A 72,089-nucleotide genomic window follows, 5' to 3' on the forward strand; every position below is an offset into this window, starting at 1 on the left:
TTCAATTTTCTTTCCCCATCTGAATGAACTACTTATCTACCCCTAGAGCTGAGTGTGCTCCCTTCTGGGTAAACCTCAGTACGAAGTTCAGTGCCTCTTGGCTGAGTGACTGGCTACTGTGTAAAGTGTGGGCTTAGGGGCTAAAATAGAGGGTGCCAGCTTGAGCCCTTATTTAATGAACTCAGCAGTTCGAGACCCGAGTGCCGAGTGATGGAGTGAGCTCCCATCTTCAGTCCCAGCTCCTGCCAACCTAGCAGTTCAAAAGCAAGAAATTGCAAGTAGATAAATAGGTACCGCTTCGGCAGGAAAGGTAACAGCGTTCCGTGCACCTCGGTGTTCAGTCATGCCGGCCACATGACCACGGAAGCGTCTTCGGACAGCGCTGGCTCTTCGGCTTAGAAATGGAGATGAGCACCACACCCTAGAGTCGGACACGACTGGTTGGGGACACCTTTGCCTTTTACCTTTAAGCATACGCAAAGGTCTGAGAGGCCCCTGACTCAGGCTGGATTAGAGAAATCGGGGTGATGGGAGCCTATTGACCTCTCTGCCTATCTTGCAGGGAGTCTGGGGTAACTCCCATTTGCCTTTCACATGCAGCAATGTTAGAAGGCTTTTTTGTTTTGTTTTTTTAAGAAGCTGTCACCCTTGCTGTTGCCTGCTGCAAAGGTAATCACTACTGCCCCATCCAAACCTGCAAACTGGTTCAGGATCCCCTCACCCCACTCCACCTCACCTCAGTTTTGGGATGTGTGTAAAATTGAGCCATGTTTGGGGCCAGACCCTGAAATTTCGCAAATATTTGCCATCCCTTATTCGTTACAATGCCTGAACACAATCCCTGGACATACATTGTGAGGGACACACATCATTCAGGTATGGAGTCCCCCACCTCCTGTCCACCGTACACTTTTTGAATGTCAGAAAATGGCTACAGTCAGTGACACGTCTGCCTGCAGTGACAGCATTTGTGCAACTGCCACTGCGTCATGTCTCGCAGCGTTGAGCCAGCATGGCAATCGGAGGATTGGATCCAGAGACCCTGTGAGCAGAGTTCCGCTCACGGAGCCATCCACTCATGGCACGGGGGGAGCCATTTTTCTCAGTTCCCACTTCCCGCTGCTGTTTCCTACACCCTCCAATGATCTGCTCTGGAGGGCTGGAGGACCCTACAGAACAGCGTGCAAGGTGGCGATGGCAGTGGGGGGGATTTGGTGACAACTGCCTCCCTGTTCCGTGAGTGGCGGCTTCCACTGGATTGACTGCCTTTCCATTCGTGTTGCTCCCTCCTACGGATTCATGTAAGTCAGCCTTGTAAGGCACACCCGGTCCAAGGCTGTGCTGAATACCACGCACCAATATCACAAAAATGAAATCCCTGGCGCCTCAGAAAGCGGTGCCTATTTCAGGAGTGCAGAGAGAATGACAACAAAGTGCGCTGGGTGAGGTGGCTGTGGAGTGCCGGAGAGTGGCGTGAGGGTTTTATTGAAAGCTCCCTCAGCCGCCTCATACATTAATTATTACAGTAAATGCCAGTCCCCTACCCACCCAGCCCATCTCTGAAAATGCCAGTGAAATTCTCCTGTCTCTCCCAAGGTTTGGAGGGTGACTTCTTTGTAGCCCTCCTTCTGTGAAGGGCTGAACCCCCCCCCCAAAAAAATTATTGGAACAGAACTAGCATGGGCTTCGTTGTAGATGTGTTCAAAAATTATGGTACCTCAAGTTAAGTACCTCCATGCATGTGCAGAGTTACTTTACACCTTCCCTTGGGGGGTGGGGCTAAAGTTTTTGTTTAAAAAAGAAATATAAGGGCATATTCCTCCTGATAATGTGCACTACAGACTTGGTGATGGGTCTGCTTCCTTTTCTGCCTAGAGACTGTCCAGACCTGCCCTGGAATCCAGTGTCCTCAGCTTGTCTTTCTAGACTGCCCTGGCCCCACAGGCATTGCTCTGGCTAGGAGGGGCCTAGGATGAGATACTGAGCCAGAACTGCCCCCAGGCCTGAGGGGCCAAGGGCAAGGTGCCCTGCTCCAGAGATCATCACACTACCCTGGACATTCTCACCCAATAGCTGCTCCGGCTGCTTCACTTTCTCTCCACCTGCGGTGCCCTGGCTGGTCCATGTCCCTCTCTCCCACTGTCACGGCTGCTAGGGAATAAAGCCAGCCCCCCACCCCACCCCACCCTGCCAGGAGCTTCCCACACATGATGCTCCACCTGCCTCAGTGCTGGCAGGGGAGGCCTGGGCTCACTTTGCCATTGGCTGGAGAGGAAGTTGTAGGGGGGACTTTCCTTGCACATCACAGCCCAGCCAGCTGCATCTCCCTTCCCACAGGGGCCTCTGGCAATTCCCTTCTCTACCCCCATGGAGTGGGGCGTTTTCAGCCTCCCAAGCTCAGCAGGAACAAGGAGGGCAAAGCAACACAAGAGCAGGGCACAGGGTCACGGCCCTGCATGCCAGCCCGAGGTGCCAGCCCTCCCGACCCCCGGTCTTGCCACCTGCCTCGGGAGCATGGGGAGGCCCCAGCTAGCACAAGCCTCGAGACTCCAGTGGTGGCCCAGGCAGGGGCCATAGCACAGTGTGACAGAGCACATGCGTGGCATGCAGAAGGTCCCAGGTTCGAACCCCAGCTTCACCAGGTAAGGTGAGGGAAGATTCCTGCCTGAAACCCTGGAGAGCCGCTGCTGCCAGTCAGTGTCGACAGTACCAGGCTAAATGGACCGAGGGCCTGACTGTGTATGAGGCAGTTTCCTATGTTCCTATGCTGGCCTTGGAAGTAGTGGAGACTGCTGGCTTCTGTGTCACTGGAGCAGTGAGTCCACTCTGGGTTTCAGTCAGAACCACCCAGAACTCTAAAGGACCTATCCGAGGTGCTGAGCCCATTTGGGAGGGATAGGGTTGAGCACCTCGGATAGCTCTGTTAGAGTTCTGGGTGGTTCTGACCAAAAGCCAGAGCGGATTCGTGGCCCCGCTGTCACAGGAGACCCCAGCCTCCACGGCTTGGAAGGAAGCGGCTCTTGGCTGCCCCATTCAGAAGGCCGAAGGGAAGGGTCTGGCTGCAGGACACTATGGAGGCCAGAACGTCTCTTTTGCTCCCAGCCAATTGCTCACGCAGAGTGCCTTGGGCCAAGGCTCTAGCTGCCCATCATGCCACCTTCATTTCCGGAGGATGCCTCTGGGCCCCACGGGAGCCCAGTGGCATCCTGAGGAAATGTCGGTGAGTGGATGGTGCTGTTTCATGACAGTGCTCGGCTTCACAGCATGCTGCAGCTTGCTGCCACTGCCATCGCCTGCTGCTCGTTCTCTGCTGTCATTTGGGGGCCTAGAGCTGACCCTAGTGGCACCACTGCCCTGGGCGGCAGGCGGGCAGGCAGCTGCAGGGAGAGACTCAGGTGCAGCTCTGGGTTGTCTGGCTTCCCTGTACAGGTTGTTGTTGTTCAGTCGTTCAGTCGTGTCCGACTCTTCGTGACCCCATGGACCATAGCACGCCAGGCCTTCCTGTCCTGCGCTCTCTCCCGGAGAGTGCTCAAGTTCATATTCATTGCATCCGTGATGCTATCTAGCCATCTCATCCTCTGCCGTCCTCTTCTCCTTTTGCCTTCAGTCTTTCCCAGCATCAGGGTCTTTTCCAGGGAGTTTTCTCTTCGCATTAGGTGGCCAAAATATTGGAGCTTCAGCTTCATTATCTGTCCTTCCAATGAGCACTCAGGGTTGATTTCCTTTAGGATGGACTGATTTGACCTCCTTGCAGTCCAGGGGACTCGTAAGAGTCTTCTCCAGCACCACAGTTCGAAAGCATCAATTCTTCGGCGCTCAGCCTTCCTTATAGTCCAGCTCTCACAGCCATACATTACTACTGGGAAAACCATAGCTTTGATTAGACGGACCTTTGTCGGCAAGGTGATGTCTCTGCTTCTTACTATGCTGTCTAGGTTGGCCATAGCTTTCCTCCCCAGGAGCAAGCGTCTTTTAATTTCATGGCTACAGTCACCGTCTGCGGTGATCTTGGAGCCCAAGAAAGTAAAATCTGTCACTGCTTCCATTTCTTCCCCTTCTATATGCCAGGAAGTGATGGGGCCAGATGCCATGATCTTCGTTTTTTTAATGTTGAGTTTCAAACCAGCTTTTGCACTCTCCTCTTTCACCCTCAACAAGAGGCTCTTGAGATCCTCTTCACTTTCTGCCATTAGGGTGGTATCGTCTGCGTATCGGAGGTTGTTGATAATTCTCCCAGCAATCTTAATTCCGACCTCTGATTCATCCAACCCGGCATTTCTCATGATGTACTCTGCATATAAGTTAAATAAGCAGGGTGACAATATGCAGCCTTGTCATACTCCTTTCCCAATTTTGAACCAATCGGTTGTTCCATGTCTGGTTCTTACTGTTGCTTCTTGACCCTCGTACAGGTTTCTCAGGAGACAGGTAAGGTGGTCTGGTACTCCCATCACTTTAAGAATTTGCCACAGTTTGTTGTGATCCACACAATCAAAGGCTTTAGCGTAGTCAATGAAGCAGAAATAGACATTTTTCTGGAATTCTCTTGCTTTCTCCATGATGCAGCAAATGTTGGCGATTTGATCTCTAGTTCCTCTGCCTCTTCGAAACCCAGCTTGTACTTCCGGTAGTTCTCGGTTCGCATACTGCTGAAGCCTAGCTTGTAGGATTTTGAGCATCACCTTGCTGGCATGTGAAATGAGCGCAATTGTGCGGTAGTTTGAACACTCTTTGGCGTTGCCCTTCTTTGGAATTGGAATGTAAACTGACCTTTTCCAGTCTTGTGGCCACTGTTGAGTGTTCCAGATTTGTTGGCATATTGAATGCAGCACTTTAACAGCATCATCTTTTAGGATTTTAAATAGTTCGGCTGGAATACTGTCATCTCCGCTAGCTTTGTTGTTGCTAATGCTTCCTAAGGCCCACTTGACTTCACTCTCTAGGATGTCCGGCTCAAGTTCAGTGACCGCACTATCATGGCTATCAGGGACATTCAGATCTTTCCTGTATAGTTCTTCTGCGTATTCTTGCCACCTCTTCTTAATCTTAATGCTTCTGTTAGGTCCCTGCCTTCTTTGTCCTTTATCATGCCCGTCTTTGCACAAAACGTTCCCTTGAGATCTCCAATTTTCTTGAAGAGATCTCTAGTCTTTCCCATTCTGTTGTTTTCCTCGATTTCTTTGCATTGTTCATTTAAGAAGGCCTTCTTGTCTCTCCTTGCTATTCTCTGGAACTCTGCGTTCAGTTGGGTATATCTTCCCCTTTCTCCCTTGCTTTTCGCTTCCCTTCTTTCGTGAGCTACTTGTAAAGCCTCATCAGACAGCCACTTTGCTTTCTTGCATTTCTTTTTCTTGGGGATGGATTTCGTTGCTGCCTCCTGAACAATGTTACGGACCTCCGTCCATAGTTCCTCAGGCACTCTGTCTATCAGGTCTAATCCCTGAAATCTATTCCTCACCTCCACTGTATATTCATCAGGGATATGATTTAGGTCATACCTGAATGGTTTAGTGGTTTTCCCAACGTTCTTCAATTTAAGACAAAATTTTGCAAGAAGCAGCTCATGATCTGAGCCACAGTCAGCTCCAGGTCTTGTTTTTACTGACTGTATGGAGCTTCTCCATCTTTGGCTGCAAAGGACATAATCAATCTGATTTCGATATTGACCATCTGGTGACGTCCATGTGTAGAGTCGCCTCTTGTGCTGTTGGAAAAGAGTGTTTGCTATGATCAGCATGTTCTCTTGGCAAAACTCTATTAGCTTTTGTCCTGCTTCATTTTGTACACCAAGGCCATGCCTGCCTGTTATCCTGGTGATTTCTTGATTTCCTACTTTAGCATTCCAATCCCCTATGATGAAGAGGACATCTTTTTTTTTTTGGTGTTAGTTCTAGAAGGTGTTGTAGGTCTTCATAGAACCGATCAACCTCAGCTTCTTCGGCCTCAGTGGTTGGGGCATAGACTTGAATTACTGTGATGTTGAATGGTTTGCCTTGGATTCGTACTGAGATCATTCTATCATTTTTAAGATTGTACCCCAGTACTGCTTTTCCCACCCTTTTGTTGACTATGAGTGCTACTCCATTTCTTCTAAGGGATTCTTGCCCACAATAGTAGATATGATGGTCACCTGAATTAAATTCGCCCATGCCTGTCCATTTGAGTTCGCTGATTCCCAAGATGTCGATGTTCAATCTTGCCATCTCATGTTTGACCACCTCCAGCTTACCTTGATTCATTGATCTGACATTCCAGGTTCCTAAACAATATTGTTCTTTACAGCATCGGATTTTCTTTTCACCACCAGACACATCCACAGCTGAGTGTCCTTTCGGGTTTGGCCCAGCCGCTTCACTCTTTCTGGCGCTACTTGGAAATACCCTCTGCTCTTCCCCAGTAGCATATTGGACACCTTCCGACCTGAGGGGCTCATCTTCCGGCGTCAACTCTTTTAGCCTTGTGATACGTTCCATGGGGTTTTCTTGGCAAGAATACTGGAGTGGGTTGCCATTTCCTTCTCCAGTGGACCACATTTTGTCAGAACTCTCTGCCATGACCTGTCCGTCTTGGGTGGCCCTGCACGGCATAGCTTATGGCTTCACTGAGTTACGCAAGCCCCTTCGCCACAACAAGGCAGTGATCCATGAAGGGGTCCCTGTACAGGAGTGGCCAAGAAATCAACACACACACACACACGTTGTCTTGCTGAATGCACTTGCAAAACGGCCCCGGACACCTCCATAGCCCTCTCATCATGGGGAAATCTGCACATGCTAACACAGTGCCTATGCACCCACAGTACGCATAATTCATAACACAGGCATGCACACACGCAGTGACAGATGCAGCAAAATGCCCCTTCGCATGCAGCCGTCTTGGCATGCAACCAGGCATGAACAGTTCATGCATTCATACGAATGGCAGCAGCGGCTCATGTGGAATTGTTTCAGGTAACAGGTGGAGATATTAAAATTCAAGAGACTGAAACTGGGCCTTCAGTCAAGTTGTAACTCTACTGGTGACAGTGTAGTTCTGCATTCTGACATGCGCTGGATCTCACAGCTTTTCCAAGGACACTTTCCACACATCTAGCTGTGCAGGAGAACAGGGAGCTGCCATCTGGTCATGTCCTAAATGTATAAATTAATGAGCTGAGTAATTACAACAACAACAACAACAACATTTTCCTGCATTTGGGGGATTCACTTACACAGATATATATTTAAGACTACTGTCCTACTCTTGTCATCTTCTGGAGGCTGATTTCTACTTTTGGCCACAAGAGGGCACTAAAGCAGCACCATTCTAAACCAAGTATTAATTTTGAATCATTTTTTAAAGCTCTAAAATGGGAGCTGAAAGAAAAATTCAAAGAAAGAGGGCCCCAAGAATAAGTTTTAAATCCTGACATGTGCAGTCCTCAAAGACTAAAACTTGGAGACATGGGATTTGGGTTTATGCTCAGTTATTATATCAAACCAATAAAAGCTCCAATAAATTTTTCTGACTTACTATGATTCAAATGACACATTATGGGGATTTCCATTATTCTTTCATCTGCTTTTTTAAAGAAACAAATGAACACCAAAACAACCATAGGGCAGACTGCATCTGAGTGGGAGAAAGGTGTGTGCAGAAAAAGGCTGCTTAATCCATTCCCTTCTTCTGCTTTTTCAGCTCAGCATCGTTCTTCCCAAACTGCTTTTTCACCCGTGGGTGGAAAGTTACAGGGACCTATATCTTCCCTGCATCTTTACCCTGCAAGTTAAAACACAAACCAGCTGGGTGATGGTGGTGGTTTGAAGTGAAAACAACAGGATAGAAAAGGGTTAAGCAGTCCTAGGTGTAATTTGAATCCTGTATAATAGCTAAAAGAGATTAATCCAATTAAGGTGGCAATCCTATACACAAGGAGAATAAATCCCTTTCGCCACAGTGGGGTTTACTTCTGAGGAAACATGTATAGGATTGCACTGTAAGTCTGCTATCTCCTCCTATGTTCCATCTTAAGACTGTGGCTAAATGCAGACTTTGTTGGTTAAGCACCAAGTTAGAGTTTTCCCCTCTCCCTCCCTGCCCTGCCCTTTGCTCAACATATTGCTTGAGGAAGAGTTCTGGAGAACCTGGAAGCTTGCTCAGTCTTTTGTAACATTGCCAGACTGTTGAGCCTGCCCCAGACGCCTGGTTTTTTTTTTCTTCTTCTGGCAGATGAAAGAAGCACAGAACTCTGAAGAAGATGTAGCTTGTGCCTGGGAGAACCGCTTCACACGTGACATTCTAAAGCCACACATTGAAAATGCTTTATGTGTATACATAGCACTGCAATGTATACATGAGACAAATGCACATTTGCCACCATGCGTACTACTCAGGTGTCCAGGGATGTGGAAATTAGTTGCCCGGGTATGCATAGTGATAAACAAAAAATGGCCATTATGTGGTTCTGAGGAAGTGGCTTTTCAAACCCACTGTGATCACAAAAACAGGCTCAGCTGCTGAAGTAACCTTAGCTGGGACAAAGGGGATTTAGAAATACGATACACAGGGCATCACCATGAGAAAGCAACGCAAGCAGTTCAGAGCCAATTTCTACTGCCAAGTTGGATGGAACTGATGAGCTGGTGGACAGAAAAATGTTTGAGGACAATGGAAGCAAACCCAAAACATTTGTGGCGGGAGGAGAGAGAGCTTAATAAGCATATCTCAAACCGGTGTTCCCCAACCTGGTGCCCTCCAAATGTTTTGGACTACTACTCCCAGCATTTCTGACCCTTAGCCATGCAACTGGAGTTGAAGTCCAAAACATCTGGAAGGCATCAGGATGGGGAAGTCTGTCCTATACATTTCAGAAGTATGGATGGACTGAACAATGGCCGTGCAACATTTCCCCAAGTAACCAAACTATCTGTCTATCTGTCTATCTGTCTATCTGTCTATCTATCTATCTATCTATCTATCTATCTATGTATCCATCCATCCATCCTGAACCCGCAGTAGAACATAAGAGACTCAAGCATCATAGGCTGTGTCTGTAATTCACTTCTTCCCATGTACTTCCCACTCCCTGTAGTCCCCGACATCAATGTCCCACTCCAACAAAACATCTGCATCCCCCATATATTTACACCAGCCTCCCCAAAAGAAAAAGGAAGTGGGGAAGGAAGGAAGGAAGGAAGGAAGGAAGGAAGGAAGGAAGGGACAAACCTCATTGCTACTGCCTGGTGCAGGGGAGGGGGGAAGCTTGAGGGTGGCAGCAGAGAAACCTGGGGGGGTGGGCTGGGGGTGACCTGATGGAATGGGAGGAGGAAGATACCATTAGTAAGCATATAGAAGGACTAGCAGTGCTGAAAAAGAATCAACAAAAAGGGAAGTCCTGTCTCACTAACCTTTTAGAGTTCTTTGAGATGGTCAATAAACATGTAGACAGGGGTGATCCAGTAGACATTGTTGGGCTTCCAAAGGCTTTTGACAAAGTCCCTCACCGAAGAGTCATTAAGCAAAGTCTAGGAATCTAGGAATAAGAGTCTAGGAATAAGAGGAGAGATCCTCTTATGGATCAGTAACTGGTTAAAGACCAGAAAGCAGAGAGTAGGAATAAATGGTAAATTCTCTGAATGGATGGAAGTAAATAGTGGGGTCCCACAGGGATCTGTATTAGGAGGACCAATGCTTTTTAACCTGTTCATAAATGATTTAGAATTAGGAGTGAAGAGTAAAGTGGCCAAGTTTGTGGATGACACCAAATTATTTAGGATGGTTACAACAAAAAGGGATTGTGAAGAGCTCCAAAAGGATCTCTCCAAACTGGGAGAATGGGCATCAAAATGGCAAATACGGTTCAATGTAAGCAAGTGTAAAATGATGCATGATGGGGCAAAAAATCCCAACTTCAAGTATAGCCTGATGGGATCTGAGGTAGTGGTGACCAACCAGGAAAGAGATCTTGGGGTTGTGGTGGACAGCTCAGTGAAGATGTCAACACAGTGTGTGGCTGTTGTAAAAAAGGCAAACTCCATGTTAGGCATAATTAGGAAGGGAATTGAGAATAAAACTGCCAATATCATACTGCCCCTATAAAAATCTATGGTGCAACCACACTTGGAATACTGGTCATCACACCTAAAAAAAGATATTGTAGAACTGGAAGAAGTGCAGAAAGGGGCAACTAAAATGATGAAGGGGTTGGAGCATCTCCCCTATGAGGGAAGGTAACAACAGCTGGGATTGTTTAGCTTGGAAAAAAGGAAGGTAAGGGGAGACATGATAGAGGGGTAGAAAATTATGCATGGTGTGGGGAAAGTGGATAGGGAGACACTTTTCTCCCTTTCTCATAATACTAGAACCCAACAGGGCCATCCCATGAAGCTGCTTGGTGGGAGATTCCGGACAGATAAAAGGAAGGACTTCTTCACACAGCGCATAATTAAAGTATGGAATTCGCTACCACAGGATGTAGTGATGGCCACCAATTTGGATGGCTTTAAAAGGGGGTTGGACAAGTTCCTGGAGGAGAAGGCTATCAATGGTTACTAGTCTTGATGGCTATGTGCTACCTCCAGTACCAGAGGCAGTGAGCCTATGCACACCGGTTGCTGGGGAACATGAGCGGGAGGGTGCTGTTGTGCTCATGCCCTGCTTGTGGGTTCCTGGTCAACAGCTGGTTGGCCACTGTGTCAACAGAATGCTGGACTAGATGAACCCTTGCTCTGAGCCAGCATGGCTCTTATGTTCATAAGTAGGGAGCCTAGGGCTGGGCTGGGGGCAACCCAAAGAGGTGGGCGGAAGAAGTGGAGACACCATGGCTGGTGTGCAGAGGGTTGGGGGTGATGTGACATGGCGAGGAGGACACTGGGTTCACACAACATGATAAACCACACTCAAGGTTGAGAATGGGTTGAGTGTGGGTTGTTGTTGAACCGTGAGTTGTTGTGTTGTCCAAACCCAGCCGCGCTAACAAACCATGGTTTGTTAACCATGAACAACCATGAAGAGACCCCATGGTTTGTTGTTGGGTTGTGAACTGTGGATTGTTTGTGGTTAACAAACTATGGTTTGTTATCACGGCTGAGTTCGGACAACACGACAACCCACATTTCAATGACAACCCACATTTCAACAACAACCCACAGTCAAACCTTGTGTGTAGGTTACTGTGTTGTGTGAACCCAATCAGGGAGTCAAGGGTTGGGCTGGGGAGTACTGCAAAAAGCAACAGGAGGGGTTGGGAACCAGCAGTGGGGGGGAAGTGTGGAAGGGATCTGTGTGTGGAAGGGATCTCTGTGTGTTGTGTATGTGTGTGAGACAGAATTCTGGTGAAAGAGAAATGTGTGACTGGGGTGAGTGGGCCTTGTGTGCTGGGAGAGGGAGAGAGATCCTGAACAAAAGACAGAACTATGGATTCAAATGTGTGGGCTTGTGTTTCGAGGCTCAGACCCCACCTCTGCCTTGCATTAAAGTTCTTGAGTAAGTTACTCATCTTTTAGCCTCATTGTCTGCCTTCCTGTGAAATTTGTGTTTTGCATCTGGCTGTGCTCACCATGACAGCCATTTTGTGAATGGGCTCCCCCCCATCACAGCCATTTTGTGATGGCACCCATGACACTTCAACATTTCAAGGGTTAGAAACCCCTGGGGGTACTGGATTGCAGCCATCATGTGCCTTAAAAAAAAAAAAAGTTAGGGTTTTTTCTTTGCTTGTTTGTTTGTTCCTTTCTTAATCCCACAGCACAAGAGATAAGGCCATGTGTTCTGTTGGGCCAACTCCAATTAGGCAAATGTCTCCATCATGGATAGGTTGTTCAGCATCTGCATCTGCAACATAAAATCTATTTTTTTTTCCAGTTAAAAAACATGCCTTTGAAAGAAGTGTGTGTGTGTGTGTGTGAGGGGGGATCTGTATAGTTAGGGTAAGTCCCCTAAGAGACATCATAATTACTCTTTATGTGCCCCTCTTTTGATGTTATTCACATGAGCAGAGCATGAAAACTGCCAGAAGTTAGAGCAGGGGTGCAGAACTTCTTTCAGCATGAGGACCAAATTCCATTTCAGAGAAGCTCTCGGGGGCCACATCCCAGTGGCGGGTAGGGCTGAAGTCTAAAGGATCAGGGCCAACCTCCCCAAAATATCAGCATATTTTAGTTTCAAGCTCTCACTGCCAGTAACTCAGGGGAGGCATTTCAACCGTTTAGAATGGGGGAAAATTCACACAAAAGCCAGGAAACCCCCAAACCATCTGTGGGAGGAGGAAAGGGGGAGTGGCCAGGGGAAGGGGGAGTGGCTTCTGGGGAACTCCAGAGGGCCAGATGTGGCCTCAAGGCCTGAGATTCCACAACCCTGGGTGAGTGACATGGCCTTGTGTTAAGCTTGTGTTAAGTCTTCTGTTAAATGAGCAGTATTCCCAGCCTCAAGTGAACTCCATTCATTCATTCCTGCATCAGTTTGTGTTAACAAAGGGAAAGGATCAAAGCATTGTTGTTGGGCAACTGATTTCTTCTCCCCTCTCACTAGCTTCCTGCCTACAGCAAAATGGGTTGCTGGAGGTATCTTACTATGGCTCTATTCACACCTGACTTTTTTAGCAGGATCGTTCTTCTTTAGTCACTGGTTTTCCCAGGAGCTTTAGATGATGCCACTCCTCTCCTGCTGCTATTGCACAACTTCCCCTCCCTCTTTCCATGTTATCCGAGAATGGGGAAAACCCAGCATTTTCTGTGCTTGCGATTGAAATTGTCATTTCCCTCCTGTGTATTTCCCCTTTAGTGCTTTGTCCCGCTTTGTGTGGGCGCGTGCTAGGGGGTGTTGCTAAGAGGTGTTGAATAACATTGTCATGACAACAAATCGGTGGCGAGGGGGGGCAGGTCACTGACCGGGCTTCCAGTGACCATTTCTGCCTCTCTCCCATTCTACTATGGGCTCCAATATCCCCTGGAACACAGCAATGCTTACTTCTGAGTAAACTCATTGGCTGTAAGGCTTTCCTTTCCTGGGAGTAAGTGCCACTGAAATCTGTGTGGCTTGCTTCTGAGAAGGCATGCATAGGAGTGCATTGTAAGTCTACTTAGAGTAGCAGTCTTAAGGTCTCCCATCCCCTTCAATGCATTTACTTTGAACCTCCCCCTCCCGTTGACTCCACTGACTGCTTCTTCTCCCTTTTGCTCACCAGATTGATGGGCTTTTTCCCTCCCAGGGTGGATGGGGGAGTCTCCCTTCTCGGCCACACAGGAGAAAGGCTTGACAGTCAGGATTTCAATGGGTATTAAAAGTGCCTTTTCTCCTCCCCTGAATAAATTCATCATGCAGAGCTTGGAATGGACATTTTTAATAGTTTCCTTTTTGTGTTGTTTAAGATAAGGCAGTAATATTGAGGTGGTTTTCCATAGTACTCCCTCCCACCTAGCCAGACACTATCTCTTCTCCAAGCCCGCTTTGCAGGGTAATTGGGAAGCCAGAATAAGGGGGAAGAGCAACAACAGTGGGCAGGGGGAAGCAAGCTGGATCTAATGAAGAAGGTGTCCCCGTGAAGCAGTTGCCTGGGGGCAGGGGGCTGCTAGGGATGGTTTGGTGCATTGACTGCATACAAGTCCGTTTCTGGATTTCTTACTGCTGTAGTTGGGAACCTGGAAATAGGGATGGACGGAACACTTACCTTCCGTTCCATTCTGTTTCCACGGTGGGGGGGAGGTGCTCCGTCCTTCCCCCTGGAATCCTCGACGGGGGGGAGGCGATCCGGTCCTCCCCCCGGAATCCTCAATGGCCGGCTCCGCTCCACAGCACTTACTTGCTCCCGTCCGCACTGCTTTGTGAATGGCGGCCGTCCTGTGGCCGCCATTCGCTTCCTCCTCTTCATAGCCGTGATACGCTACATAAATACTTACGTAGCCTATCACAGCAGGGGAAAAAAAACCCCAGCGTATGCAAATGGTGGCGGCTACCGCCATTTGCGTACGCTGGGGTTTTTCCCCCCTGCCGTGATGGGCTACGTAAATACTTACGTAGCCTATTACGGCCTCTGCAGGGACGCAAATGGCGTCCCTGCGTTAGCCGTGATATGCTACATAAGTATTTATGTAGCCTATCACGGCTATGAAGAGGAGGAAGGAAATGGCGGCTGCTGGACGGCCGCCATTCGCAAAGCAGCGTGGACGGGAGCAGGTAAGTGCTCCATTTTGTGTGCCTTTTGTGGGTTGGGGGCGGTGGGGACTTCGTCCCGTGCACCTTTCGTGGGTTGGGGGGGGCGGGGGCTTTGTTCCACGACGGATTTCGGGTGGCCGAATGCACTGGCATTCGGCCTCACCGAGATCCATCGTGGAATTCTCTGACATCCCTACCTGGAAATCAGTATACCCTTCAAACGCAGTAGCGCAAGCAATATACTGCATTTAATTCCATCACACACTGACATATTTAGCAGAGAAGGACTAGCAGTGCCAGCAACCTCGGGGTAAGCCACTGAGAAGACTTTCTCCCCCTCGGAGGAAGGAGAGGACCAGCTCCCATAGCCCCCTATCCAGGCCACTAGAAGGGCTTCCGACTTCCATCCTGCTGTGGAGGAGTGGAGGGATGGGGCAGAGCCCTCAATCACATTACAGGAACCAATGATTGGGGGAGGGCAGGGGGTATGGAGCCAGCAGCCCCCTTCTGTCCTGATTGTTCCGTGCAGCTCAGCCCAGACATGAAAAGATATAATGCGGAGGGATGCGCTATGAGAGATGCCTGTATGCAGGAACCATGTACATTCTGGAAAGGATCTAGAATCAAAAGGAACAGTTTGTAGTGGAATAAAATGCCAAGTGTGAAGAAAGCCTGTGTGTAGGCATCTTACTATGTAGGTAACAATGGTGGTGGGACAGGAAAAACAGCTGGCTCCACGCTGCCCACTGGAGACCAGGCATCGAGACTAGATGTTCCCTATGGTCAACGGGTGGCCAGTTACGCTCTGTCCTCCCCCTCCCCCGGCTAAGCTTCAGGAAGCCCAAAGAAAACGTGGCAGAAACATAATCTTTGAATAGAGTTGTGGTCTACTTTGTGACTTAATTCTCCTCTTCTACAATAGGGACAATATTTCCCCAGTTCACAGGAAAGTAGGAAAACAAAATTAGTATTTAATGATGCCACAATGGTTCCTATTATTAAAAAAGCACTAGAGGCATATTGCTTTATTACACTAACTGCTAATTGTCCATAAATCAAAATTCCCAAAGAATAAAATGGATCATATTTGTACAGTTATTGCTGTGTGCACATAAAAGACCCTTGAATATTACCTACTCTTAAGACCTCAAATCCAATATTTTTTTCTGCTGCTGTGTCACTTTTAAAGAAATATTATTTCAGAGGTTTTATCACAAAGACCACCTTGAACAGAATTCATGAAGCCTTATTTTCTACTCTTAGTTTTCCATTCTAAATGCTTCAGTGACCCAACTTTCAAACTAAATTCATTCAAATTATCAGTAACATCCAGGACTGTACAGTAATGCATATTAGAGGTAGACCATTGACACCACATACATCCCTCTCAAGTACTTAAAATGTCTGGCCAATTTTAATATGGTATAAAGGAATTAGAATAAATTATATATCATGGGTTTTTTTAAAGCTTTCTAGGTAATTACTTGGGATTCCAGCTATATTTCTGTAATGACATGAAATGTTTAAAAAAAATGAAGATGAGTGAAGCTAATATAGGAGTACAGTAGTACTTACAGTGGTACCTACAAACTGTGGTTCAGCAATCATAATGGCCTAGCTGATGGCACATGGACTAGAAGCCAAACTTTTGTCAATTCCAACCTCAATTTTATGACTGAGGTAGTTTTCTGGAAATAAGTGTAAGAAATCTCCCTGAGTCAAACTGTCGCACTTTATTACTTGAAAGCATTATAAAGTAAGTCATATTTCATAAGTTCCCTCTAGACTAAGCCACAAATTTACCACTGTTTCCTAATGGCCTTGGAAACACATAATTCTTATGTCTTATGCCTGTCCAAGTGGAAGCTTCTTTGCTGAGCCATTATTAGAAATATCAAACTTATTTCCTGTCAGAGCAGGTGGACACAACTCTGGCCTCCTTTCACAAGAGCTTCATGTCTCTGTGTTACATTAGTCCCTCCCTTATAGCATGTGGAGACCCATAAAATTTACAGACTATTTTGTTCTATGAAATTCTTTGTCTATACCTATTACCCCCCTCCCCTGTTCCTCTCCTCACCCCCCTCTCTCTCACACACACTATCCTTTGCCGAGTACGTGTGCCCTACCATTAGGCAGAGTGAGGCAGCCACCTCAGGGAGTTGATGTTGAGGGTCAAGTGAAGTCAACAAATTGTTACTTTTTAATGTATTATTATTATTGCATTTTTACTCCCATGGAGAGACACTTCTGGGATTTTCTGCCTCAGTTGCCAAATTAATGTGGGCAGCCTTGGCTACTACATATCTTGACTGGGGTGGGTGGCAATATTTGTAGTTCTGCCTCAAGCAGCAAAATATCTTGGGCCAGCCCTGTGACACATAGAGCATCTCTACACCAGCCTAAAATCATGCATTTAAAACGGGGCTTTCTGCTTCCGTCTTAAATGCAGGATCATGACAGACGCCCTTTACACGCGCTTCCTCCCCCCACCCTCTCTCCCTTCCTTTCCCCCTTATCTGAGTCTTCCGTATGTTTCATTGGTCTAGCTCCTCTTATTACAGCTTTTTCTTGTTCACGGAGGGAGCTCAAGTGGAACTCAAGCGTGGTAATTTGATAGCTCATTATCTCCAATCTTTTAAAAAATGGGATAAAGGTAATTTAGTGCGGGAGACACCCTAGAGGTTGACGATGTCATCTAAAGGACTCACAAACTTCTGTGAGTGAGCAATCTCAATAGCAGGATAAAAGCTCCATCTGAAGAAGCCCATACACACTGTTCATGCTGAGAGGGGCATGTTAGGTTTCAGTGGAGAAGGGCAAAATGATTTTATGAAAAGGCAAGATTTACAACAAGGATCAAAGTCTTGGTCATGGATATATTAACCATTAAGTTGGGAACAAGAAGTACACTTTAAGTCATTGTGTCTGTGGTGGTCTCATCCCCCAGCCTTTTTAAAGCTACATAAGAACCTTATACGTGATCCTGTCGGTGACTAAATGGAAACCCTGTTCAGACCCTCATTCATACACAGACTACATACGCTGAAAATATGGCTCCAGCCTAACAATAGGCAGGGCAAGGCCTGATGACAAGGCAGCTAATTTTAGGGATGTCAGAGAATTCCGCCACCCGAAATCCGTGGTGGAACGAAGCCCCCTGCCCCCCCAACCCACGAAAGGCGCATGGAACGGAGCCCCCAACCCACTTACCTGCTGCCGTCCGCGCTGACTTGCGAATGGTGGCCGCCCTGCGCCCGCCATTTGCTTCCTGACCATAGAATAGAGATAGAGATCATAGATCATAGATTCCTGATCATAGAGAGCAAAGGGAAAAGGTCTGTGTGGATGGAAGATTGGTTGGCCCAGGAAGCAACTCTTTCCACTTCCCCCTCCCCACCCCCAACCTCTAGCGTTGCTATTTCTCTCCCCCTCCCACCTCTTGACTATCCAGGCCCCCACGGCAACCATTATGTGACTAGCCACATCCTCAATGGGAGCCATTTTGTGGTGGTGCCCACAGCAGTTTATCAAATTCCCAAATGTGCCTACTGGTTGAAAAAGGGGGGGACCCCTGCTCTACCCACTCACTGGCCCATAGAAAAAGTCTTCCAAAAGCAAGGACTAGATCCATTGCAGAAAGATGTTTGCAAAACAAATACCTCCAGTTTATGTATTAGGTCTCTTTCAAAACTCTCCTATTTGTACTGTTTACTCTTGCAGGGGCGGGAGGAGGGAAGGACAGGCAGTGGTAGTAATGATGGAAAACAATAATCAAGTCAAAACCTATGGGGAGAGTTTTGCTCGCATCTTCCCTCCTCCCTCTGGGTAGAAACTCCTTGGGCTGAGACCCATGAATCAGATGTCATTTAGGGGCTGCAGCCCTTACATTGCTGCCTGTAGTCGCTGTGCTGCCTCCATGTGGTGAGCTGTTCACATGACAAGTACAATGGCTTACCAAGCAAACTGAGGTGTTCCGAGATGGCTTCATATTTTTTAAAAAGCTACAGAATAACAATGTGTTGTGTACCATACACTGCTGGGGGTGTGCAAAAACCGAACCACAAGGTGCCTCCTCTCTGGGACAGTGCAACAGCAGGAACTATAGTGTAAGGTATGAAATGTCACAACTACTATTTCTAGCATAACAAATAAGCAAAAAATAAACCTTGAAAGCAACAGACTTAAAAATGCTTAATTTGAGCGGCGGGGGGGAGGTGATGACAGTTTGCTGGCAAAGATATGATGGCAAACTGCTATGGAGGCTCACTAAGGGCAAATTTTAGCTTGTGTTTCAAGCTGGGGGGGGGCACCATGGCAAGAGTGTGGCCTGGGGCGATTGGATTGGCCTCCAGACCACCTTAAATTGCCCTCCCCTGGTTTGAACCCATTTTAAAGTAATCTAAGTTGGCACCATCATCCTCTGGCACCAAAGTACACAGATTAGCCATGCACTGGGTAAAGAAGTACTTCCTTTTGTTTGTCCTAAATCTCCCATCATTCAGCTTCACTGGATCACCCCAGTGATTATGAGAGAGGAAGAAAAACATATCTCTATCTAATCCCTCCACATTATGTGTAAGTTTATAATAAAATGTATTATAATAATTGTATAATAAAGCACTTACTCAACTCCCTCCCCCACCCCTAAACTAAACTCCCCCTGCCCAAACTTTGCAACTTTCTTTGTAGGTGAATTGCTCCAGCCTCCTGATCATTTTTGTTGCCATATTCTGCACCTTTTCTAGCTCCACAATCTCCATTTTGAGATGCGCTGACCAGAATTATACACAGTATGCCAAGTGTAATCACATCATAGTCTCCACTGATGTGGACTGGTGAATAGGTAAATATGTGCATGGTCAAGTATGTTTGTTTTTAATAAAGGGGAAGCTGATTGTAGAAGAGGAGCAGCAAGACAGTGGACAGGAGCGGTGACATTGCAAATTATTTGTTCTAGGTGCAAACATACTGAGGTTTCTGCATGAGGCTGTTAATTACTGTATCTACTTTTGGTTTCATTGCAGAATTGAGATCCGAGCTCTACACAAAAAGCTTTGCCTTTACTGCTTTTCTGCTACATAACCTCTAGGTGGTGCTGTGCTATAGCAGAATAGCACAAATGCACAAGTAAGAAAATACCTTTTCTTTCACTATCAGAAATAATACCCCATTTTTCCCACTCTAAAAAAATCCAGGAAAGTGCTCTTAAATAACAGAAGCAAAACTGGAAGATCATAATGCCATCTAAAGAATCCGTAAACAACTGTGAGTAAGGAATCACCAGTGCATAATAAATGCCTTATGTAGAAAAGCTCAGAGTTATATTGAACGATGTGGGCTTCTCATCAGTCATAGCTTATTAAAGACCCCATTCCTAAAAGTCTGCCTGCTTATAGCAGTCTTTGCCAAGCTAGGAAAAGACTGAGTACCCTAAATTGCTATTGTCTAAAGGATGCCCAGAACCCATCCCATGAGGAAAGCTATATATGTATTTAAAATTAAAGCCATTCATGAAAGAAGTGTAAACAATGACGAGTGACGACAGGATTTTGAACCGAGACAAAATACAGAAGCGGGGGGGGGGGGGCAGTCTGTATAAACTGATAAACAATAGCAAATTATAAGATTAAGGAAGGAATAATGTGGGACGACATAAGAGAAGGTTTGAGAGAACAAGGAGGCTAATAAAGATTGATGAACAACAATGCCAGATGATGTGCAATGGGAGTTGGTAAGGAACCTTTCACATGAATCCTGGCTTATCAAAGCCAAGATCAAGTTGTCCTATGTGACTATCAGGATGATAAAAAGGGACGTTTTACAATAGCATAAGCACACACAGTGATGGAGGGCAGTTCAAAAGGCTTAGAACCATCTATAGTGGCTCATAGAGATAAAAGACAAATGAAAAGACCCCTCTTTAAAATTATGCTAGTTGTCAAAGAATACAAACACACTATAGTTTTTTGAATGAACACTGAAGTCCTCAGATCCTTCAAAATATTGGGGAATAAAGTAATTTAAAGCTTCCCCAGTATGAGAAAGTCCTTCAGCCGTTACTCACCTTTACTGTGGGGTCCCCACTTCTTACCACCACTATGGGCCTTTTCAGAGATAGTCTTTATCAGATAACTCTCATACTGCAAGAAAACAAAAATAACATTATGAGTGATGATCAAACTGCAATTTCTCACAAGAGAGAATGTGCTCTCCCCACCTTCCAAAAGAAGATGGCCATTTTGCCAGTATTCTCCATCATGTGTGTGTGTATGTGTGTGTGGTGGCTATCATCCCCCACTTAATACCTCAGAATGATGCTAGGTCAGGGCATTGTGGAAGATGCAAAATGGTAGCCAGGCTGCCAATACAATTGTCACTGCAGCCAATAACAACACAACAATAACAATTATTACTATTTATTGTTATTAACATTTATATACCACCTTATTTGTGAAAAATCATCAAGGCAGTACACAACAATTTAAAACAATAAAGCCTTAAAATAATAAAGGAAACATAACCAAAAGAAAAATAACTTGGGGAGCGGGGAGAAGCTATGCTACCGCCACTATTGCTAATGGTGAGCCCCTCCCCTGAGAAACTGTTGAAGAATTTATCCTCCCCTCAGAGAATATTTGGTGAAATCCCCCTCCCCCAATTTCACCAGACACGGAGAACTTTGGGAGACCATTTTTGCCCAGCTGCCTTTCCAGCTGTGCAGTGCAAGTCTATACATGTCTACTCAATAAAAGGTCCCTTGAATTTAATTGAATTTATTCCCACATTAGTGACTATTGGATTGCAACCTTAGACATTAAAAAATGGTGTGTCAGGGCTCAATAAACTCATAATATCATCATCATCATCATTAATTGACAAGATATAACTTTTGTGATCTATTTTCTAAGGCTGTGATCCTAAACATACTTACTAGCTTAATTGAACTCGATGGAACTTACTTCTGAGTAAAGATGCTCTAGGTGATGGGCTCATGTGGTAGAATTTTGGGCTGCACCACATGAAACTCACATTTTTGGATGCCCCCATGTCACAGGAAATCTTCCTGCAAAGAGACATCTATCACAGCATGCAGAACACTTTCTCTATCCCCTTCGTGCTCGGTTTCAGGGAGATTTTGTTTTTGCTTTTACACAGGTGGGAGAAGCTCTGAAAATATGATATTTCATGTGCAGTTTGGAGTTCTTCCTACCACCAGCTTCCCACCTCATTTGACTGCATGTTTAGATCTAGGCCTTTATTTCATGAGCACGGGGAACACTTATAACCCACCTAACATGACGTTATAAGTGGGTTATAACAAACTGAGTTCTTGAGCCAGCCTCATGCGTGCGCACCAGACCAGATGATCTGCGGGGGGGGGGGGGCCTGCTTGCCTGCTCCCTCTCCTGGTCAGCTGATCTGCCTCAACGCTGATTTGCTGACTGGCGCTATACATGTGGAACACGTAGAGCAGCATTTGGGACACCAAAAACCCCCGGGGAGCCTTCTAAACCTCTTTGCGCCCTGGTGCCTCTTATGCCTGTAGTTGAGAGCCAGGAGTTACATTGTCACTAGGCCAGGCAGCCCCACCCTGTGAGGGAGCGTAACACCTGGCTGCTTCCATTGCCAGGGCAGTGGTATTTCTCCTGAGGCCTTCCACAGTCCAGAGACTAAACAGCAGATGGAACATCTGAAGACTGGGGGAAGGCTTGTAAATACTTTTACTACGCCCCCTCCTGTCAAGCTACAAAAAGGGGGAAAGGGGGGAAAGTCTTTCAAGGGACTTTTGAAAGACTTTTGACCCTTGAGTCTTTCAAGGGACTCGAACATTTGGCTAGGGATATGCATACAAGCCCTAGATCCAAACCTGGTACCCTCCAGTTGTTTTGGAAACTTAGGGTGGCCAGGTGGCCTAAATTACAGAGGACAGTCCTCTAATTTGGAGAGCTGCCAGAGGACAGCCCTCTATTTGAAGGTTTCCTCATTTGAAGAGGTGTCCACCCCAAGTGTGGTTTAAAGTCAAAGAGCCGTAAGGAGGGAGAGCGGGGGGGGGGGGGCTTTGAAGTGGCCCGTCAACAGTGAGCCGCTGGACAGCAGATTGAGCAGGCACACAGCTCACCTGGTCAGTCTTCTCTACTATGGTGAGATACACTGTATTCCTATTTAAATTATAGCTACTATTTCTAAATTTGCATATGTGTATATGCAAATGTTATGCAAATTGGTATCCTCTTTTGTCCTCTTTTTGGGCCATGCAGTTCCTCTTCTTTGGTAATGCATAAGTGGCCACCCTAGTTGGACTACAACTCCCATCATTCCCAGTCAGCATGACCATTTACCATATTGTGAGGGGGATGGACGGCTGGCCTAGATCGACAATATCTGAAAATGATAATGCTCCCCCCACCCAACCTAGTATTGCATGTTTAGCTGCATGCAGTGGTGACTTGAATCAGTTTGCTGCTCTGCAATGCCAGGTCTGTTACCCAGAAAACCTCCCTCATCCATGACATGATCCTGGATGAGGGTGCAGACCTGGCATGTATTACGGAGACCTGGCTGGCCGAGGCTGCTGCTCCAACCCTTGCAGCCATGTGTCCAGCCGGATTTTCGTATGCACAGCAGCTGAGGGCTGGGGATCGGGGAGGGGGAGTGGCTGTTATCTACCGAGAGTCCTTGGTCTTCACCAGACCCCCTCTCCGGGAGACCAAGGTTGCTGAGTGCATGTACTGGAGGTTGGGCCCGAAGGGCAGTCTGGGGATTCTGCTCGTGTACCATCCACCCCGCTGCACGACTGACTCCCTGGCCGAGGTGCTTGAGGTGGTCTCTGATGTGCGTGTACAGTCCCCTAACTTACTGGTGTTGGGGGACTTCAACGTACATTCGGAGGCCAATGGATCCAAATGGATTCCTGAACGCGCTTGGGGATTCTCTGGGGCATGCCAATGGCCACTCGGTCGAGACCCTGGTGGGTGGCTGGAATGCCGCAATCACTGGGGCATTAGATCGGGTGGCTCCGAAACGCCCTCTCCCCCTGAACAGGGCTCGGACTGCGCCATGGTTCAATCCGCGGTTACGAGCTCTGAAACAGGAGGTGAGACAGCTAGAGCGCCGGTGGCGGAAGTCTCGCTCCAAAGACGATCAGACACGGGCTAGAGCTGTATCTTCAGCCTATCACGTGGCGGTGAAAGCAGCAAAAAAGGAATATTATGCTGCTTCCATCGCGTCTGCAGAGTGCTGTCCCAGGAGGCTGTTCCAAGTGGTCCAGAGCCTGGTCGGTCCTGTGGCTCCGGAACCACTGGAGCATTCTAAGGCCTCCTGTGAGGCTTTGGCAAGGCACTTTGCAGATAAAATTGATCAGATTAGGTGTGTTACTCTGCACACTGTGGATACAGTTAGTGAGCAAGAGGCGGCCTGTGGCAAACCGGTTTTGTGGGATCGGTTCCAGCTTCTTCCTCCTGATGAAGTGGACAAGGTGCTTTCATCTGTAAGGCCGACCACTTGCTTACTTGATCCTTGCCCATCTTGGCTCATTATGAGCTGCAAAGAGAGACTGGGTGAGGGGATCAAGGCGGTGGTGAACGCCTCCCTTGAGGAGGGAGTGATGCCATCAGCCCTCAAGGAGGCAGTGATAAGACCGCTCTTAAAGAAGCCCTCCTTGGATCCTCAAGTTCTGAACAACTTTTGCCCAGTCTCAAATCTGCCATTTTTGGGCAAGGTGATTGAGCGGGTGGTGGCGGTGCAGTTGAAGGCACACTTGGAAGAAACTGTCGGGCTTCAGTTGGTCGGGCTTCAGGCCTGGGCATGGGACAGAAACGGCCTTGGTCGCCTTGGTGGATGATATGAGGAGGGCTCTGGATAGGGGTGAATGCTCCTTCCTTGTTCTCCTCGACCTCTCAGCGGCTTTCGATACCGTTGACCACGGTATCCTCCTGGACCGCCTGGAGGGGTTGGGCATTGGAGGCACTGTATTGCGGTGGTTCTGGTCCTCCCTCTCCGGCAGGTACCAGAGGGTAGCACTGGGAGAGGAGGTTTCGGACCCGTGGCCACTTACTTGTGGGGTGCCACAGGGTTCCATCCTCTCCCCGATGCTATTTAACATCTATGTGAAGCCGCTGGGGGCTATCATCAGGAGGTTTGGGGTGCAGTGTCATCAATATGCGGATGACACGCAGCTCTACCTCTCATTCAAATCTTCACCACGGTTGGCCGTAGAATCACTGTCCAAATGTCTGGAGACGGTGAGTGGCTGGATGGGGAGGAATAAGCTGAAGCTGAACCCTGACAAGAGCGAGGTACTTTTGGTGGGAGACAAGAGGAGGCTGGAGGATGTTGACCTGGTGTTGAATGGGGTACGGCTACCCTTGAAAGACCAGGTCCTCAGCCTGGGGGTCATTTTGGACTCCCAGCTGTCCATGGAGGCTCAGGTGTCAGCTGTGAGCTGGACAGCGCTGTATCAACTCCATCTGATACGGCGGCTGCGCCCCTTCCTTCCCGACCATCTGCTCCCATCGGTAGTACATGCCCTGGTCTCCTCTCGTTTAGACTACTGTAATGTGCTCTACGTGGGGTTACCCTTGAAGATGGTTCGGAAGCTGCAGCTGGTACAGAACGCAGTGGCTCGCCTGATTAAAGGCAGCCGCCGGCGAGATCACATCACTCCGGTGCTGAAGGAGTTGCACTGGTTACCAGTTGTTTTCCAGGCCAAATTCAAGGTGTTGGTTTTGACCTTTAAAACCCTATATGGTTCCGGCCCAGCCTATCTTAAGGAGCACCTCCAGCAACACCAGACAGGCCGCTTAACAAGATCAGCCTCGGATGGCCTTCTCTCTGTCCCATCAGCCAGGACAGCTAGACTGGTGGGGACGAGGGAGAGGGCCTTTTCTGTGGTGGCCCCCACTCTGTGGAACTCCCTCCCTAGGGAACTCCGTCATGCCCCCTCTTTAATGAGCTTCCGTCATGCATTAAAAACGTGGTTGTTCAGGCAGGCATTTGGGGTGGGTTAGGGTATTTAAAAAAAAAAATTATGGTAGAATTTTATTGTTTTAAATTGTTTTATGGTGTGTTGTGCATCGCCCAGGGTGGCTGGGTGACCAGCCAGATGGGCGATTAATAAATTTAATAAATAAATAAATAAATAAATAAATACACTGGCGATTGGAACAACAGCACTAGGCAGGAGGACTGGGCTCCTAGGTAGTTAATCCATTTTAAAAGAATGTGATATTGGATGTCCAGTCCAAAGTACACCAGTACTGAAAACACTGAGATGGGTATAAATCCCACTGATATGACTGGAACTTTTGCAGGCTGAACTTCCCTCCTCCTGTTTGCTGAAGACAAAAGACACACCCAGACTTTAAGAAAAAGGGGTGGAACAGCAGCACAATAACCCCTTTCTCACTCATGTCTCTGTGCATTCAAAGCATGGGGAAGAGAAGAATCATGGCTTCTGCCCCCTAACCTGTGTACTGCTGCCAGCCCTACCCAGACATACATGCGTTGGGCTGAACTGGAGAACAGGCCCTACATGTGTATAACCATCTGTACATATGGCCTATAGTGCACTTGGGAATCCTGGCACAGAACAGGCTCCCAGTCACAAAGGGCCAATTCTCGCCTCCAGCCAAATGCACAAAGGTTGCGGGTTGGGCTGAGCCCACCACAGCCACAAGGAGACACAATCCTGCTGCCCCCGCACATTCTCTGGTTGCGTGGAGGGCAGCATGAGAAGTGGGCTACTATCTCTTCGTCACAATTACTGCCTCCCACACAGCGTAGGGATAGATTTACTGGGTATCTTGCTATAGCTTTCACTGATTTCTAACAATCTGAGGCACGGTTTGGAGGAATAGAAGGTGCCTCTAGGGACTGAATCTAGGGGAAAATAATCACTTCCTGAGTAGACTGCACAATTTAAACCAATTAGTCAAGGATCATTTATCCAAGGCAGAGGTGGGCTGGGGTCAGATACTGAAAACACATAGATTTTCCGTTACCTCAGAGAGCTACCACCAGTTTTCTCTGAACCAAAAACTGGCAAAGTATCTTTTAATGATTCTTACAATTAGTCACATAGCAAATGGAGAATGGGTTTGTTGTTGTTTTTTATGACTCTGTCTAGCCTTTTTAATTCAGGTACAAACTGCTAGCATGCAGAACATTTAATGGAATAGAATACACAGGCCAAGCTTTCTCTGAACCTAGAAAGGGTAACTTCCATTAATGGAATAGCCAGATCTCTGAAGCCTACTTCCTTCTGTTTACACCTCACCTTATCTTTGTCATGCCTTTGCTGGAAGACTCCTTCTTGGAGGAAGAGCTGGAGGACAAGGAACCACCCACCACCAGCAATGCCCATATCAGTATCTGCCAGTAGACCGGGAGGAGCCTTGGGCCCTCAGGGGTGACTACCATGAGGGCATCACCTGTCGAGGACAGAGAAATCCCCAAGCCCTTGGGAGAGACACTTGGGCTGTTTATTTATTTATTACATTTCTATGTTGACCAATAGGTGAAGCTCTCTGGGCAGTTCACAACTATTAAGACCTTGCCTTTTGGCCAATCCCTGTTTGTGCTGACCACCTTGGAGCTCTTGGACTCTTGCACTTGAATCTGCCAGGCTCAGACTCTGGAAATGTGGCATTCTTTGGGCTTCATCACACGGAGCTTTTATCCTGCAATTGAGACTGCTCCTTCATAGGGATGGCGGAGAAATCTGCCATGGACTACAATGAGGCCGGATTCTTTAGAATCCGCCCCCCCAGAGTCCGTGGCGGAATGGACTACCCCCCCGCCACCCGCCAAAATCCCCCTGGGACGTAAATATTTCCGTAGCCAATCACAAAAAGAGCAGGGACACAAATGGCGTCCTCTACGCCATTTGCGTCCCTGCTCTTTGCCGTGATAGGCTACATAAATATTTACATAGGCAATCACGACCAAGGGCAGGGACACAAATGGCGTCCCCTACACCGGACGCCATTTGCCGGAGGTCCGGCTGCGGGCGGGCCTGGCTGGTGGCTCCACGGACTCGCCACGGAGTGGAGCCAGGCGGGCAGGATTCCAGGGGGAGGGACAGATCGCGGATGCCCGGACCGGAACGGGGTATTCATGGAAGTTTGCAGGCTCTTTACATGATGCCGTGACAAGGGATCCGTTCCTCCCCCCTGGAATCCTTGCAGATCGCCTCTGTAAGGATTCCGCAGAGCCGAGGGCTGCTTACCTGAATCAACTGAAGCCCTTCGCCTCCGTGCCGATCGCCATTTTTTTTAAAAAAATGGTGATTGTCAGGATGTCCCCATAGACTTATATGCAAAATAGAGCTGTGAATCTTGCATATAAGTCTATGTGTCCAGACTTAGAGGCAAAGGTTGCAGAGGCGAAGGGCTCCTGGTGCAACAAGCAGCCGTGCCGTCCTGTGTGGAATCCTCCAGGAGAGGAGGTAAGTGGGGTTGATCCGCCTCGGATTCCTGAGGCTGGATTCCAAAGAATCCGGCCTCATTTGAGTCTGCAGCAGATTTCTCTAACATCCCTAGCTGTGATCCTGTCGTGACTCTCCGCACTAAATGCCCTTTGTTCCGTTTTTAAATACATTGCAGGTAATGAGCTATCAAATTACCCCATTGTGTTCCGCTTGAGTTTCCTCCATGAAAAGAGTTAAAGCGGCAAGAAGAGGAGTGATATCAATGAAAGATAATGGAAGACTCAGATACGGCGAGAAGGGGGGGAAGCACATGTAAAGGGAGTCTGTTGTGATCCTTCATTTAAAATGGAAGCAGAAAGCCCCATTTTAAATGCAGGATTTTAGGCTGGTGTAGAAATGCCCTATGACTCCCAAGACTCAATAGGGAAATATCAGTCAGGGCAGCCATATTGGTGGTGGGAGGTAAAATAATTTCAGTAGGGGAGGGGAACAAGATTTTCTAGGTCTAAGGGCTCTTGGGTGTCTTCACAATGAAACTAAAAAAAAAGAAGAAGTAATATATTTTAAGAGCATTTGTTGTAGTAAAGTTTCATACCTCATATGTAATCAACACAGGCTCTTTCTTTCTTTCTTTCTTTCTTTCTTTCTTTCACAAACGTATTTGTGCCTGTGACATGCATACCTATGACAAAGTTCTATTCAGCCTCTCATATGAAGAACCAGTGAGCTGGCCAGAAACATAGGCTGTCCAGAGGAATAATCACATGTGGTCTGGAATAGGAGAAGGATGGTAGGGAGAGAAATGGAACCTCTCTGCTCTCCCTAAATGGCACTCCCTGACATAACTAAAGACAGCCAGTGTGGTGTAGTGGTTAGAGTGTTGGATTGGGATGCAGGAGATTTGGGTTCCAGTCCCCACTTGGCCATGATGGTCACTGGGTGACTTTGGGCTTGTCACTGACTTTCAGCCTAACCTACCTCATAGGGTTGTTGTGAGAATAAAATGGAGGAGGAGGAGGATCATGTATGCTGCCGTGGGTTCCTTGCAAGAGGAAAAGGGTGGGATATAAATGTAATAATAGCAATAATAAATATGCCCTCCTATCACCCATCCTATGAACCTAACCAACAACCATGATGCTTTAAGGATTCCATGATTGTAGATTGTACTTCAGCAATCTCATCATTTTTTTAAAGTATTATTGACAAACACAATGGATTTATAGTTTGAATAGGCTATTAACTTCATTTCGCTGGACAGAATTAAGGTGAACAAAGCTCAAGAGGGAAGCCTTAAGGTACAAAATAAATCGACATGTTAGTATCCTGGATCTGGAGGAGTAAAATGCAAACGATATGGTACTAAGCCCTTAGCTAACACAGTCCATCTGTCATTTTCTTTTCCAAAGAGTTGGAATACAGTAATAGCTCTTTTTAGGAGGTGTCTATTCTTCTTTGAGAGCCAATCTCCAATCCATCTTCACTTCCTGTTCATGTCGAGGAAGTTATGAGAAACGACTCTCTTCACAGATGAGCACGTACTCCTGTCAGTTCCTTATTACAACCATTCCAGCATTACCTTCACTCACTTGAGTTATGGGAATAGCCTGTAGTCTTTTACTACCCCTTGGGTAAAGTCAGGGTTCTAACCATAAGCTCTCTGCTGCTTAGATTCTCAATATTAATGAAAGATAATACATTTTTAAAATGTGCATGGGATATGGTGCGGGAAATTTCCCCCCCTTAAAAATATATATCTTTTTCATTTAAAAAAACTCCTCAACCCTTTGATGTTATGTTGTTAAGGGGTACCAGTGAATGTAAAGGCATACCTACCCTGAGAAGAAAACCCTAGAATCCATGGAGTACGAACACAGAAAGCTGCCTTATTGTCAACACTGACTGCAGCAGGGTTTCAGGCAGGAGTTTTTCCAGCCCTACTCCATGAGTGATTTACTCTGAGCTGGCTGCAGTTGGAGGTTGTTAGGGATACATGACGTTGTGGCCATCCAGCAGCCACCTCGGAGCTTATCAGGGAAAAACCGGATTTTCTGAGACTGCTTAAAGTCTGATTCTTTTGCTCAAGTTGGGTTCTCTGTAGTATAGTTGATGTGTGCCTCAAACCCTGCATTCACTTTGGGTATGCTAGCCCTGCCCAGGGGTGTGCTTTTCACCATGGTCAAGGGGTGTTTCCTGTCCCTGTGTTTCCCAGCACAAACCAATTAGTGTTTACTAGTCAGAAATAACTCCCATTGTGCTCAGTGTAGGGATGTATGAAAGTCACTTACCGTTTCGTGGATCTGCTTTGTGGTGGGGGGGGAGGTGCTCCGTCCCTCCCCCCAGAATCCTCGACGGGGGGGAGGCGCTCCGTCCCTCCCCCCGGAATCCTGCCCGGCCGGCTCCACTCCGCAGGGAGCCGCCGCCGTTTGCATCCCTGTACTTAACCGTGATAGGCTACGTAAATATTTACGTAGCCTACCATGGGAAAGTAAAAAAAAATGCATACGCAAATGGCGGCGGCCACGGCGGCCTCCATTTGCGTTCGCTATTTTTTGCCGTTCTAGCCTATGTAAATATTTACGTAGGCTAGAACGGCTAAAAATAGCGAACGCAAATGGTGGCCGCCGTAGCCGCTGCCATTTGCGTACGCTGCGCCCAGCCACGGCCGGCCAGGAGACCAGCCGCCCCCGCCCCCTGCCGCACTGCTGCCGAAGCCGCCGCTGAAGCCGCCGCAGGTAAGTGCCGTCCCAGGGGGTTCCGCGGGGCGAGCGGGGGGGCAGGAAGCCGTTCCGCCACGGATTCCGGGGGGGCATTCGACCTCACTGGAATCCGTGGTGGAATTCTCTGCCATCCCTAGCTCAATGAGGCTTGTTCCTTGAATGCCCACATCAGAATTTACAGAGATCCCCCCAAATTGAAACGGCACAGTTTAAAGCACAAATTCCCCAAATGCTCAAAAGTGCGACCTTGAGGCTCTGATTCTCCGTGGCTTGGTTTATTGTCTTAGGAAGTAGCTAGTTCATACCTTCCTTATAGAGATCCTGCACAGCATCCAGTTAGAAAAGGGGCTGGTTTCCCATCCCTGTGTCTCCCCTGCCCCCGCTCTTTCCCAGCACAAGCATGTGTGTGTCTCCTTGGAAGGTCAATGAGGTCATTGTGGTCAATGAGGCTTTCTCCTGAAATGAAGGTGCATCTGGACCTTCAGGGGAAAGGAGAAAGGGGGGAGAAGGGGGGAAGCCTCTCATTTTGGTTGAGCAGCCCCTGCCAGTCACATGACGTTCACTCCAACCCCCACCTCCATGGGAAGTATGATCTGTGAGGTGATTTTTATGGGGCACAGCACTCGCTCATGGAGTCCTGCATGGACCGAAGCACACCTAAGCTAGGGATGGTGGAGAATTCCGCCACGGATTCTAGTGAGGCCGGGTTCTAAAGAATTCTTACGTAGCCTATCACGGTCCAAGGACGGCAATGGCGGTGGCAGCAGCCCTGCCGCGACCAGCCAGGAGACCAGCTAAACAATCCGCCCCCCCAGAATCCGTGGCGGAATGGCCTCCTGCCCCCCCACCCCCCAGCAGAATCCCCCCAGGACGGCACTTACCTGGGGCGAATGCAGCGGCTCCGGCGGCTCTGGCGGCTGGTCTCCTGGCCGGTCGCGGCAGGGCTGCTGCCGCTGCCATTCCCATCCTTGGACCGTGATAGGCTATGTAAGAATTTACATAGCCTATCACGGCTAACCTCAACCCCCCCCCCCCAAAATGCAGCATACACAAATGGCAGTGGCTATGTCGGCTGCCATTTGCGTTCCCTATTTTTCGCTGATTTACCTTACGTAAATATTTACATAAGATAAAACAGCAAAAAAAAGGGGGACGCAAATAGCGTAGTGGACGCTATTTGTGTTCCTTTATTTTTCGCTGTTCTAGCCTACGTAAATATTTTTACATCACTGTAATAATAAATAATGATAAACATCACTGTGTTACCCACTTAGAACTCTGAGCACTGGGCTACATGAAAGGTCTCAGCACTATATGGAGGTGAGTCTCATGCTGGCATGGAAGAAGAATGAAGAGTGAAGGATTTATTTATTTATTACATTTTTATACCATCCAGTAGCCAAATGTATTAGTGAGCATCCAGGAAAGGCCCATCACCAGTAATCGTTGTGGTGGGTGAGGGGCTAATGGTATTTACAGAAGGAGGGGAAGGAAGAAATTGTGTTAATGGGAAACACAGCAAACACACACAACAACCACTAAATCCTATAATTTAAAAAAAAAATTAAACATACTAACAGCACGGTTCCTATGCATGTTTACCCACTATCCCAGTGTATTCAGTGGGACTTACAGGTAAACGTGTATAGGACTGCAGCCTTAACTGTTTAACACTTTCAATAAAATAAAATAGAAATGTAATATTATTTAAAAACAAGTGCCAAGTACTTGTCAATCATCTCTCCCAGGTCTGTTCCACTCATTGGCCAGAATACCGGAAGCCAACTTCTTACTGAGCCACGCAATAGAATGCTATCTCTATGGTTATTCTTTTTTCTTCTTACATAGAAGTTCTGAATAATTACTTTAAAAAAAATCAGAGTTCAGAGACGTAGAATATATTGTCAATATGAGGGTCGCAGCCTTGTCCACATAACCACAGCCTTCATACAGTGTGCTTGCATAGCCCCTCTAATTTGGGGTGGGGGAGTGTTTTACATTTCTATTTGGGCTTATTTCACTGTAGCCATGAGTCACCTCTACTGCAGTTTGATTTCAGGCCCTGTCTTCTTAGGGCTCTTCCAGACCAGTGATAGTTTCCATGATAACTCTGCACATGGGTAGTACTGTTAGGGATGTACAAAAGTCACTTACCTTTCTGCGGATTATGTTCACGGGGGGGGAGGCGTTCCGTCCCTCCCCCTGGAATCCTCGATGGGGGGGGAGGCAAACTGTTCCTCCCCCCCGGAATCCTTGACGGCCGGCTGTGCTCCACGGCAGCTCCGCGGAGCAGTCGGCCAGGCCCAGCCCAGGCCAGAGCTGTCTGCAGCCGGATTTCCAGCCGCGGAGGGCTCTGGGTAAAAAACACACACACACAACACCGCGTACGCAATAGGCGGCGGCTACGGCCGCCACCATTTGCGTTCCTTATTTTTGGCCATCTTAGTCTACGTAAATATTTACGTAGACTATTACGGTGAAAATAAAGGGGAATGCAAATAGCGTAGAGGGCGCTATTTGCGTCCCTTTTTGATTCGCCGTTTTAGCCTACGTAAATCTTTACGTAGGCTAAAACGGCGAATCAAAAAGGGATTCTACGTCTCTGAACTCTGATTTTTTACGTCTCATTCGCGTACGCGCTGTTTTTTTTTTTAACCCAGCCATGATAGGCTACGTAAATCTTTACGTAGCCTATCACGTCCCTGTAAAAAAAAACACACACCTCCGGACTGCAAATGGCAGCAGCGGTGGGAACATCCGCCCCAGGTAAGTCTCGTCCCGGGGGGGATCTGCGGGGGGGGGGAAGGGGGGGTGTCAGGCCGTTCCACCACAGATTTCGGTGGGCCGAATGTAGGGATGTCGGAGAGTTTCTCCACGAATCTCCGGGAGGCCGAATGCCAAGACATTTGGCCCCCCAAAATTGGTGGAGAAATGGTCTGCCCCCCCGCCCCCCCTGGGATGGGACTTACCTTGGTCGAATGTCCCTGGCGGCAGCGGCTCCCGGTGGCAGTTTGGCGGTGGCAGCGGAATGTCCCTGGCGGCGGCAGCTCCCGGCAGCGGTTCGGCGGCGGTTCGGCGGCGGTTCGGCGGCGGTTCAGCGGCGGTTCGGCGGCGGCGGCCAGTCTTCTGACTGGCCGCCGCCACCACCATTTCCAAGTAAAAAATTTTTAAACACGAACGAACATGATAGGCTACGTAAAGATTTACGTAGCCTATCACGGCTAGATTTTCAAAAAACACCGTGATAGGCTACGTAAATGTTTATGTAGCCTATCACGGCTGACTTTGGGGGGAAAAAAAAAGTGCGTACGCAAATGGCGGCGCCCATGTGCGCCGCCATTTGCGTACGCTCCCCCCCCCCAAAGTCAGCTGTGATAGGCTACGTAAATTTTTCACGGAAATGTAGACTATCACAGCCTACTGCAGGGATGCAAACAGCGGCAGCTACGGCCACCGCCATTTGAGTCCCGACAGGAGAAGAGGTTTCGCGGCTGGAGGGACGGGGCGCCTCCCCCCTGGCCAGAATTTTGGCGGGGAGGGATGGGGCGCCTCCCCCGCACCCAGAATTTCGGGGGGACGGAGCGCCTCCCCCCCACCGCGAAGTAAGCTGCGGGACCAGGTAAGGGACTTTTGTCCATCCCTAGCCGAATGCACTGGCATTCGGCCTCACCGAGATCCGTGGCGGAATTCTCTGACATCCCTAAGTACTGTAGAAATGATCTGCAATGACATCCCCACCCCCTTTTGATGGAAGAGGTAGGGATGGCGGAGAATTTCTCCCCGAAACTTCGGGGGGCCGAGCGCCAACGTGTTCGCCCCCCCGAACAAATTTCGGGGAGAAATCCTCTGCCCCCCCGCCCCCCCCCGGGACGGGACTTACCTTCCCTGAATGTCCCTCCCGGCGGCGGGTCCGGCTGGCGGTTCGTCCGGTGTTCGAGCGGGGCGGGAGCGGCAGCCGGTCTTTCGACCGGCTGCCGCCCCCACCATTGCAATGAAAGAAAAAAAAAAAGTCCCCTGATAGGCTACGTGACGATTCACGTAGCCTATCACGGCAAGATTTGCAAAGTCAGCCGTGATAGGCTACGTGAATCGTCACGTAGCCTATCACGGGTGACTTTAAAAAAAAAAAAAAGCGCGTACGCGAATGGCGGCCCCCATAGGGAGCCGCCATTCGCGTTCCTTATTTAGTTGCTGTAGTCTACGTCAATGTTTACATAGACTACGGCGAAAATAAGGGCAACGCTATTTGCGTTGCCCTTATTTTCGCCGTAGTCTACGTAAACATTGACGTAGACTACAGCAACTAAATAAGGAACGCGAATGGCGGCTCCCTATGGGGGCCGCCATTCGCGTATGCTTTTTTTTTTTTTTTTAAGTCACCCGTGATAGGCTACGTGACGATTCACGTAGCCTATCACGGCTGACTTTCCAGATCTAGCCGTGATAGGCTACGTGAATCGTCACGTAGCCTATCAGGGGACGTTTTTTTTGTTTTTTTTTTTACTTTCGTGTTCGCGGCCGGGCGAGGCGGGAAGCCTCCTCCCCGGCCTGAATTTCGGCCGGGCGAGGCGGGAAGCCTCCCCCCCCGGCCTGAATTTCGGCCGGGCGAGGCGGGAAGCCCCCCCCCGGCCTGAACTTCGCGGGGGGAGCAGCGAAGCGCTCCCCCCCACCGCGAAAAAGCTGCGAGAAAAGGTAAGTGACTTTCGTTCACCCCTAGGAAGAGGGCAAGGTGATTTTTGTCATTGTGGATGAAACCATTGCCTTCCACCAGAAAGTTTATACTTTTCTTTCTTCAAAAAAAGACATATGCATGAGTACTCTAGCACATGAGTTGAGTACACACCTTTGGGTAGTGGGAGGAAGCAAGAAAATGAGGGAAGGGGGGTGGGTTCCTAGCTGCTCAAAATGGCACAGCCAGGTAGGAAAGGGATTAATGATGTGCCCCAGGAGTGCCAACAGCTACCATCCAATAAGGGCTGCTGACAGCTGCACAAGCACAATACCCACAGCAAAACATGGGGAAGAGTCACACTTGCTAGCATGGAAAATAGCTATTTTATCAGAAACCAGCAAGACTAGTAGGGATGAAGTTGTGTGTATTGTGAATACCCAGCATGCTTTCTCCATGCAACCAACCCCACAACTCAACCCTACTGATAAACAGCAGGAGAGGAAAAAAATGAGTGCCTCCAAACTAACAGAAAACCAGAAAAGACTGCATGGTAGAATAATAGAATCATAGAGTTGGAAGGGGCCTATAAGACCATTGAGTCTAACCCCCTGCTCAGTATAGGAATACAAGTCAAAGCACTCCTGACAGATGGCTGTCCAGCCTCGTCTTGAATGCCTCCAGTGTGGGAGAGCCCACCACCTCCCTAGGTAATTGGTTCCATTGTCATACTGCTCTCACAGTCAGGAAGTTTTTCCTGTTGTTCAACTGGAATCTGGCTTCCTGTAATTTGAGCCCATTATTCCGTGTCCTGCATTTTGGGATGACTGAGGAGAGATCCTGGCCTTCCTGTCTGTGACAACCTTTCAAATACTTGAAGAGCGCTATCATATCTCCCATATCAGTCTTCTCTTCTCAAGGCTAAACATGCCCAGTTCTTTCAGTCTCTCCTCATAGGGCTTTGTTTCCAGTCCCCTGATCATTTTCATTGCCCTCCACTGAACCCTCTCCAGTTTGTCTGCATCCTTCTTAAAGTACGGTGCCCAGAACTGGACACAGTACTCCAGATGAAGCCTAACCAGTGCTGAGTAGAGGGGAACTAGTACTTCCCGGGATTTGGAAGCTATATTTCTATTAATGCAGCCGAAAATAGCATTTGTCTTTTTTGCAGCCACATCACATTGTTGGCTCATATTCAGCTTGTGATCTAGAGCAATTCCAAGATCCTTCTCACTTGTAGTATTGTTGAGCCAAGTCTCCCCCATCTTGTAACTGTGCATTTGGTTTTTTTTCCCTAGATGCAGAACCTGGCATTTATCCCTATTAAATGTCATTCTGTTGTCTTCTGCCCAGCGCTCCAGCCTATCAAGATCACTCTGAATTCTGTTTCTGTCTTCCAAGGTATTAGCTATCCCACCCAATTTTGTGTCATCTGCAAATCTGATAAGCATTCCCTGCACCTCCTCATCCAAGTCATAATGTAATACCCACATCTCCTAATGTTAAGTGGATGGATATTTTATATACTTTTGTTATTCAGCTGTAACTGGATTCTGATTAGTCAATATAATTACTTGGAAAATGTGTATCTGTAATTTTAAACTAAACTTTACTGGATTATAGACAAACTGTGGAAGTAGAAAAACTCAGCCTGAGCGTAATCCAGACTAGTGAGGGGTGCTTATATCATGGAAAATCATTGGGCCTGGTTTCCACATCACAATAAACCATGAGTGTAGACAAACTGGAAATTATCCACCATGGATCTACTAGCCAGTAAAAAAGATAGTTAATGATATGATAAAAAAGGCAAAGATGTCCCCAACCAGTCGTGTCCGGCTCTAGGGTGCGGTGCTCATCCCCGTTTCTAAGCCAAAGAGCCAGCGCTGTCCGAAGACGCTTCCGTGGTCATGTGGCCGGCATGACTGAACACCGAGGTGCACGGAACGCTGTTACCTTTCCCGCCGAGGCAGTACCTATTTATCAACTTGCAATTTCTTGCTTTCGAACTGCTAGGTTGGCAGAAGAATGATATGATAGCAATTCACAATTTAATCATAATGCAAATGCATAATTATATTCAATACTCAAATGTCAACAACATACAAGTCGAGTCATGTTGCAATAATATCCTTCATATTATAATAAAGAAGAGTAGTATATGGCATAATCAGATCATTCCAAAACATCCAGACACAGCATTTTAAATGTCCTGTTGCTCACTCCACATGACACTGCTCCAATGGAGTTCCAGTCTCCCGCTCATAGCCACTTTAATGAGAACCTTGTTACAAGCATGAATACAGAATCAGCACAAGGAACTTCCTTGGTCCATAAATCTAATGCAGAGAAGTATCTGGCTTCTGAGTTGTTTTCATTGCCTCCTTGTTCTCTAGCCTGTTTCTCTTGAGGTTGTGCTGAATCCAACTTGAGATGTAATCAATCCCATATCATTGACTGTAGTGATAGCTACACACACGATTAGATGATGTGTAGAATTCCCTAAGCGGAATTATATAGACTTTTAACTCAGGGTGGGCAATTATATACACTTCTCTAACTCAGGAGGTCCAGGGGCCATTTTTGCCCCCCCCACCCGTGGGCTGCACACACCCCAAAATGGAGGGTGGTGGTGGTAAAAAGAAGCAGCAGCAGCAAAATGGTGTCTGGAGCTGCTACAGAGGACCAAAAGTGTCAAAAGTAGCTTGCTGGGGCCTAATGAAAGTGCAGTTTTGCCACTGCAAGCAGACTGCCCAAAGACTATGGTAACTATCAGGCATGGCCAGCCCAAGACATTTTGCTGCTTGCGGAAAAGGACAAGAGTGTGTGTGTGTGTGTCCCCATTACACATATAGAAGCTGACTAGACTGGCAGCTGAATCTGATTTCAACATTGGTGATGGGGTAGCATCATACCACAGGGCAGCAGGATAACCTACACAGCTCTGTCCTCCAGTCCCTCACCAATGCTCCACACCCACCAGCATGAGCTGTCTGAGGCAGATGCCTCACACTTCCTAATGGCAGGGCTGGCCCTGCTATCAGGCCTTTCAGCCATACAGGAGACAAGCACAGGAGGAAGGGCAAAGAGGGTGGTGAAGGAAAAAGAGCCGGGAGGGGCTCCTGGTCAGTGCAGTGATTTCCTCCCTGCTACAGATATCTTAAGGACATTGACGCCCTGTCTGGACTGGGATCCCTAAAATGGATCAACAGTCATGTTCCCTTCACATTAAAGCACCACTGAGATTACTTGAATTGTAATGTGCATGAAGTGTAGAAGCCATGCATGCTGGATAGACTATCCATGTCTTGTAAAAGATAACAGGATATTTATACCAGTGTTTGGATTTGTCTTTCGTCTTCTTTTTAAAGGCATCTGCCTACTCAGAGATTTCTAGGTTGAAAAGAGCAATTGCTGAAGATATTTCTGTCAGACTGAGCATTCTTGCTGACATCTCATTTCCTTTCTCTTCTTTAGCAGGGAAGGTATAATCAGCATTTACTACTAACCCTTCCTTCCTGTGGCAACAGATGGAAGTAACAAAACAGCACAAATAAAGGGGTTATTAACATTGATGGCATGCCTTCCAATACTCCGGTCATTAAGCGAGCAAGCTGCAAGCTGGAAGTTATTAGAACCGCTAAGGGCATCTAGTGTTAAAACATAGCAATAAATAAATAAATAAATAAATAAGGTAATGGGTGGGAACTGAAATATGTCAGATATCATTATTGCTGCACAATACAGGAGAACATGTCCAAAAATGTAAGTAATCATCATAGATTCCTGGAGCAAATAACATCAGGTTGACATTAGTGTTGTTCTTTTGATGGTTAGAGCCATCGTTTTATCCACATTTAGGGTTCTACTGTAATGAGTCTCTGTGATATGAAAGGTAATCATTACAGTAACTCTACACTTCACATAAAAAAGAAAGCCTTCTTTAAGACTCAAATTAAGAAGAATGTGGTAGTCTTGGCCTCGTCTCCACTTCTTTGCTCCTCATAAAGCGCATGTGCAATGGTTTCGTCACAAAACAGCAAGAACGGTCGTGAATTGAGGCTCAGATGTGCTGACCACGCGGCCGTATGCAGCTGCCATCATGTAGTGTTGACTCCAGGGTCAGTTTGACTTATACCAATTAGTCTTTCACTTTCAGACATGTTAAATAAGTGTGTTAAGATTTAAAGGTCTAACCACATGTGGCAATTTTTTAAAGTCCCGTTTGATTAATAAGTTTAGGTTTATCTTATCTATTAATGGAGGGTAAAGAGCTGTTATAAACCAGTCAAATAGGAATTGCTCTTGAAGAATTATCACTGAAGAGCTGCTGTCAAAGGGAAGCTAATTAATCTCAGACCGGAAGGAAAAAAAACACTGGTATGAAGAAATCATTTTGTTACTTAACGGAGATATTAAATCCACTATAATTTACAACCTTTAAAGTAAAGGTGAAGAAGAAGGGTGCAACCCATCTTCCGACAGTGTTCTTAGCCTACTGAATGTCAGAGCTTTGGGAATTCTGTTCAGGAAAACCGACTGGGCAGAATCCCTAGTCAGGACATCCAATTAACTTCAGTCATAACTGACTGAATGCTAGAAGGCACTGCTTTCTCACTGAATTAATCAGATTTCCAAATGAGCCAGCTTTAGTTAATAGTGAGGCATACAGGGAATAGATTAAAGCCTAAGGCCAGAATCCAATCAGAGTTAGGCACAGTTCAGCCCTTTGACTTCAGCACTTCCAACTCCAAGTTGGATTGTGGCCTAAGGCTGTGGCAGGTTGTGCTTTGTTTCAGTAGGAACAGAAGACACTAAAGATAGTGTACTGGATCACATTCCTTAAAACCAGCGGGTTCACCAGCACAAATACAGGGGGTTCTTTATCTAAAGCTTTCTTTTTAAAAGTTGTTCATGGTCAAAGCTGAGAAAAATATATTTATTTTATTTATTTATTGACAATATTTATATACTGCTCCACATCAAAGATTTCAGAGCGGTGAACAGCAAGATAAAAGACTAAAATCCCATAATTAAAACAATTAAAACATTTTAAAATATATTTGTGGTATCTTTCAGTGCAATCCTATGCATGTCTACTCACAAGTAAGCCATACTGAGTTCAATGTGTGCATGGAGTTGCAGCCTTAAGTCTAATGAATTTCTTGTGGCATAAGGATTCATGGGTCACTTTTCTCCTCCTCCTCCTCTTCGAGACCAAAAGGTCAAGTGATGAAAGCTATAGATATGCCATAATCATATCCGGAGCATAAATTATATTATGCCACAAGAAATTGGTTAGCACAACATGCTTTGTTGTTCTTTCTACAGGGGACTAATACAGCTGGTCCACCAGAATGTGTCACAGTCAAATGTGATGCAGAGAACAATCCGATGGACCTTAGATCTTCTTGTTTTCCGGGCCAAATTCAAGGTGTTGGTTTTGACCTTTAAAACCCTATATGGTTCCGGCCCAGCCTATCTTAAGGAGCGCCTCCAGCAGCACCAGACAGGCCGCTTAACAAGATCAGCCTCGGATGGCCTTCTCTCTGTCCCATCAGCCAGGACAGCTAGACTGGTGGGGACGAGGGAGAGGGCCTTTTCTGTGGTGGCCCCCACTCTGTGGAACTCCCTCCCTAGGGAACTCCGTCATGCCCCCTCTTTAATGAGCTTCCGTCGTGCATTAAAAACGTGGTTGTTCAGGCAGGCATTTGGGGTGGGTTAGGGTATTTAAAAAAAAAAATTATGGTAGAATTTTATTGTTTTAAACTGTTTTATTGTATGTTGTACATCGCCCAGAGTGGCTGGTTGACCAGCCAGATGGGCGATTAATAAATTTAATAATAATAATAATAATTGTTGGGGTTGGTGGGCATAGGATAGTTTGGATTCCTGGTGCTGAGGTCAGAGTCAGGACTCCGACCTCAGACCCAGGAGTCTGAGCTCCTCACCCCTCGCTACCAGCACACAGAGAGAACTGCGCCGGCTGCCTCTCTGAGGTTGCAAAAGTGACCTCGGAGAGCAGGTAAAGGGGGCGTTTCTGTGGGCGGGGAGGGGAGGGGAGTGGGGAGGCTGGCTTACAAAAATCCTCCAGCCTCCCCAACCTCCTTCCTTCCCGCTCTACAGAGTCCTTGTCAGAGGGTCGAAAAAACCCATCTAGCAAAAATGCAGAGTGAGAGGAGCATTTGGATTCCCACTCTGCATAGGATACCTGCCAGCCTCCGAGTTGGGAGGTTGACTGACATTCCAATTCACATTTATTCATTCATTCATTCATTCATTCATTCATTTATTTAATACAATTGCTAGTCTCCCCTTCCCTACAAAAGTGGCTTCCAGGGTGGTGTATAAAGATAAAATAAACATCAACAATCTAATAAAACATGATGCTTAATTAATTATTTGATTTGTACTCTGCCTTTCTTCCAAGAAAATGGCATTCAAGGTGACTTACAATCACAGGAACTGTAAAAAAAAAAAAAAGTTTTTAAATAAAAACTTGATTAAAACAGTAATGAAACATTAAAAACACCATTAAAACTCAACAATAACAGAATGAAAAAAGCACCTGGCCTGACAGACCAGCTTACACACCAAAGGCCTGGCTGAATAAAAACATATGACTGATGGTGGAAGGACAGCAAACAGGGAATAAACCGAGCTAGGGATGTCAGAGAATTCTGCCACAGATTCCAGTGAGGCCGGATTCTTTAGAATCTGGCCCCCCAGAATCCGTGGTGGAACGGCCTCCCGCCCCCTCGCGGAATCCCCCTGGGACAGAACTTACCTGGGGCGGATACAGCGGCGGCGGGGGCTCCAGCGGTGGCTCCGGTGGCAGCAGCAGCGGCAGCAGCTCTGGCTGGTCTCCCGGCCGGCTGCAGCCGGGCTGCTGCGGCCGCCATTTGTGTTCTTGCAGCCGTGATAGGCTACGTAAGCAGGGACGCAAATGGCGGCTGCTACGCCATTTGTGCCCTTGCTCTTTGCTGTAATAGGCTACTGTCACGGTAAAGGCAGCCACGCAAATGGCGTAGCGGCTGCCATTTGCGTGGCTGCCTTTACTGTGATAGGCTACGTAAATACTTACGTAGCCTATCACGGCTGCTTGCAAGGATGCAAATGGCGGCCGCTACGACACCCGCCATTTGCGGCCACAGCAGCCCGGCGGCTCCACGGAGCCACCATGGAGCGGAGCTGGCCAGGGAGGATTCAGGGGGGAGGGACGGAGCGCCTCCCCCCCACCGAGGATGCCCCAGTGCAGAGCCAGATAAGGGATTCATACATCCCTAAACCTAGCCTCCCTCGGCAGGGAGTTCCAAAGCCTGGGAGCAGCCACCAAGAAGGTCCTCTCTCGTGTTGCCACCAAACACGCCTCTGAAGGCGGTCCTTTTAAAATCCAGGCAGGCTCGTATGGAGAAGGCAGTATTTCAGGTAGATGGTCCTAAGCCATATAGAACTTGATGGGTCATAACCAGCATGCTGAATTCTGCCAAGAAACAGACCGGTAGCCAGTGAAGCTGTTGTAACAAGGGAGTCACATGTTCCCTGTAACCAGCCCTAGTGTATGACAATGGAACCAATTACCTGGGGAGGTGGTGGGCTCTCCCACACTGCAGGCATTCAAGATGAGGCTGGACAGCCACCTGTCAGGGATGCTTTGCCTTGGACTTCTGCATTGAGCAGGGGGTTGGACTCGATGATCTTATACGCCCCTTCCCGCCCTACTATTCTGTGATTTAGGGATGTACGAAAGTCACTTACCTTTTTGAAGGTGACATTCGCGGTGGGGGGTAGGCGCTCCGTCCCTCCCCCCGAAATTCTCTCTGGCTGGCTCCGCTCCGCGGAGATTCTGTGGAGCCGCCGGCCGGGACCGCCCGCAGCCAGACATCCGGCCACTGGGCAGCCTGCAGGGATGCAAATGGCAGAGGCTGTAGCCGTCACCATTTGCGTCCCTGTATTTTGCCATGATAGGCTACGTAAATATTTATGTAGCCTATCACAGAAAAACAATAACAAAACAGCGGACGCAAATGGCAGCGGCTACGGCGGCCACCATTTGCGTTCCCTTTTTTTCGCCGTTTTAGCCTACGTAAATATTTACGTAGGCTATTATGGTGGGAAAAAAAGGAAATGCAAATGGCGGCCACTACTCCATTTGCGTTCCCCTTTTTTTTCTCGCTGTAATAGCCTACGTAAATATTTACGTAGGCTAAAACGGCGAAAAAAAGGAACGCAAATGCGGCTGCTGTAGCCGCCGCCATTTGTGTTTGCTGTTTTTTTGGGGGGGGGTTGCCGTGATAGGCTACGTAATTATTTATGTAGCCTATCACGGCTATAATGAGGAAGCGATTGGTGGCCACAGACACGGCCGTCATTCTTAAGTCAGCGCGGACGGCAGCAGGTAAGTGCTCCATTTTGCGCGCCTTTCGTGGGGTGGGGGGGCAGGGGGCTTTGTTCCACCACAGATTTCGGGGGGCCAAATGCACTGGCATTCGGCCGCACCGAGATCCGTGGCGGAATTCTCTGACATCCCTACTGTGATTCTCTGATTCAACAGTTTGGCTGCAGCATTCTTGACCAGCTGAAGTTTCTGAACCATTTTCAAAGGCAGCCCCATGTAGGGATGTACGAAAGTCACTTACCTTTCCGCGGATTATGTTGATGGTGGGGGGGGAGGCGTTCCGTCCCTCCCCCCGGAATCCTCGACAGGGGGGGAGGCGATCCATTCCCCTCCCCTGGAATCCTCCACGGCCGGCTGTGCTCCGTGGCAGCTCCGCGGAGCAGCCGGCCAGGCCCAGCCCAGCCCAGCCCAGAGCTGTCCGCAGCCGGATTTCTGGCTGCGGAGGGCTCTGGGGGGGGGAACCCGCATATGCAAATGGCGGCGGCTACAGCCGCCGCCATTTGCGTTCCTTATTTTTGGCCGTCTTAATCTACGTAAATATTTACGTAGACTATGACGGCAAAAATAAAGGGGAACGCAAATAGCGTAGCAGGTGCTATTTGCGTCCCTTTTTGATTCACCGTTTTAGCCTACGTAAAGATTTACGTAGGCTAAAACGGTGAATCAAAAAGGGAACCCGCACCCCCCCATATGCGGGTTCCCCCCCTATTTACGTAGGCTAAAACGGTGAATCAAAATGGTATGCAAATAGCGCCCGCTACACTATTTGCATTCCCCTTTATTTTCGCCGTCATAGTCTACGTAAATATTTACGTAGATTAAGACGGCCAAAAATAAGGAATGCAAATGGCGGCGGCCATAGCCGCCGCCATTTGCATACGCGGTTTTTTTGTTTTTTGTTTTTAACCCAGCCATGATAGGCTATGTAAATCTTTATGTAGCCTATCATGTCGTTTTTTGTTTTGTTTTTTTAACCCAGCTCTGATAGGCTACGTAAATCTTTACGTAGCCTATCACGTTGTTTTTTGGTTTTGTTTTTTTTACAAGACAAATGGCGGCGGTGGCAGCCGGTCGGAAGACAAGCCACTGCAGCTGCCGCCGCCCGGAAGATCCACCCCAGGTAAGTCTTGTCCCAGGGGGGATCCGCGGGGGGGGGGGGCAGGAGGGGCAGGCCGTTCCACCACAGATTTTGGGGGACCAAATGCACTGGCATTCGGCCTCACCGAGATCCATGGCAGAATTCTCTGACATCCCTAGCCCCATGTAGAGCATGCTATGGGGCTTCTCCACATTAATAGAAAATCCTGCTGCCTTACCGGGGTTTTCTGCTCCCGGATTCTTTGCAGGATCACGATCGGCTCCATTACATAGGAGACCACATGGTTTGAATTGAAATCTTCAATTTCCGAAATATAGTGCTATGACGGCATTACATGCTACCGATTCTGCACATTTTTTTAAAAAAAGACCTGGACAGCCCCCCCCCATCTCCCCGGGCCCGCCTCCCTCTTCCATGGTTTTGGCCAGTCCCTGCCGCTCAGCCCTTCTGCGGCTACTCTGCTCTGCTGCTCTGTTTTGAACAAAATGGTGAGGAGCCAAAATGGCGCAGGAGTGGGAAGCCTGAACGCCCATCAGGCCTTCATCACCACCTTCAACATCATGACCACGCCCCCAACAACCCCACTCAGCACGTCATTCACGCTAAGGGAGAACTACACAGGGAGGACGTGGTGCTCCATTTGCGCATATCTGGAAAAATACCCCGTTTTTCAGTTTGATGAAAACACGGGATAGGTGGGAGGAAATAGTGGAATAATGACTGGACAACGACGACGTCATGAAATGCACCCACACAATGCAGTGAGTGAGCAACTGGGAATGCGCAATAAACTTGAGGTGTAGAGATCCCCATTGTGTAATGGACCTGCAAACGTCCGTGAGTGGCCAATCATGAGTGTGCAATAAATGGCTGGTGTAGAGAAGCCCATAGTAGTCCAAACAGTATGTAACTAAGACATGCTTGACCAGGGCCAGATCAGACATCTCTAGGAATGGGTGCAGTTGGCATACTAGCCTCAGCTGCACAAATGCTCTCCTGGCTACTGCCGAGACCTGGGCATCCAGGTTCAGGGGTGAGTCCATGAATACACTCAGACTGAGAGCCTGAATCTTCAGGGGGAGTGTAACCCCATCCAGCACAGACTGAGTCCCTATTTCCTGATTTGCCTTTTGACTAACCTGGGGGAGCACCTCATGTTTGCTCCAGTCCTTTCACAGTTTTCCAAGCCGCTTCAGGGTGCTGGGGAGATAAGAGACTGGGCAAGCCCTCCTCTCCAGAAGCCCCAGTGTTTCTACATACATATAGCTATATTGCGTTGAAAGCTGCCTTCCGGATGAGGCAACTTACACTTAAAAAACCAACAATGGATATTAGAGAAAATGAAAGCTAGGTCTGTGTATTAGAGGCGTGTTGGCTCAAAGAGATCCATCTTGTTCTGTGACATACGAAGGAATGTCAAAGCCAAGCCAATACAGTGTCATCTGAAGCTTAATTACTTCAAATGGGAATGTCTTAACACCCTCTAAAATATATAGGTACAGTCAGAGCATGAACGTATTGATGGTGTGCACATGATTGCAGAAAAGCACAGGGAGGCAGAATGCATGGGACAGAGAAGAGTGTGGGCAGAGGCAGAGAGGAAGGATTGGTCCCCCTTTCCCACTCACAGCCCCCCTAGTTGGACTGTGGATGAGAGGTTGCCCTATAGCTGCCAACGTCGCTGCAATGTGTACTCAGGGGACATGCTGAGGGGCTGTGGCTCAGTTGGTAGAGCATCTGCTTTGAATGCAGAAGTTTGATCCCTGGCATCTCCAGGTAGGGCTGAAAATATTCCTGCCTGACAGTCAGTGTCTGTCCTGGAGAGCCACTGCCAGTCCGTGTCAACAATACTGGGCTAGATGGACCCATGGTTGCTAGTCCCGATGGCTCTGTGCTACCTCCAGTACCAGAGGCAGTGAGCCCATGTGCACCAGTTGCTGGGGAACATGGGTGGGAGGGTGCTGTTGCACTCGTGCCCTGCTTGTGGGTTCCCAGTCAGCAGCTGGTTGGCTGTGTGAACAGAATGCTGGACTGGATGGACCCTGGTCTGATCCAGCAGGGCTCTGCTTAGGTTCTTATGGTCTGACTCGATGTAAGGCAGCTTCCTATGTCCCTGTGCTGCTGTCTCCCCAGCCAGGGTGCACCACGGCCCCTCACTTCCATCCCCCCTCCTGGGGCTGGGCTCCCTTCCTTCCACTGTACGGAGCTGCCTCTGGACACACGGAAGGCTGGATGCACCTCCCAAGGGTGGCTCACTGCACCTCCCAAGGGATAGTGCAGGGCTGGAAGACACGCAGGAAAGGGCAACCGAAATGATCAAGAGGCCACAACACCTCCGCTATGAGGAAAGGTTACAATGTTTGAGGCTTTTTAGCTTAGGGGGGAAATGAGTAAGGGGGACGTGACAGAGGTGCACAAAATTATGCATGGTGTGGAGAAAGGGGGCAGGGAGACACTTTTCTCACGCTCACAATACTAGAACCCAATGGGGTCATCCCATGAAGCTGACTGCTGGGGGAGTCAGGACAGATTGCATCGTTTAACTATGCACTGTGTGCAGAAGTGCTTCCTTTTTTCCTTCACGCAGCGCGTAGTTAAACGACGCAATTTGCTACCACAAGATGCAGTGACAGCCACCAATTTGGATGGCTTGAAAAGGGGGTTGGACAAATTCCTGGAAGAGAAGGCTGCCTCAAGGGCTACCAGCCTTGATGGCTATACCTCCAGCATGCCTATATACACCACGTATATATACAGGCGGGAGCCTGCTGTTGCACTCATGTCCTGCTTGTGGGCTTCCCACAGGCATCTGATTAACCACAGTGGGAACAGAATGCCGGACTAGATAGGCAATTGATCTGAATCAGCAGGGCTCTCCTTATGTTCTTATAACTCTCTGCATGGACTGGGAAATACTGCTGGAGCTGGCTGTACGCTCCCCCTCCCCCCATTGCATGCACAAGCATCCCTGCGCACTTGGGCTCCACACGTGGAATGGGGTGACTGCATCAACCACTATATATTCATTTGTCTTTTTAGCCAAATATGTCTGTTAATTCCCAGGACATAAATACTACAGCTATTTCAAAACAAATGCATCTAGGCTGCTATAGGGAGCCTGTGTTGCTATTGCATGAAATACAAGGGACAGCTTTTGTGGCAACAACCTACGAGGCCAAACTAGCTGAACCTGTACAGAAATAAAAGTTAATTTGAACTGAAAGTTAATAACAACCAAAGTTTTCAAAATGGTATTACATGGAAAATATGCAGCAGGTTCAAGGAGGTTTACCATTTTTCCCCTTGGAAATTTGACTTTAAAACGCACAGCTCAGTAATGTAAGAAAGAAGATAAGAACAATTTGGCATTTTGACACCCCCCCCCCCGTATATGTGTGTATATATATATATATATAGAGAGAGAGAGAGAGAGAGAGAGAGAGAGCAAGGGGGGGAGAGGGAGGGGGAGAGAGAGAGAGAGAGAGAGAGAGAGCAAGGGGGGGAGAGGGAGGGGGGGAGAGAGAGAGAGAGAGAGAGCGAGCAGGCGGGCCAAAATGGCTTTAATAAATCGGGATGTTTTAGGAAATGCTGAGTCCAGACATTTTTGGCTCTCTCAACAGTACTTTAATAAAGTCTGGGAAATAAACTTCACAGGAAAACCTCGGGTGTTCAATTAGTTTAAAATGTTGTACGGTAGAGAAACAGAGATAATGAAATTATAAGGATAATGGCGGCTTAATGTTTTGTGGCTCACACGAGATTTATGTGCTCCAATATAACCTCAAGCTACACATATGGCATAATAAAAAAGTAGAATAGAATAGATTCCTGGCTGGAGAAATAGGGGTGCGGGGGAGGGCTTTGAATGCACAAAAGTCGTACCAAGGCATTTGGGGGATGCAGCCGAGCAGCTAAGGAACACTGCCCTTTTATAAACTTTATATCATCCCTCTGTCTATTCCTCCTCACACATGAATAATGTTGACTTAATAGCATAAAAACCCAGTAAGACTTTTTGCTCAAGAGCTGTTTCCTCCCCCAAAGTAAATTAGGCTCAGAGGGAATACCACTGCAAAACCACAAATCTGTGGCAGCAGCTGGGAGGGAGAACCCTGTGAAAATATGTCTGGCCCCCTCCCAAATGTCCATTAAGCAGGAGTTTCGTTTTCATGGTGGAAAGTCTGTGGTCCAATGTGTGTGTGTGTGTGTGTGTGTGTGTGAGAGAGAGAGAGAGAGAGAGAGAGAGAGAAAGAGAATGAGCTGAGGCTGCTAGCTCAGCCCTGAAAACAGGAGATGTTTTGGCGATATAGTAGCTGAACAAAGGATTTTTGTTATGTTCTATGAGCCTGTGAAATATGAAACGGCCTTTAAGATGGGTGCAGCCCGTTAAATAAGGGGCAATGGCTAACCGTTGTATGACTGAAAACATGGCTGCATCCCGCATAGTACAGAATGCGGAGGCTTCTTGCTTCAGACAAGTCGCCAGCGGTGACATTTCTCCTGCTGTTCTGTGGCCGTATGGTGCCTTGAAGGGAGGGTTTCTGCTTGGTGAGCAGCCAAAAGCTTGTGGCAAAGCTTCTGCATGTTGTCTTGGGAAGATTGGAAACTCAATTAAACCAGTGGGAAGGGGATAAAACATTTATTCTATATTTCTGTATTCAAGAAAGAATTTTTTTTTAATGTTGTATTTCTGTGCCGGAAAATCGCGAGCCATCACCATACCTAACCAAAGACAGATGAAAGTGACCGCAATGTAGATACAGGGCTCCATCACACAGGTGGAGAATTCCACATCAATGCCAGTTCTTTCCCCATCCGGTATCATTGCAGGACTGGGTCTTTCTCTTTAGATGGCTGTCCCCTTTGCGTTATTTTTCATTTCTTTCCTTCTCATGGGGGTGGTGATACTGCTCGGGGTGTAGCCATAATTCCTCCCTGGTTCCTGCCCCTTTCCCCTCCCCTTGCATGTTACTGGTAGATGGGGACTGACACGCTGTAAGTCTGCAACCCTCAGCATACTTACTTGGGAGTAAGCCCCATTGAACTTAATGGGACTTACTTCTGAGTAGACATAAGAGCGTGCTGTAAGTCTGCAACCCTTGGCGCACTTACTTGGGAGTAAGCCCCACTGAATTTAATGGGGAGCTCTGAATCAACAGAGGATGTTGATTCTGAGCTTGGTGGGGTGGGGGATTAGATCTGTCTCCCTTCGTTGTAGGGAGGCATTTTACCCTCTTTCCCTCCAATCAAGAAATGTGCTCAAGCATTTACATGGCAGACACATACACTTCTTTGGCGCCCTGTTGCCGAGCGGGCGATGCGCTGTGCTGGGACCAGGATTTGGGCAGTTTGGCAGGGGGATTGCCATGAAGCAAAGGGGAAAATCACCGGTGGAGGGGAAGGTCAGGCCCAGATCTTTCCTTCCTCAGCAAGATTCGAGAGGAGGCAGGAGTTGCCCTCAAACTGTGCAAGGAAGGGGGAGAGCGAGAGCACAAGCCCTCACCTCTGTCAAATCTGCCTGCAGCCCCACAGCCCATTCTCAATGCCTTTGTCATCCTGACCACACCCCCAACAACTGAAAACAAATGCCCACAGCTGGTTTGTTCCGCTATTGGAGAATTTCATGGGGAGGTCATGGTGCTCCTGATCCGTCGGCTGGAAAAAATACCATATGTTTTGCATTTGGGGAAAACATGGGATAGGCTGGGGGCAATGGCGGGAGACACCCTGGAAGGTAACGGCATCATCTAAAGAGTGCACAAACTTCTGAGAGACAGAGCTATCTCAATAGCAGGATAAAAGCTCCGTGTCAAGAAGCCCACAGTTTTAAATCACAGGTAATGCTTTCTACACGAGTCATTTATTCTGCTCTCATCATTCCCTATGCATGGTTGATTACAGGTTATTTAGATAACATGATGAACCTCCAGTTTCACTTCTGTGTCTAACCAGCACTTGCTGCGAGTATTTTTAGAGCAGGGAAAATGTGGTATTTCATTGTGAATGCAGAAGAAAGCATGATTTCCTCTTGTGTATTTGCACTATTCTGCTACACGACAGTGCCACCTAGAGGTTATGTAGTGGAAAAGCAAGAAAGGAAATGCTCCTCATGTAGTGTTCAGATCTCAGTTCTGTGACAAAACCAAAAGTAAATACAGTGGGTTAACAGCTGATTAATAGCCTTGTGTAGAAAAGCTATATAGTTGGGGTCCAAAGACCTTTTGTGAACATACCAGGTTTTTCAGCCCTCCTTTGCCACTGCAGTGGCAAACTGCTTCTGAAGTTTTTTTGTGTGGGGGAGCATCTGTAGTGGTACCTTACACAGTGCGAGGTGTTGCTGCTGGAAGGGAAACACACACATGAGGCTCTTGGAAGCCCAGCATTTAAGACCAATTCAGTAATGGAACAAGCAACCTAGAGAAGAAGTGGTGAAATCTCCTTAAATGGAAGCACTGATGGAAGATCTGGACAGACACCTATTGGTGGATTGTTGTAAGTTAGAATCATAGAATAGAATAGAATAGAATAGAATAGAATAGAATAGAACAGAACAGAATAAGAGTTGGAAGGGGCCTATAAGACCACTGTAGTAGTAATGTAGGGATGGGGGAGAATTTCTCCCCGAAACTTCGGGGGGCCGAGTGCCAACGTGTTCGGCCCCCCGAAGTAGTTTCGGGGAGAAATTCTCCGCCCCCCGCCCCTGCCCCTCCCCCCGGGATGGGACTTACCTTTCCCAAATGTCCCTCCTGGCGGTGGGTCCCGACGGCGGTTCAGCAGGTCTTCGACAGGGGCAGAGGCGGCAGCCGGTCTTTTGACCGGCTGCCGCCGCCGCCATTCCAATAAAAGTAAAAAAAAACAAAAACGCCCCCGTGATAGGCTACGTGACGATTAACGTAGCCTATCACGGCTAGATTTGCAAAGTCAGCTGTGATAGGCTACGTAAATCATCACATAGCCTATCACGGGTGACTTAAAAAAAAAAGCGCGTACGGCTAATGGCAGCCCCCATAGGGAGCCGCCATTCGCGTTCCTTATTTGGTCGCCGTAGTCTACGTAAATCTTTACGTAGACTACAGCGACCAAATAAGGAACGCGAATGGCGGCTCCCTATGGGGGCCGCCATTTGCGTACGTGCTTTTTTTTTTTCAAAGTCACCCGTGATAGGCTACGTGACGATTAACGTAGCCTATCATGGCTGACTTTGCAGATCTAGCCGTGATAGGCTACGTTAATCGTCACGTAGCCTATCACGGGGGCGTTTTTGTTTTTAACTTTTTATTTCGCAGCCGGGCGAGGCGAGGCGCCTCCTCCCTGGCCTGAATTTCAGCCGGGCGAGGCGGGAAGCCTCCCCCCCGGCCTGAATTTCGGCCGGGCGAGGCAGGAAGCCTCCCCCCCCCGGACTGAACTTCGGGGGGAGCAGCGAAGCGCCTCCCCCCCCACCGCGAGGCAAGCTGCGAGACCAGGTAAGTGGCTTTCGTGCACTCCTAAAGTAATGGGGGACTTCAATTTCCCTGATATTTGTTGGGAGACAAATTCTGCAAAACATGGCCCCTCCAGGAAATTCCTGACTTGTGTGGCGGATAACTTCCTCCTACAGAAAGTAGAGGAAGGAACTAGAGGGTCAGCTATCCTTGACTTGATCCGAACCAACAGAGATGACTTAGTGGATAAAGTAGCAGTTACAGGAACTCTGGGGGAAAGCGACCATGATGCACTTGAGTTCTTGGTTCTAAGGGAAGCAAAAGCCAAGTGTAGTCAAACACGTACCCTGGATTTTAGGAAAGCTGATTTTAATAAACTCAGAACAATGATCAGTAAGGTCCCATGGCAAACGATGCTAATGAGAAAAGGAGTCCAAGATGGGTGGGAGCTTTTAAAAAAGGAAATTCTCAAGGCACAATTACAAACAATTCCAACAAGAAGAAAAGGTGGAAGACAACAGAAGAAGCCCATGTGGCTTCACAAAAAGCTTAGGGATGACCTGAAAACAAAAAAGGACACATATAGGAAGTGGAAAGAAGGCCAAGTAACAAAGGAAGAGTACAGGCAGGTAGCACAGAATTGCAGGGATGGTGTCAAGAAGGCTAGAGCTGAGAACAAACTGAGGTTAGCGAGGGATGCTAAAAACAACAAAAAGGCTTTCTTCAGCTATGTGCATAGTAAAAGGCAGAGGAAAGAAATGGTGGTTCAGCAATTAAATAAGGATGGCAAAACGATAACAGATGACAAAGAAAAGGCAGAGGTGCTCAATTCCTACTTTGGCTCAGTCTTCTCCCAAGAGGGTCTATGACCCCCCTGGCAAAGGCGAAGTACAGGCTGAAGGGGCAGGATTGCAGCTTGAGATCGATAGGCATATGGTCAAGGAACACCTAATGACTTTGAATGAGTTCAAATCTCCAGGGCCAGATGAACTGCATCCTAGAGCAATAAAGGAACTGGCAGAAGAACTCTCAGAACCGCTGTTTATTCTCTTTGAGAAATCATGGAGGACGGGGGAAGTGCCAGATGACTGGAGGAGGGCTAATGTTGTTCCTATCTTCAAAAAGGGTAAAAAGGAGGAACCTGTGAACTACAGACCAGTCAGTCTGACATCAATCCCTGGGAAAATTCTGGAGCAGATGATAAAGCAGTCCATCTGGAAGCACCTTGACAACAATGCAGTGATTACTCGAAGCCAACATGGATTTGTCAAAAACAAGTCCTGCCAGACAAATCTGATCTCATTTTTTGATCAAGTAACCTCCCTTGTAGACCGTGGGAATGCTGTAGACATCATATACCTCGACTTCAGCAAAGCTTTCGACAAAGTGCCCCATGATATCCTGATGAGCAAACAAGCTCAAAGTGGGCTTGATGAAACAACGATCCGGTGGATCCACAGTTGGCTACAGAATCGGACTCAAAGAGTGCTTATCAATGGGACCTTCTCAAACTGGGGAGAGGTAACGAGTGGGGTACCGCAGGGCTCAGTCCTGGGCCCAGTGCTCTTCAACATTTTTATTAATGACTTGGATGAGGAGATGCAGGGAATGTTGATCAAATTTGCAGATGACACAAAATTGGGCGGGATAGCTAATACTTTGGAAGACAGAAACAAAATTCAAAGTGATCTGGATAGACTGGAGCGCGGGGCAGAAAACAACAGAATGACATTTAATAGGGATAAATGCCAAGTTCTGCACCTAGGAAAAAGAAACCAAAGGCACAGTTACAAGATGGGGGATACGTGGCTCAACAACACTACAAGCGAGAAAGATCTTGGAATTGTTGATCACAAGCTGAATATGAGCCAACAATGTGATGTGGCTGCAAAAAAGGCAAATGCTATTTTGGGCTGCATTAATAGAAGCATAGCTTCCAAATCCCGGGAAGTAATAGTTCCCCTCTACTCTGCACTGGTTAGGCCTCATCTGGAGTACTGTGTCCAGTTCTGGGTACCACACTTTAAGAAGGATGCAGACAAACTGGAGAGGGTTCAGAGGAGGGCAACAAAGATGATCAGAGAACTGGAAACAAAGCCCTTTGAAGAGAGACTGAAAGAACTGGGCATGTTTAGCCTTGAGAAGAGAAGACTGAGGGGAGATATGATAGCACTCTTCAAGTACTTGAAAGGTTGTCACAGAGAAGAAGGCCAGGATCTCTTCTCGATCATCCCAGAGTGCAGGACATGGAATAATGGGCTCAAGTTACAGGAAGCCAGATTCCGGCTGAACATCAGGAAAAACTTCCTGACTGTAAGAGCAATACGACAATGGAACCAATGACCTAGGGAGGTGGTGGGCTCTCCCACACTGGAGGCGTTCAAGATGAGGCTGGACAGCCATCTGTCAGGGATGCTCTGACCTGGATTCCTACATTGAGCAGGGGGTTGGACTCGATGGCCTTGTAGGCCCCTTCCAACCCTACTATTCTATGATTCTATGAGTCCAACCCCCTGCTTAATACAGGAATCTAAGTCAAAGCATCCCTGAAAGATGGCTGTCCAGCTTCATCTTGAATGCCTCCAGCGTGGGAGAGCCCACTACCTCCCTAGGGAATTGGTTCCATTGTTGTATTGCTCTAACAGTCAGGAAGTTTTTCCTGATGTTCAGCCGGAATCTGGCTTCCTGTAACTTGAACCCAAAAATGGCGATTGGCAGGATATGCCCATAGACTTATATGCAAAATAGAGCCGTGAATCTTGCGTATAAGCCTATGGGCACATAGACTTATATGCAAGGTTCACAGCTCTATTTTGTGTATAAGTCTAAGGGCACATCCCGCTGATCGCCTTAAAAAAAAAAAAAGCAATCGGGGCAGAGGAGAACGGCTTCGGTGGAACAAGCAGCCGAGTGCCGTCCTGTGCAGAATCCTCCTGGAACGGAGGTAAGTGGGGCCGTTCCACCACGGATTCTCATTTGAATCCGCAGCGGATTTCTCGAAGATCCCTAGTTACACCAAGTAGGGATGTTGTAGAAATCCTCCACGGACCCCAATGAGGCCGGATTCTATTGAATCCGGCCCCCTGAGGTCTGTGGAGGATCAGATCTCCTACCTTGTCTTGAAGCAGCAAGTCCTCGCCAGTGGATCCTCCCTGCTGCCGGCTCCGAAAACCCAGAGATACGGCCGCCATGGCCGTATCGCTGGACTGCGGACACAAATGGTATCCGCTATGCCATTTGCGTCCCTGCTCTTTAACATGATAGGCTACGTAAATCTTTACATAGCCTATCACGGTAAAGTAGCGGATGCCATTTGCGTCCTGCACTTCACCGTGATAGGCTATGTAAAGATTTACGTAGCCTATCACGGTGAAGTACAGGATGCAAATGGTGTCTGCTATGCCGGACACCATTTGCGGACGAAGACCGGCCATGGCCAGAAGTCCAGCAGCGGCTGGCCCCGGCTGGTGGCTCTGTGGACTCACCACAGAGCGGAGCCGGCCAGGGAGGATTCCAGGGGGAGGACCGGATTGCCTCCCCCCTCATGGACCCCCCCAGCGGACCCAGGTAAGTGGGGTTCATACACCCCTACTATCCAGTCATACTTTCCCTTCTGCATTAAGAGTTCAAGTTTGTTCTGTTTGTTTCCCATACTCTGGGCATTAGTATATAGACATTGAAGACCATCTGCTTCATAGTCTGGCTTTCTTCCTACATGTTTTTGAAGACTATTATTGGGCATTGCTAGAGCTGTTCTCTCCGTTGTGGTGCATGAGCCTTCATCCATTGCTACTCCCAACTTTACATCTCCCTCCCCCGTAGGATTCAGTTTAAAGCCCTTCTGATGAAGTTCTTCATGCTGTGGCCAAATGCATTCTTCCCAGCCCTTGTGAGATGCAACCCATCCCTTGCCAAAAGTCCATCTTCCAGGAAGGATAGCCTATGGTCCCAGAATCCAAAGAAGAAAGGGATGCTCGTCAGTGGGCTTTATGAGTGTAGGCAACCCTTTAGTCACATCTCTAATCCATCCTTCTGGGACTGGGAGACAGCATACCTGGTGAGTCCATAGGTCTTTGTGACATACATGGGTTTCGATCCCACGCAGCAAGGAGTTTCCCACAACTACTACTCTTCTCTTCTTGTTGTTGTAGGCCTTGGTTTCATTTCATCGCCTCTGCTTGACTGACCTTCAGCCTCTTGCTCACTCTCATGCGGGGTCCCCTGTAATTCTTCCTCTGCAGGCTGTTCTCCAGTCTCATCCTCAAGTACCTGAAAATGGTTCCATAGTTCCACTGCTTCCACTGGTGCAGAGTGGCTTCTAGTTCTTCTACTTCTAACTGTCACCCTTTTCCAAGGAGTATCTTCTAATTCATTTTTCTTTGCCTCAGCATTTTCCTTTCCTGCCTCAGCTTGTCGTTGCGCTTCTAGCTTCTGTACTTTGCTTTGCTGCTAAAGTTCCACTGTTCTGTCCAAGAACTCTTCGTCTTCTCTTATTCCCTGGAGGGTCGACACTCGCCGCTCCAGTCCTCTTACTTTTTCTTCCAACAGTGTAATCAGCTTGCACACGTGTTGCACATGTAAGGATGTTAGAGAATTCTGCCATGGATCGCAGGGAGGCTGAATTCCAGTGAATTCGGCCCCCCGGAATCCGTAGCAGAATGGAGCAACCCGCCCCACCACCCTGCGAAAGCCCCACGAAACGGAGCCTACCTGGCTGTGGTTCCGGCAGCGGCGGCAGCTCCGGCGGTGGCTCCAGTGGCGGATGAAGCGGCGGTGGCAGCAACGGCAGCAGCTCTGGCCGCTGCCGGGCTGCTGCTGCCACAAATGGCGGCCATCGTAGTGGCCGCCATTTGCGTCCCTACGCCGGCCCGTGATAGGCTATATATATATTTACATAGCCTATCACGGCTAAAGCAGGGACGCAAATGGCGTCCCCTACGCCATTTGCGTTCCCGCTTTAGCTGTGATAGGCTATGTAAATATATACGTAGCCTATCACAGGCTGGCATAGGGACGCAAATGGCGTCCCCTACGCAGGACGCCAATTGCATCTGCAGGAGCCCGGCAATGGCTGGAGGCCCTGCTGCGGGTTGGCCCGGCCAGCGGCTCTGCAGACTGGCCGTGGAGTAGAGCCGGCCAGGCAGGATTCCGGGGGGGAGGAACGGATCGCCTCCCCGCACCTGTGGACCCCAGCGGAGCCAGGTAAGCGGGGTTTCGTACACCCCTATGCACATGTAGGCCATGATAATCTCAGGCAAGAAAACAAACATTGCACAGACCTTGCAGGTCACCACCACCACTGGAGAGTCTTTTCCTTCCATAGTCTCTATTCCCTTTATGTTTCTAGATTTCTGATTGTACTGGGACAGCCTGTGCTTTGTCCTCTATTCACTGGAGGTTAACAACAGAGTCCCACCAGTATGGAAGTGTGTGTTACAAGAAAAAGAAATTTTAAAAAAATTGTTAGGGGCCTCCCCCTTGACCTCCCCTGCCAAACTCCTGTTTGCTCTCCCGATTCGCTTGCTTTGATTGCTTGCTCTGTGGGAGCTTGCTTGCTTGTATAGCCCCTGGACCAGCTGGAGCAGCTTCCTCTGCTTTGTTCAGCTAGGAGACATAAACAGACTGAAACTCCCTGCCCACACAGCTGCTGGGAGTACTCAGGCCACACCCCTTCAATTCAGTTGGAGCTCTCAGGTGCACATGGTGAGCAAATGGCAACTCAGAATGGAAAGTCCCCTGGGTGGGGTTGGGGATGGGGTTGGACAGGAAAGGGTTAATGAAGACAGAATGATTGCAGATGTTTCTTAACAGTCAGCAGCTGTGGCGTAGTGGTACTTTTTGAAGTGCAGGTGCTCATCAGGGCAGTCCCCACAGCCACGCCTACATGGAGAGTCCCAAACTGCAGGTAGCTGTGTTGATCCATATGCACAAACCAGTTCTAGCAGTTTCCATCTCCACCAGGAGCAGCAGGTCTCCTTTGCATTACAACAAGGAGATGCTCACAAGAATATATTGTTGCTGGGAAAACCCATATTCCCACAGCAACTGTGAGGATTGCAGCTAAACTCAGAGGGAACAGGGAAGCCTGGGGGGTGACTGAGGGTGGCAGATGACGTCATTGTCCCTGCTAATCAAAAAGTCCTGGTGCTTTGACCCTGTGAGCCCTGGCTCCCCTACTACATCAATGATCAGCAGGCCAAGTTCTGAGACAAAGAAGGCTAGGTGGTACTCGGAGGATATAAAGCTACTAAGCCTGTTGTGTCCAGATCTGTTCAAGCCCTCCTAGGTTTTGTTCAGATGATGCGTGGAAACTTTGTGACCTCTCTTTTAAAATTATTCAAAGGCATAATTATCCTGCAATTGTGGTATGATGCTCAAAGGATGTAAATTCTATTGATATAGCCCCAAATACAATTCTGAAGTCTCTTCTGGCTAGGGATGTAGGGATTTTGTAAAATCCATTCCATCTGCAATTGTCAGGTGCCTTTTGTTCCGCCAGCTGTTCATTAATGGACTCGGATTTTTTCCAGTTTCCTGAATTTGCTGAAACTTGAGAAAATGCACAAATCCACCCCAAAATGTGCAAATCCCCCCCAGAGTGTGCATTTTCACGCTTTAGCCTATGGGGGAAATGCACATTTTTGGCTGCTTTTTTTGTATTTTTCTATGACTAAATTTGCATAAAATTCCAGTAAAAAAACCCAAAACTGTTTCCAAGTCCGCAGAATCTGTGCGACTCAGGAAAAGCTGGTTCACTGCGGAACCCATGGATAAGATTTATAGAACTCCAAACTCATTTGATTCCGTGGCGGATTTCTCCAACATCCGTACATCTGACCCAACCCCTCTCTCACTCTTCTCCACAGCTAGCTTAGCTTTACCCATACATTTAGAACTGAAGTGTACTGCAAGGATGTAGAATTAGAATCTGCAGTCTATAAACTACTGGGTTAAACCTTGTCATATGAAAGAAAAACATCCTGAGGAGTGCCTCAAATAGCAAAGAAATGTCTTTACATTTTAATTGTTGTATTCTTTTTGTCAGCTGCCCTGGGAATATAATTGAAGGGCAGTAAAAATGGAAAGGCGGTATAATTGAAGGGCAGCATTAAAAAAAAAAACCTTATACAAAATCAATGATAAATAAGAAAAAGAGACTGGTAGGAGAAATCAGCCTTCTGAGTACAGAAATATCAAGCACAAAATATGATAAGCTTGAACATGACTTAAGCACTGTGGAAAACTTGGAAGCCCATGCATAGATAAAGAATAAACTAAAATATGTGCATGTTCAAAGGGCCATGGCATTGATCCAGTGCTTAGTTCCTTTATGATGTTATCAGCATTTTAAAAAGGAAGCATGGCTATCAAAGTTATTTACATAATCTCACATTTGCCAGGTTGCGAAAGGCATGCACCACTCTACATTTTCAAACAATGCCATGGCAGTTTTTGGAGCAGTGCTGTATATTCAAAGTTTCCTGTAAGTGAATGTCTGTGCATATGTGGTTCTCAGGAGATAGAGGACATTTGCCATTATTTCCTGTATTGCTTAGTCTGTGAACAACCTAGGAGGAAGTTCCTTACTGAAATATTGGACAGGTGCCCTGAAGCAAACAACCAGGTAATGTTTCTCCTGGTAAACAAAGATAAATATATCACAAATCAAATTGCCTTGTGTGCAGGAATAGCTCAAACATGAAAACTTTCAAATTAACATTTACACTGTAAAGAGGACTGCTTAGTTCTCAGTAGCTAAATATTTTATTCTGCATATTGTATTTCATTTGCCCTTTTATTTCTTGAATTGGTCATAACCTTTGGTTAAAAAATAAACAAAAAAGAAGATAAATGCAAAGCTTTGCTTTGAAATGAGTGGATGTTTACTGTATGAAGAATGCAGTTAAGATAGAATCAAAGGCTGAGGTGAAGTTCAGAGAATGAGAGACAGAGAAAGAGAGAGAGCGGTGGGTGGGTAGTGGGTCCCCTCTTGAACAGTGATTGCCACCATGACTGAGTAGGTGCACGGTTCTCAGGGCAATTGTAAGGTTTTGCATGTGGCTCCTGGGCATACATACTTTATTGCCCCCATTCTAAAGAGCTGCTGAACTTCCCTTGGGCCTCCTTTATCAACATGTGAATTGAACGTATAATTATCATCTAGTAATAGTATCTCCACAACAGAAGCAGTCTTTTGACAACAGCCACAGCCAGCTGAAGATATTTTGCTACCTGAAGCAAAGGACAAGATGGCACTTCCCTGTTCCCATTCCACCTGCATACAAGAGCGGACTGGACTGGCAGTTGAATCTTACTTCAAAACTGTTGATGGAACAGCATCTTCCACTGCTCCTGAAGGCAGTGAACTCGCTTAGGGAGTGCAGGGCAGTCTAGGGTGGAATCCAGTGTTTCATGAGCAGACATCTGCTTGCGCAACAGACAGCCTCCATCTCTCCTCTGACCTACAGCCCCTCATGTCCCCTGAAAATCTGCTCTGCAGGGTTCCTCAACCCTCCGGAGTAGATTTCAAGGGCACTCAGGGGGCTGAAGAAGGGAGGGGGAGTTGTCCCACTCCTGGTTCTGCTGATGGAAGAAGTACTATCAATTGAAAAAATTCATTGGATTCCACTCTAGGTTAGGTAATTATGTCTAATGGTGGGGCTGGTCCTGAATTTTCAGCAGCTTGTAGCAACGGAATAGAAACAAATGCACTGTTTGTGTCAAATTGCCCTTAAAAATACTTTAGGAACTGGAAGATTTTAGAGCTCCTTAAACTAACACAGTTTTCTTCACTTTGGAGCGAAGGGTGAAGTGGGGGGTAGGGGAAGAATGGAAACAATATGTATTATTATTATGACCTCAATGAAGCTGAGCTTTAGATTTAAGAGTTATGATAATAGCTTAAAAGATTAGCATGATGCGTGTGTATGTATATTGGACTATACCATTTTCTTTCTCTAAACTAATTGGAATAATATGAACTACATTCAGTTTAGGTGGTAATAATAATAATAATAATAATAATAATAATATTGATGGGAAAATGGTTGGATTAATTAAATCAAAATGGCTACAGGTTTTTATACAAATTGTTTTCAAACCCCAAAGAGCAAGAAAATGCATGTTTTTTAAAAATCAAATATTGTTTATGACAGTAATCAATGAACATTAATGACATGACTGTATCTTAGATGTGGTGCTATTGGTTGAACTACTGATGACAAACCAGTTTGACGAGCCCAAGGGAAAATAGTTCTTTAATTGAAAATAATGCAGCCAGAAGTATGTATGAGGGCTGCCAGGGCCAGCGTCCAGAGTAGGCACATGTGGGCACCTGCCCAGCTCCCATCAGGGGCCCACTGACAAGAGCCCCCAGGAGCTGCTCCTCCTCTTCACCATTGCAACCTGCTTGTTCACCTGCCTCTCTCTCTGGCCCAGACAACAGTGGGAGCGAGAAGGAGGAGCAGGAGATGCTGGTGCCTATTTGCTCACTGGCTCTCTGCCTATCAAGAAAGCAAGTGGGAGCAATGATGAGAAAGGGGGAGCAGCTGGTGACAATGGTAGTGAAAAGGTAGACTAGGGATGGACGGACTCACCTGAGGTCAGCAGGTGCTCAAGGAGCCGCTGCTGCTGGCCGCCCGCCCCCCTGAGCCCCTGGAGGGCTCTGTGAATGGTCTGCGGCCACGCCACAGCTGCCCGTCCTCCATGTGAGCTGTCATTTTAATGCAAGATGGGGGCTGCAGTTTTTTGTATATCTAGTGCTGTGCATAATGGTGGCCATGAGGGGCCATTTCCAGAACATTAGACGCCTCTAATGTTTTCTACAACATTAGAGGCTGGTAAGTCCTGTCTGCTTGCGTGGCTTGGTGGGAGGGGTGGCGGCGCAAGCAGGGGGGGAGTCCAACAGGCTCCTGGACCCAGTCAGGCACCCATGACATCCCTAAGGTAGACTCCCTGAGGGAGGGCCCCCATTTATTTATTTATTACAATATTTATACACCACTCCACATCAGAAGATTTTGGAGCGGTGAACAACAAGGTAAAAGAATAAAACACCAGCTTAAAAGAGTTTAAATGTTTTTTAAAAAGACAAATCCAAATTAGGTGGAATTTAATAAACCGCGGCTGGACACGCAAGGAAGGCCTCTGGAAATAAGGTCTTCAGGAGGCGCCGCAAGGAACACAATGTTGGCACCTGCCTGACCTCTAAAGGCAGGGAATTCCACAGGAAGGGGGCATTGAGAGTGTCTTGCCCAAGGGCCCTCAAAAACCTGGAGATGGCATTGGTCAGACATACATAATTTCAGTGGTGAATCCCCCTGTGGCAGTGTGCTCACTGCTTTTCTGACACACATACATCCTTCTCCCCAGGACAGGCCTCGGGGGCAACCTGTTTTCCCCTTTAGAATAGAAATCAGATTTGCACTATGCTGACTGGCCAGAAATCTGACTGCAGAAGCTGACTGGAACCTCTCCCCTTATCTTGGAATAGGGCTGAGCCCAGTGCTAATTAATAATGCCACCTAAAGTCATAATTAGCTGGTGTAATGCAAATCTAGCCTGTTCATAATTCCTATATATCTATTGAAACCTAACTCTGATGTGGCTAAACTATAGTTTGTTCATAATTAAAGAACAGATTTATTAGCAGTTAATTTCTCTCCTTTGCACCTGTGTTGCAAAGTTATCCTGGGCATATCCTGGGCATATCCTTAGTTATCCTGGGCATAACTAAGGGGCTAAAGTTGGGTTCTATCCACCATCTTTGCACATTGCTCAGATGTCACTTATTTTAACCCTTTAGAGAGCAGTCCTGTGGTCCTACAGTCCCTAGGCAAGCATCCCAGGGACCATAGGGTTGTTTGGATTCTCCCTTCTGATGTTGGAGACAGCGCTCTGGCCTCAGAAAGGGGAGTCAGAGATCCGACCCACCTCCCCTGTTCCCTCGCAGCTAGCGTGGAAAGAAACATGCCAGCTGCCCTCCAAGGTCAGAAAAGCAACCTCAGAGGAGGAGGAAAGGGGGTGTTCTGGTGGGCAGGGAGGGGAGGAGAGAGACCAGAGAGGCCTGGAAACAAGTTATCCTGAGCCTCCTCCAGCCTCCTTCCCTCCCTCTCCAAAGTGGCCTCACTAGAAGGGCTAAACAGCCCATCTAGCGAAATCTGCAGGGCGGGAGGATGGGGAGGCGAAGATTGCTTCCTCCGCTCCTCCAGCCATGCACTAGATGAGTTTGGGGGTTTCCGATCTCCGAGGTCACAATTGATAGGATTGCACCCTTAGTTACTCCATGTCAGTCTAGTAAACTTGTAAACAAATCATGCAACAATAGCCATTCAGAAAACAATGCATCATGATGCACAGGAGAATAAAATAAACATTGCATTAAACATGCTCACATGGAGGACGGGCGGCTGTGGCGTGGCTGCAGACCACTCACAGACCCTCCAGGGGCTCAGGGGGGCGGCCGGCCAGCAGCAGCGGCTCCTTGAGCACCCGCTGACCTCAGGTGAGTCCGTCCATCCTTAGTCTACCTTTTAAACATGCCAAGGCACACTTTGGGATGTGCTAAAATTCTAATGTGATTTGAAAATGCAGAATATGGAATTTTCTGCCCAGTTATTATTAGCGTCCAATTCCAAATGGTAACAAAGTCAGTTCACTCATTACTAGTGCTGATTGCTGGCTCTCGTGTCAGTCACAAATCCATAAATCATCAAAGCAGATCGCAAAATGTAAAGAAAGGAAGGAAAACAATAAAAAAAGGAAAATGTACTGAATAAATTCTGATTGAGTAACTAGGCAGGCACTTGGAAAAGAAAAATTCACTGAAAAACAATGCCAACTCGAAGTGGCAAAAATCACTTTGAGATCCAGAGCCAGGTACATGTGTTAGTGGAGGAGTGAGGACAGAGAGAAGCAGCAAAGCCTGAAATCCATCACTGTTTCTTTGTGCATTTGTACACAAGTTAACATTTTAAGGGCACAATCCTATGCATGTTTAGGCAGAAAAACAGTCCTACATGTTTACATGCTGGCTGGGGAATGCTGGGAGTTGTAGGACTTTTTTCTGTCTTAACATGCATAGGATTGCGCCCTATGTTTTCAAATGCTGTATTTTAGAAAATCCAAACTATTTGATTTTCTGTTTTGCTAAATGATCTTAAAATTAGCTTATGTGACTCCCGATTCTGACTGAATTCTGCAAGCACTAAAGTAATATTAATAATCATAGTAATAAGCAATTAGTAATAGTGAGCTAATAGTTCATCTCGGCCACAGCCAGGAATAACAAATGATAGGGGAAACCTAAGTTTAAATAAATATCCTCAACTTAAAAAAACAAAACAAAACTCAGTTCTCCTGAGTGGGCAAAATGTCTTGGCAGATTAACTTTTCATATTATTACATTTTTTGTCTTTTAGCCCTGGAGCCCACTGAAAACAAACCCCCAAATCTGGCAAGGGATTAACCAAACATTTTCAAATTGCAGACATAAAAGGCAGGGTCGAGTCATATTTCATTTAGCCTGGCTTGACAACATTTTTGGCTGCTTGGGGGAAATGGACTTCAATCAAACTCTTAGAGCACTCACATGACTAAATCAGCCCCAAATTTGCCCAGCTTGAAACTCTTAGCTTATGACAGTTGAAAGCAATTGACCCCTTGATAATTAGGGGAAAAACACTGGCAAACTGGTGGTGGAAGATTGTATTGGATTTTAGGAAGCAGTCACCCTCTCAGTGACTACACTGTTGCCTCATGTTTATTGTGGGACAACTGCTCTGAGATCGTTTCAAATTTAACCCAGAGAATCCCAGCACTAGGAGAACACTAGGTAAGGGTGACAAAAGAGGTTACAGCTATTTTGTAAGCCACTTCAGGAGCTATAGCAGGGGAGAGGGATAAAAATGGCCAAGTAACTGAGAAAAATGGGCATTTCTAGGTGTGCGTTCTGTTTTGTTGAAGTTGCCGTGTTACCTGTAATAGGAACCAACCTACTCATCCAAATAAAGAACACAGGTTCTATCAGGAGCCAACTGTGCAAAAGGAAACCTAATGATAATGTCAGAATTACAATGTGAAGGAGGCAATCTGAAGATGTTAGGGCCATAAGTTTTGGGCTCTCACATTGTTACAGCTCTGAATGGCATCATCATCTGGTTGCACAGCAGGCTAATGATATAACCTGTTCTGAGGGATTAGTTTAAGTTTTCTTCCCCCACCCCCACCCCTTTCACAAAAGTAAAAATGGCAAAATACAGTCCTTAATGGGATCATCCTGATCTTTCCTCACATTGTCAACCTCACTTAATTTCCTCCGTGCCATTAACATGTCTAATGCATATGTCAGGCACAAGCCTGATACTCGTCAGGCAAACAGAATGTTGTATGAAGGCAGCAATGTGTTAAAACAATTGAGCAAGCAAGTACTAAAAGTTTGTCGCTCTGGCCATATGGTACAGTGTTTAATTTCCCGTCGTGGAAGAACGTGGCTGTCATAGAAAAAAAATATGATGAATAAATTTACTTGAGGAAACATATTATAATGAAGAATGGCTTTCCGGGGAAGCAAACGGAGGAATTTAGTCTCTGAAAGGGGAGCATATGGGAAGCATTAAGATATAAACAAGAGTAGCAGGGCAGTGTGCTTTTTAGAATGAAAGACAAATAGAGGAAAACAAGGTGATCTCTCTTGCTGGGCCCGTTATGAATGAGATGTTTTATCAGTGCATGTTATTGTGTTGAACTATGGAAATGAGAAATGGCTTTCGCTCTGGAAGACAGGAAGGAGGTTAAGGGGCAGTTATGGGATAAGTGACATTCTGAATACCTGGGACAGAAAGGCTGTGTTTCCAGGACAACAGAAGGAGAAGCTAATGGAGGAGTACAGGATTTTTTTTTAAGGAATTGGCTTTGCTGTGAGCAGGGCTCCACAAGCAGATTCTCTGGGCCAGTAAAAATCACTTCACAGAACATACTTCTTAGTGGGGTTGGGGGTTGGAGTGAATGTTATCTGACTGGCAGGGGCTGCTCAACCAATAAGAGAGGCTTCCCCCCCTCTCCCCCCCTTTCTCCTTTCCCCTGAAAGTCCAGATGTACCTGCATTTCAGGAGCAAGCCTTATTGAGCACAATGGGAGTTACGTCCGAGAAGACACACATATGCTTGTGCTGGAAAAGGGGGGGGGAGAACACAAAGATGGAAACTAGCCCCCAATTTAACCCACAGGACCTCATTCACCACAATGGGAATTACTTCTGAGGAGACACTAATGGATTTGTTGTGGGAAAGAGACCAAAACCATCCCCCATTTTAACGCACAGGATCTTTATAAGGAAGATGTGGTTACTTCCTAAGGCAATGAATTGGAGCTTCGAGATCGCACTTAATCACACTTAAGGAATTGGGCTTTAAAATGTGCCATGTCAATTGAGGGGGTTCTCTGTAATTTCTGTGGTCATTCAGAGGGCAAGCCTCATTCTCTTTTGTCCTGGTATGTAGGGCGGGCCACTAGATCCATGGGCCAGGCCCTTCTAACCTGGTCTACTTCACGGATTGCGGTGTCCTGTTATCGTGCATTCCAGGATCTTGTCCCACAGCTATGGAACTCCCTCCCCCTACCATTATGGCTAACTGAGAGTTTGGAGGTGTTTAAGAAAAGTTTGAAAACTTATCTTTTTGAGAAGGAGGGGAGTGATTGGTTGAGTCTGAAGTAAAGTATGCTGACGGCTTTTAGGTGTATTTGGGTTATTAAGACTATTATAATATTGTATGTTTGTGTTAAGTTGTACTAGAATAATTGTAATTATGTATTTTAAATTGTCGAGTTATTCTTTTATGTACAGCACTTTGTAACAAAGTGCTTTATAAATCATCATCATCATCATCAGCAGCAGCAGCAGCAGCAGCACAATGGGAGGAAACACCCCTTGTCCAGGGTCACGGTGAAAGGCACACCCCTGGGCAGGGCTAGCATACCTGAGCTAAATGCGGGGGCGTTGGGACATGCAACAACTATACCAGGGAGAACCCAACTTAAGGAAAAGAACTGAACTTTAAGCAGTCTCAGGAAATCCATTTTTTCCCTGATAAGCTCCGAGGTAGTTGCTGGATGGCCATGACATCATGTATCCCTAACGACCTCAACACGCAGCCTGCTTGGAGTAAATTGCTGGTGGAAACACAGAGACAAAGAAGATGACGGTTTGTGTGCAGATGGGCCTGTCTTCCACCGAAATCACCTCTGACCAAACCTGTATCTTCAGTTGAATATTATGGTTCTGTCCATTCCAAATTCTAACCCTTGGATGAAAAGATAGTGATGAAGTATATCCATTATCATGTTGATTAAGTGAATTCTCTTTGTCTCTCCTTTTTTGAGTAGGGAATAATCAAATGTTTATCATCTAAAAAAGTGGAACTTCTGTTCTTTTGTCTATCATGCCTGCAGACACCCCACATTGACCATCAGTGAGTTGATCGCTCTACCTGTTTGTAAGTGTCCTATTGAATTCAGTGTTCCTGAATGTTCTTTTTAAGACTTGTGAGTGTCTTCCTGCTCCTGGCTTGGTGCCAATGACTCACTGGAAAATAATGTCATCAGCAGGAAGTGGTGCCATCAGCAGGCACTAGCTGGCTGCAAATTGGCCAAGAAGTAGGAAGATAGGTTAAAAAGCCTAGGTGAAGGGACAAAGAGCTGGGGGGCGGGGGGACAGCTCAGGTCAACCCTTAAAAGAAGCAACAGGCTAGCTAAGTGAGGAGAAGGATTGGCATGGGCAGCAGGTGGCCAGAGCTCATCGAGTTCTCTGGGCTTGGGAGAACTGAAATAAGAGTATTAGTCCCAGGGAAACCAGGTTCATCACAGTTCCCTCTATGGAGCAATTGTGGGTTAGTTACCTTGGAGCCCCTTTACGGGAAAGTCTAAGCTCAGGGCGTGATATGTTCTCTGACCTCAATCCTCCCTCAGGCTTGGAGGAAGACACAGACTGGGATGAGGTTCCTTCCAAGGAGCCATTGTTCCCACTCTGGGACTTTCCAGGCTAGAAGGTGCTGCTTTGCTGGACTCCTCAGTCTCAGAAGACAAACTCCTGGTATAGTCCAGATCACCCCCTTGCCATAGCAGCCAATGGCTGCAGAATTGAGCAACAGCGCTTTAAGGATGCAGACAGCTTTTCGTCAGGACCAGACCAGCCAGCCTTCAGAAGCCTCAGAAGGCCTCTGCATCTTGCTGAAGCGACAGCAATCCTTGTGTAGATGAGAATACTCTAGCCAGCACCTTCCACAATGCTCTGTCCAGGGTCTTGATGTGACCCTGACTTGCCTGATGTGGCTCTGACCTACCAGTAAATGCTCTGCTGCAGCCAGTGGGATATTTATAATTTGGGTAGAAGAGCAGAGAAGACCTGTATTTATCTCTGTTGGTGCCTATACACTGAAAGATTTGCAGCACATTCACTGGCCTAAATGTGTTATTTGGAGTCTCATAGAAGCAGAGGACCAACCCACCAGTCTCACACTACAAAACCTATGAATCAGTGCAAGTTAAACAGAATACATACACAGTCACATCCAGGGCCTCTAATGAAAATAGACAATTGATATTGAAGGAATGGAAATGCAAGAGGAAAGGGCAGATTTTTTAAAAAAATGGCAGATGGGTTTTTCATGGAAACCTCCTACTGGGGCCTGAAAAAACAGAAATGCAAAAGGAATTTCTCCTATGGGCTTTGTTGATGACTGCAGCAGGTGGGTTGGGTTTGATGGTGATTTTGGCCACTTCTAGAATTCTATGATTTAGCTACGAGAGCATCCAAGAGGGTGGACAAATGAAAGATGATAAAGGCAAGGGGAAAATGAAATAGGGGGACATGGAAGGGAGTATGGGAGATAAACATTGCTTGGGAATTTATGCAAGAGCCTACAAATAGAGAAGGACTTGAGGAAAACCCGTGGCGATAGAACTAATAACAACCCATCAAGCAGCAAGTAAAAAGGAAAAGGAATAATAGAGAAAGGAATGAAATTTCTCTTCTTATCCAGAAGATTCTGAGGTCAAGAAACCTTTTCCCTATTAACAAAAAGAAAGGGAAAAAAAAGAAATAGAAAGGCACATTCATGTCATGCTCTATTCTCATGATAATTGTAAAGGGTGGGCAAATGTGATATAGGAATTTCCTCCACATAATCATAGAGAGGGGTTGCATATAATCAAGGCCTTCTTCATTTTATTTATTTGTTTATTTATTGCATTTATATCCCGCCCTTTTTCCTCTTGCAAGGAACCCAAGGCAGTGTACATAATCCTACTCCTCTCCAGTTTATCCTCACAACATCAACCCTGTGAGGTAGGTTGGGCTCTCTGACAGAGTCTGTGACTGGCCCAAAGTCACCCAGTGAGCTTCCATGGCCAAGTGGGGACTAGAATTCAGACCTCTTGGGTCCCAGTCCAACACTCTCACCACTACACCAGGCTGGCTCTCTTTGCTTTTAAGGTTCCCACACTAAATTCTGGGGGAAGCTTCTGCAGGTTGATTTTGGGCAACTTAGAACAGCACCCTGATTCATTGTAAGAGCTGTATTTGGGAGGGCTCTTCCACACATTATGTGCAGGCACGCCCTGGTTTGCCAGTGTATGCTTCAAAATGGAGCAGCAGCCAATCATGGCTCCATGATGAGTGTACTACCTGTACAGTAATGATGACCAAGACACATTGGTCATATTCAAAATTTATGTTTTTATGTGCACGTGAAGGGCCAAACTAGATAAGATACCTTTCACACCATTTGCAATTGTATGCAGGGCTTTTAAAAAGTGTCATGCAGGACCTGAGATGGACTGGGGCTCTGGCCTGGGTGTAGGGAGGCTTTAATCCATTGCTCCCTTCTGTGGTCCTGATCCAAACTGGGCCCTTCATGCCTATTTGCATCGAGAGGAAAAGCTCCAATTGGAGCAAATAGAGTTTTCCCCCAGTGCGAATAGCAGGTGGGGAGACAGGACAATCTGGATTAGGACCACAGCGGGGGGTTGAGAGCCCCTCCCCTGCCAGGGTCCCAATACACATCACTTACTCTCTCTTTCACCCCCCCCCCCAATGTACTTTAAAAAGCCATTACTGCACTTGCAAATTGCATGAACGGTGTCAGTCTGGTGTGGCATTCAACCATCTTTGGCCCTAAAATTTTGCAGTGTTGGAACTTGGAAATAGACCTAAATGGCTAAGGCTCCCAGGGTGAGTTTGACACGGGCTGGTAAGGACCCAAGCAAACGTTACACTATAGCTGCAAATCATGTTAGCCCATTGGCTGCTGCTTCCCTTCAGCATGCTTAACCCTAAGCACTTTCCTTCTGAAATTCCTCAGATGCTTTTCTTCTCTTGCATAGTGAGGGGAGTTCACCTCACAACCTTCCTGGGAGAGGGAGCAGCCAGGGTACTCCATGTTAAGCTCCCCCCGACCCCCGCAACTTCTCTGCTGCACATCGGCCCCTCTGCGGGTCTCCTTGCAAGAAAGCGGAGCAGCAGCTGCTACACACTTCACATGCTGGCACCGTGCAGTGTCTACTTTGGAACTAAGTCAGGTGTGTGGAGCGGGTGGAAGAGGGTGCACATGAAAGCACCCCAGTTTACGGATGCGCCTCGTTGTTAGGGCAAGTGGAACTAAATAAGTGAACAAATGCAGCCTCCCAGAGGCCTGTAGCATTAAGTCCCAATATTGTTGACTTCCGTAGTGGATTTGGAATGGATGCAGGTTGGGCAGCCACTGACATTGCAGGCATGAGAAAGAACCGTATTGTGGAAACGAGGACACCTGCAAGAGCTTACCCGTCTATTTCAGCTGTGCCTCTCCCACAGACACAGATGGACTATTTTGCCTGGGGTGTGCAGAGCTCTGTAGGGGACAGCAAGAAGGGGGAGCTGAATTTACCAGTCACCCCCACCCCCACCCCCACCCCACCCGCTCCACTCGCTGTTATGGATTTATTTCCAATGCAATCTCCCAGAGGTGAAAGGTGAGCTCATGAGCTGCTGTATGATTTAGTGTCTTAGAAAACACAACTCATTCTGCCTGTTCCTGTAACTTGTTCTAGATGACAAGCCTTGGAGAGTCGTTGCTGCTCTCAGGAGCGCTGTTCTTTGTTATTTGTTTGCGTTTCACTGGCATTCTGGATATGAATCCTGGGCATGCCGAAAGACAGTTGGCCAGAAGAGAAACCACGAGGGCCTAGATATATCCACATACGCTAAAGATCCTTAGAACCATTGCGCCTTAAGAACAGGGCTCATTAGGGTGGCCATTCACGCATCGGCAAAAAAGAAGGCGCAAGTTTGCACATGCTCATTTATGTCTGTAGAGGCAAATGTAAACGGAATTGCTATAATTTAAATAGAAGAAATACCATACATATCACCAGGGTGGGGAAAACTGTGACCAGGGGACCTCCCCTGTGACTGCTTGTTCAGTCTGCAACCAGGAGCTTTTGATGAGCAACTTCAAGGGCCCTGGGCATTCCTTCTTCTAAAAGGTCTTTAACTTTAAACTGTACTTGGATTGGGCAGCCTGTCAAACAGAGGATACCTTCAGACAACTTTTCTCTGACAGGCTTTCAAATAAAGGACCCCTGTAAAGTAGGCCGTTCTATTCCCACTCACTGCCCTCCCTCTACTGGGAAACTCCAGTGTCATAGACTCTGCCTACAAGATTGCCTTATACCAGGCCAGGAAATTACAACCCCAATCATCCCTGACCATTGGCCATGCTAGCTGGTGGGAGCTGGTGGGAGGCTGGTGGGAGTTGGAATCCAACATCTGGAGGGTCACAGGTTCTCCACACCTGTGTTATACACACACACACACACACACGCATACACACACGCTTCCCAGCAACATCACAGGGTGGCACCTCTCACACCATTGTAACTGAAGGGGCCCAAAGACCCCCCCCCCCGATTTTGCATCAATGATCTTATTCCATGGAACGAAAACTACACAGCTCCTGACGGAACGAAAACCTCACAACTTCTCAAGGAAAGAAAACAATACATCTCCTTAGGGAAAGAAAACAACACAACTCCTTAAGGAAAGAAAACCATACAACTCCTAAAGGTCTACCAGAGTGCCTTGTGTCTTGGGACAATTTTGGCAGGTTTTTCCTTTGGTATCATCAGTGTGCTGAGCCCAATACACGATTTTAACCAAGAATGTAAGGCCATAATTGAAACCACATAATT

Source organism: Heloderma suspectum, chromosome 1 (genome assembly GCF_057233095.1).
Source record: "Heloderma suspectum isolate Gila_16-S chromosome 1, 16-S_ref, whole genome shotgun sequence".
Lineage (NCBI taxonomy): Eukaryota > Metazoa > Chordata > Lepidosauria > Squamata > Helodermatidae > Heloderma > Heloderma suspectum.